Raw genomic sequence first — 72,089 nt, 5'->3', positions numbered from 1 at the left:
TTTTTGTTTCTGATTTCTTTTTTTTTTTGAAAAAATACTTCAAAATGAAGGAAACTCGTATTTGGATTTTGATTTTTATTGACTTTTCTTTTTATTTCTCTTTTTTTTTGTATGAAAGACTTCAGAAAGAAGGAAACTATTTTTTAAGTTTAAAAATCTTTTTTTTTGAATTTTCTAAGGAAATTCTTCTAAAGAAAGAATTAAAGGAAAATACTTTTTGAATTTTTTTTTAAAAAAAAAATTGGGGCCGGAACCAATGAGGTTTGCTTAAGTATCTCACATCCGGTGAGAATCAGACCCGCATAGTTCGGTCAGTTTTTATGGAACAAGGGAAACATGGCACTTGAAAATTTTGGCTCATTTTTAAATGACTTTTCTTTTTTTTTAGAATTTTGGAAGAGTTTCAGGATTTTCAAATATCTACCTCACTATTGGTTTTTTTTCTTTTTTTTTTTTTTTGATTTTCTTTCCCTATTCTAGAAGCTGGTCAACATGCAAGCCGAAACAAATAGATGCGCAAGTAGCACGTAAAATATGCATCATGATGGTCTTTGATTCTGGGGTCCACCTGTCCTAGACGGACCCAACCCTTGTGTTGAGTCCCCAAAGTCAAATGTACATGATGCAAACAAACGTTCCTACTAGGGATCCGGCATGAGGCTGAATTATTCTAAGTTTTAAAACCTGGGTATATTGTTCTAGACTTGTGTACCCGAGCGGACAACTCGAGCCGGGGAGGGGGCTACGTACCAGGAACCAAAAGGTCATCCGGCTTTGTAACTTGTCCGAACCTCTTTCTTATTTCAAGGTATGACAGTAACAGAAAGAGGAGTCACGCCAGCGTGCACATCCCCGAAGATGAGAAGAGAATGGTTTCGTAATAGTTTATATACAGTTCAAATAATATCAAAGCGGTAAAAGCGGCAATTAGCACATTAGGCTCAACATGTAATAAATCAGATAAAAGCCAAATATAAAAGTTATTCCAAGATCGAATTCTTGAACTTTGAACCATGTGGTCGTGGGTGCGATCCCCAGCAGAGTCGCCAGAGCTGTCACACCTCCTTTTTACACACCCGAAGGTAGTACAAGGGAGTTTTTCCAATTAAATTGACATTATTTGAAATGCGATTATTTATTCAATTCAGAGTCGCCACTTGAAATATTTTAATTGGTGTTCCAAGTCACCGATTTATTTTAAATCCCAAATCGAGGAAATTTCGACTTTCTTTTTGAAGTCTGCGAACCAGAAATTCTGAATAAGGAATTCTGTTAACCCGAGGGAAGGTGTTAGGCACCCCCGAATTCCGTGGTTCTAGCACGGTTGCTTAAACTATCATAATTGGCCTATTACCTGATTTTAATACATGTTTTAGCCTATGGTATAATTGTAAATTATTAACCGCTTTTAATTAATTTTAGGAAGATTCAACGTCATCTAAAATATGTCTTGAACCACGTCACATAAATGCACCCGCGGTCCACAATACATTTTGTAAGCACGTGATTTTTGCTTCACGGACAATCGCTCCAAAAGAAAATAAAAATAGTGACAAATGGCTTCGCTGTACAATTTTTCGATCTTTCCGTGACATGTGTTGTTAGTCGTTTGTGAGTCTGTCCATTTTGCATCTAGTCATTATCAAACAAAAATACAAAAAATATATGTGTCGTTAAAAGAAAATTCAAAAATATAAATATATGTGCGTCGTTCGTTCTAGGTTGTGATTTAACTTACTTAAATATTTTCGTGGTAATTGTGTGGGAATGTTACATTATTGTTGATGTTAATTTCATTATTTTATTTTTGTTTAAAAGAAAAAAAAAAGAAGAAAGCAAAAGAGTGAGGGATTAAAATCGATTTGGGCCCAGAAATTGAAACAAAAAAGGGCCCAAAAACGGCACTCAGACCCAGTCCAAATCCAGCCTGCCCAAGCACGGACTCAAACGACGTCGTATCGGCGTCCCCATTTGAAGCCGTTGATCTGATTCAAAGGAACGGTCCAGATCAGGCTGTTCAACTCACCTCAACGATGCCGTTTCAGGCAAAATGATCTGAGACGTCTGAGCCTCTTGATCCAACGGTCCACACACGCACCCGTGACCCAACCCCTCACTTAAACCAAACGACCCCGTTTAACTATCAAACGACCTCGTCTCATTTCCCACCCTCAGATCCAAGCCGTTGAGATCATCTGATCTAACGGCTCAGATCTAATCAGCCTCCCCATATATAAACTCGACCCTTACCCCCACGCCCCAAGCCGCACCCCCTTCAGCCACTGTTCACCATCTTCCCCAGGACCCCTTTCCTCTCAAACCCTTAGCAGCCTAGGTTTTCCCCCGTGAGCCCGGTAACCACGGTTCTGATGACCACCAAAATAACATCCCCGATGCACCCAACCACCGTGAACACAAATCCGTTAACCGTTCACCTCGAATCAACCCGTAGCTTCTCGAATCTTCGAACGAAGATTCGAGAAAAAACTAGATCTACACCGATTGACCCCAAACTCACACCACAACCTCTCCTGACCTCCCTCACCCCCTGAGTGGCTTTGGTTCCGTTCGAATCTGACTGGAATTGAACGGTTCCCAAATCGAACCTCAAGAGCCCTAGTATTCAGATCTATGGGTTTGTCCGAATCAGTGGCAGGATCAGGGCCTAGCAGACTTTTATCGAAGTGTTCTCAGTTGAGAACGCTTCGGTTAAAGTCCATTAGACCCCAAAATCACCTGGCCCGAGTTCGAGCTTGAATCAATCTTAGTTTCATTTTCCTGAGGTATTTTTCCTTTTTCTTTTGTCCTCCTAAAATCTATCTGTCGTTCATGTTCTGGTTTGTTTTGTTTCGTGACTCGTCTGTCCATGTGTGTACGTTTAAGTTAATAATGAGTTTGTTGTTGGTTTTATTGGTTGTTTGCTGTATATTATAGCTTGTGTAGTCATCTAAATGAGTCTACATTTCAGTATTGATTATTATGCCTGTTTCTTGTTGGTGTTACTTGTATCGGCATGACCAACTTGTACCATTTAATTGGTACCCTTGTTTGCTTAAAAATTGAATCATTGCTTGAACTTAGGCAGAGAATTGGCAATTAGCTTTAGAAGTCTAACAAATCAGCCTGAAAGCAGTTTGAGTTTAATTAGCTAGTAGTCAGGTATTGGCTGAAATTAGAGAGGTTTATATACTAACTATTAAGAGTTAGGGTAATACAGTAATATGCAAGGTATAAGGGTAATCTTGGCATAAGACAGGGTCTGATTAGGGGATAATTTCAGAATATGTCAAGTGGTAATTAAAATAGGATTAAATTAATGCTAATGGGGGACCAGACCTAAGAGTATGGGAATTAATTGAATACTTAACTAAACCCATAACCCTTGATTAGAGTAATAAGACAGGGCATGGGGGGCTGATTAAGGATTCCAAGAAAGATGCATTTAGGCATGGGGAGTTAAGGGGTATGGGCAGTCTGCAAGTAGGAGGAAGGCAGCTTAACTGCTCTGGGTCATTGTGGCTTATAAATAGGCCATTTGAGAACTTAAAGGGGCTGGACTTTTAGTCTTCAGAAAAAGAGAAAACAAAGTGGAATTTTTAGTCTTAAGGCTGGAGTTTTAATCTGAAGAGAGGTCTAGTGAGTCCAAAGAAAAACTGAAAAACATAAGGTAGTTTCCAGTAAACATTGCAACCAAACACTGTCTGAAAGTTGTATAAGAGTGCATTTTGGTCAAGCTGTCTTGGCCAAGTTCTGTTGCTTGCATTGACTGAGCTGTTTATGGTTGTTGAACTGTTGGTGTTGCTGCATTGAACACTCTGTTAGTGCTATGGTTTCTCTACTCTTTCCTGGGATTACTCGACTATCTGTTAGTTCTTTTGTTCTGGGAATTATTGTTGGTTGTTCGTGGACTGTGGAAAATAATTTTGGTTGTTGGTTTGTTGCTGTGCTGTTGCTGTGTATCTGTTGTTTCTGTGTTTACTGCATACTGCCCAGCTGATCATTCCTTTCTTCTTTGTCCTCTATACCAGGTACACAATTACACTACCAATGTAACTCGAAAGTTTGAGCAATGAGTATAAAAGAGAAGATCTGCAGATGTTGTTTATATACATGTACTGTTGTGTTGAATGTCATGTAATGTCTAATAGCTCATATTTTAGGATACTGAAGTTAGCTTACAAGCCTAGTTGATGTCAATGTAGGGTATCGAATGATAATTGTATATGCAAGCTGTTAGATAAAAGTGGTCTCAATGAACTAGGTTGCATCTCAGATTTAGTTTACTTTGTCGTATATGCTGTAACGTATGCCAAACATGAAAACTGTACACAAGGGGTTAAGTTCTTCCTTTTCTGATTAATGGTCTCATACAACTAATAAATCACCTGTTAAGACAAAGACATAAAATTTGTAATATAAACCCCGTTAAGGTCGAGTTCAGGTCACAACAGGCCAAGCAGGCCTGCTTCGAGCAAGCAGTGGCCCAGGTTTGGCCCATCACGCATGGGTTGGATTTGGGCCCATGATTATTTATTCGACTGACTGTGCACGCAGCCTCGTCCCTGATTTTAAGCATTTCCGAATTCTGTTATAAATAACTTGCAAGCATTAATTAATTAGGACTATCTACTGCTTTCGATTGATAGAGACAAACACGACAAGAAACATAGTTGCTATAGGATATCCTTTTTAAAAATAAGAACGAGATGAGCCTCGATGAAAAATAAACAAAACGCGCAGATGCGGGGCCCTTGTTAAATGTATATTATTGAAGCATTTAGTTTCCGGGACGAGTTGTTTAGCAAATCTCACAACCCTTCTAAAATAACAACACGTTAGTCTCTTTAGGATACGCTTTAATAAACCCCACCTTCTTAAACTCGGGTGCACATTTATGTGACCCAAATCCAAATCTCGATGGATTCTAAATGTATTTCTAATCACGGGTACATTGATTGTGACGTGGTCCGAGAGGCATATCCATGACGTCGCGAATTCCTTTTAAAAGTAGAACGAGACGAGCCTCGTCAAACAAAAATGTACACAGCTGCGGGGCCCTCTAACTATATATATATTAAAACACTTAGAATTCGGGACAGGCCGTTTAGCGAATTTTTCGGCCTTACCCAAAACAACAATACGCTAGTTGCTTTAGGCACGTCTTAATAATTTATTCTCCTTAATTCGGGTGCACATTTATGTGACCCAAATCCAAATCTCAACCGAGTCGAAATATGTCAACAATCACGGGTGCATTGATGCAACGTGGCTCGAGATATGTTTTCACAACGTTGCAAGTCTTATAAAATAACAGTAAATGATAAAAGCGGTTTAAAAATTAAAATTTGCACATAAGTTCATATTGTATTTAAAATCAGATAAATAAGCCAAATATAACAGTTAAGCGACCGTGCTAGAACCACGGAACTCGGGAATGCCTAACACCTTCTCCCGGGTTAACAGAATTCCTTATCCGGATTTCTGGTACGCAGACTGTAATATAGAGTCATTCTTTTCCTCGATTCGGGATTAAAATTGGTGACTTGGGACACCCTAAATCTCCCAAGTGGCGACTCTGAAATAAACAAATAAATCCCCTTTCGATTGTCCTTTAATTGGAAAAAACTCCCTCGCGCCCCCCGGGTGCGGAAAAAGAAGGTGTGACAGCTCTGGCGACTCCGCTGGGGACTATAAAACCCAGAACCACTGGTTCAGGGTTAAGAATTCGAGCTTAGAATAATTGTTGTTATTTGGCTTTATTTATTATCTGATTTTTACATGATATATGCTTAATGTGCTAAATGATGCTTTTACCGCTTTAATATTATCTGAATTGTGTATATAAAACTGCTACGAAACCCTTCTTTCTGAGTCTTCTGAATTTATGGTGTACACGTGCGCGTGACCCACCTTTCTGTTAAAGTCATGCCAAATAAGACGGAGTTGGGACAAGTAACTAGGCCGGGCAGACTTTTGTGCTCCCGGTACGTTGCCCCCGCTTCGGCTCAAACTGTCCGTTTGGGTAAGCCAGGTTTAGAACAATCAACCTCAGGGTTACACTTAGAATAACTCAGCCATGTACCGGATCCCTAGTAGGAACGTTTATTTGCATCACGTGCATTTGACTTAGGGGACTCAACACAGGGGTTGGGTCTGTCTAAGACAGGTGAACCCGAAATAAAAAGACCATCCTGATGCATCCTACTTGCTATACGTGCATTCATTTGCCTCGAACATGCTTGCTGACCGGCTTAAATGAAATCATGGTAAGAGCTGAGGAGTAAAATGGGTCATAATAAAATATATATATATATATATGTAATAAAAAATAAAATATAGTTTTAAATCTTGAAATAGTTTTAACCAAAAACAATTGGAGTATGTTTTCAAAATGAGTCTTGACTTTATTAAATTAAATTTCAGATACAAAATGAGCACCACACAAAACCCCTCCTCCGCAAATACAGAAGAGTTTCTATTCCAGCTTCAAATGTGGTGGGGTGAATTAGGCGAAGATGGTCAAAAGTGGGTCATCAAGCATTTGGGAAATCTCCCGGACATTATGAAAGTTAAACCCCGTGAGGATCTGATTGCTGCATTAGTAACTTTTTGGGACCCTGTTCACAATGTCTTTCGTTTCTCTGACTTCGAGCTCACTCCTACATTAGAAGAGGTAGCTGGATATGTTGGTTTTGACGGAAGTTTAAGGAATCAAAGCTTGATATTCACGAAGGCTCCCTCGGTACATCGATTCTTCGGTCTTTTGAACATCAGCAGTCAAATCAGGAAAAGCAACGTCGTCAACGGATGTTGTTCTTTCAACTTTTTGTATTCAAGGTTCGGAAAGTCAGATGGGTTCGAAATTCATGAGAAAGGCCTTACTAACAAACAAGACAAAGACGCATGGCAGGTTCACCGTCGTTTCGCCTTCATGGTGGCTTTTCTAGGAATCATGGTCTTCCCGAACAAAGAACGAACAATCGATATTCGCACCGCAAAAGTTGTGCAAATCCTCACCTCCAAGGAAAACCACACCATTGTCCCCATCATTCTCTCAGACATTTATCGGGCTTTGACTTTATGTAAAGCGGGAGCGAAAGTCTTCGAGGGATGCAAAATCTTGTTGCAAATGTGGCTGATTGAACATCTCCAACAACAGCCCACGATCATACAGTACAGGCCAAACAACGATAATTACATCGAGGGTTATGAGGAAAGAGTGAAAAATTATCAGGTTCCAGAAGGGACAGAAGCATGGGTATCTCGGTTGAGAGCTCTAACGGCAAATCAAATTGAATGGACTCTGGGATGGCTATCAATGAGGGAAGTAATACATATATCAAACTCAAATAGTTATCTGCTACTATTGGGATTGAGAAGCATCCAGCCATACGCGCCATTGAGAGTCCTAAGACAACTAGGAAGATATCAAGTAGTTCCTGATGATGAAGATTTGAGTGCGCAAGAAATCGAACTACACCCAGAGGCCACTATTCCTGAGGCGTTACTTCAGCAGATGTGGAATGGATGTCGATACTTAAAAAGCGATACTCAAGTCCCAGACACTACAAAGGGTGAGATAAATCCTGGATATGCAAGGTGGTTCGAGAAACGGTCTCGCGTGGATGATGTACCAGAACCTGAGCTGAGAAGGCCAACTAAAAGACCCCATATTCAAAACTTTAATGATAAAATCCAAGAGCGGTTGATCTGGGGAGAAAAAGAGAAGGGGTACAAAGCAACTATCCACGCCCTAAAGGAAAATCTAAGGAACCTCAGTCTGGAGAAGGATTTGCAAGCACAAGAAGCTGAAGGCGAGAAGAAGAGTCTAGCCTGTGAGAATGAAAGTCTTCATGCTCGATTTCTGAAAATGAAAAAGGCTTCTGAAACGCCAATGAGGAATTGGAAGGATCAAAAAACCATCGCCAATCTTTTTGAAAGAATGCAGGATTATGATTCCATTCTTGCTGCAAAAGAAAGGGCGTTGAGCAAAGCAAAAGAAAGGATCCAACAATTAAACGAAGAAGCCAGATCTGATAAGGAACGCCAAAATAGGCAATCCGAGAAAGACAGGGCACAATTCGAGAAGGAAAAAGACCATTGGATACGATCAGAAGACCAACTTCGTGCACAACTAGAAGAGGCAAGAAGGTACAGAGAGCATCAACAAGCAGACACTGATAGAGAGAGAGCGCAGATGAGATTAGAGCAGGCCAGACTCCGAGCTCTATTAGAGTCAGCCCTAGATCGTGAAGGCCGTATCCGAGATATAGCCACCACTCGCCAGCAGCAATTGCAGGATCAAGGCCAACATCTCCAAGATTTCAGGGCACAGATCCACGACCTGGCGGTCTACACCTCTCAAAGTTATGTAAACTGCCAAGGAATGGATTATGAAAGGTTTACCGAGCATGCACCCACCTTTGCCCGTCATCTAGCAGTGGAGTTGGAAAGGATGTATCGAACATTGGGAGGACATCCGGGTCAAGCCCCGCCTTGAGCAAATGATCTAATAATTTACAACACAAGTGGAAAGTGGGGCACGTTATGAGATGTTAAGAATTGTATCTTTTATTTGAATGTGTGTATTTCAAGACATTGTTTTTACAAAGTTTTCAAATGTAATGTTGTTCATTTTCTTTTGTGTGTATTTTAAGACATTGTTTTTACAAAGTTTTCAAATGTAATGTTTGTTCATTTTCTTTTTATAAATGTTAGCCTCATGGCAGAACTACGCCTGGTCTGATTCACGCGGGGACGTGATACGTAGGCAATCCCCATAAGATTCGACCGCTTTTAATAAAGAAAGAAAATAAAAATACAAAATAAATAAAACACAAGGTTTCCCAAAGTACTTTAAAAAGGGACGAATGAGCAAACCGGGATGACGCATGTTGTTTGAGGCAAAGCATGAAGAAACGATTAACTGCCTAGGTGCATTGCATCCTCTATGTGTTATGATCAAATCTGTTGAAATCTAACGCTAACAAAGTTTGTTATTGTCTGATTCAGACAAGTTAGTTGTTAAAGAACTCTGGCAACACACTCCTACCAAACCAGATCCAAAGGACCGGTAGCAACAAGCATGACTACTTCAGAGAATAGTAATGAGGAAGAAAGGCCAATGGGCCAGTTGCTAAAAGAAGCGATGGAAAAGATTAGAAGGATGGGACTAGAGATGAATGCAATGCAGCTAGCCCTAGCCAAAACACAAAAGAGTCCTGAAACGCTGGGACACATGCCGGAATACCCTCACTCTGGCCCTTCCACAAGCCGTCCAAATCCCCTGTATCATCAAGAAAGAAGCCCTCATGATTCCCAAGCTCCACCACCCCATCAACCTCTCCCAACACCCAATATTCCCATCTTTGTGGGACCCGCATCAGCCCCTTTGAAAAGAACGACCAGTGAGCCATTGTTTCAGGCTCACGATACAACATACTATCCCCCTGAGCCTACATTCCATGCACCCGAGCCTCAAGCTTACAATCCACATTTGGAAGTGCCGGCAGAGATTGAAAAGCCGGCTAAGGCCCCTGAACAGGATGAAGTGCTGAGAAAGTTCAAAAGCCTGGAGCAGTCCTTCAGGAACTTTCACGGGTTAGGCAATCAAGTCAGCGTAGCATACAAAGACCTGTGCCCTTTCCCAGACGTCCAACTCCCGGCTGGGTTCAAAATGCCTAAGTTTGATTTATATGAAGGGCACGGTGATCCCATGGCGCATTTGCGGGGATTCTGTAGCAAGATGAGAGGGGCAGGCGGCAAGGATGAGCTGTTGATAGCTTATTTCGGCCAAAGTTTGAGCGGATCTGCACTAGAATGGTATACCAGGCAGGATTCCAGCAAGTGGTACACGTGGGATGATCTGGCGCAGGCTTTTGCAGGTCATTTCCAGTACAATCTCGAGATAGTCCCACATTATTGAGAACTGGGAAGAAACCCGGGGAAAGTTTTCGCGAGTTCGGGTTCCGCTGGAGAGAACAAGCATCTAGAGTCGATCCTCCCATGAGAGAGGGAGAGATGGTGGACTATTTTTTGCAGACACTAGATCCAACCTACTTTGGTCACTTGGTGACAACGGTTGGAAAATCTTTCAACGAGGTGGTCAAGATAGGGGTCATGATAGAAGAGGGTTTGAGGTCTGACAAGATCTTGAACTATTCGGCACTCAAGGCCACAACCCAGGCCATTCAAAACGGCACGGGAGGTGCGTTGAAAAGAAAGAAAGAAGAGGTTGCCACGATTGAGGCAGGCAGTTGGTCCAGGGCTGGCAGGCCACACTACAACCAACCCAGACCTCACAGGTCAGAATACCCATACAGCCCACCACAAAATTTCTATCCACCTCAAGAACCACATTGTTCCGTACACCAAGCCCAGGCATACACTCAGCCTCCGGTTCGCCCACAATGGCGCGCACCGGCCCCCCACAACGCATACCCAGCTCCACACAATAACTACCCACCGCAAAACACCTACCCTCCACCAAGGGCGTATAGAAACCCTTCAGGGGCAGGCTTTCGGGGAAATCCAGATGCTAGGAATGACAGGTTGCGGAAGCAGAGAACTTTCACGGAGCTGGGAGAAACCTACACCGCTTTGTTCCACAAGCTGAGGCAATTGGGTTTGGTTAGTCCTGTCCAGACTCGAGAACCAAATCCCCCACCTCAGAATTTGGATCGATCAATCAGTTGTGAATACTGTTCAGGGATGCTCGGGCATGATACCGAGAAGTGCTGGAAATTAAGGCATGCCATACAAGATCTTATTGACACCAATAAGATCGAGGTCCAGACACCAGAAGCTCCTAACATCAACCAAAACCCACTGCCAGCGCACCACGAAACTCACATGATTGAGTTGGTGTGTGAAGGAGGAGAAGTGAGAAAACCTTCACAAACAGTGATGATGATCCAAGCCGCCCCAAAGGAAGTCTCAACCAGTGGAGGAACGAGTGTACAGTCGCAGGGAGAAGGCGTCAAGCCGGTAGTGATATTGGGAAAGAGCCCGTCCGCCATAACAAGCAAACCCGAGCCAAGCAAGTTGGTAATACCAGGGATCCCGCCCACACCGGCGGTCGTGTTGAAAGGGGTATGTAGAGAACGGGTGACCATAAAGCCTGTGGTCCAGCTGCCGATGATTGACAGCAGGGCTGTGCCTTGGAAATATGAAAAGGCGTTGGTGATGTACAAAGGAAAGCAGGTGGAAGAAGTCAGTTGTGAGGCGCAAGGGCTGACTCGATCAGGTCGATGTTTTGCTCCGGTGGAGCTAAGAAAAACCAACCCAGTGGCAACCAAGAAGCCAGTGTCCGAAGAAGAGGCTGAAGAATTCCTGAGGAAGATGAAAGTACAAGACTATTCTGTGGTTGAGCAGCTGAGAAAAACACTGGCCCAGATCTCACTATTGTCATTACTCCTCCATTTTGAGGAACATCGTCGGGCCCTGTTGAAGATATTGAACGAGGCTCATGTACCCAGTGAGATTTCTGTAAACCACCTGGAAACCATTGCCAGCAAAATTTTCGAGGTGAACAGGGTAACATTCTCAGATGATGACCTGCCAGTGGAAGGTACGGAGCACAATAAAGCTTTATACCTAGCCGTCAAATGTGAAGACTCAGTGGTAACTCGAGTATTGGTGGATAACGGCTCAAGCGCCAACATTTGTCCATTATCCACTCTAGACCAGTTAAAGATCGACCGCGGAAGAATCCACAAGAATAGCATCTGTGTCCGAGGGTTTGACGGAAATGGAACAGCCACTGTAGGGGATGTTGTACTTGAACTGACCATCGGTCCAGTCCTGTTCACCATGGAATTCCAGGTATTAGATGCCACAGTTTCTTATAACCTGCTGTTAGGACGACCCTGGATTCATGCAGCCAAAGCGGTGCCTTCCACTCTACATCAAATGGTGAAGTTCGAGTGGGAAAGACAAGAGGTCGTGTTACACGGCGAGGATACAACGTGCACCATGGGCGGAACCATTGTACCTTTCATAGAGACCGCTGATGACAAAGGTCCTTGGGTCTACCAGATTTTCGATACAGGGTCGGCCAACAAAATTTCTGAAGGAGAAATCATCCCGCACCCTAGGGTAGCTGCCGCAACAGTCATGATGGTCTCAGAAATGCTGGGTAATGGATTTGTGCCGGGAAAAGGCCTGGGAGTCGAGCTTCAAGGGATTGTCCAACCTGTCTCCCTTCCTAAAAATCTGGAAACTTTCGGGTTGGGGTTCAAACCAACCGCGGCAGATAGGAAGCAAGCGCGAAAAATGAAGAAGAGGGTTTGGTTTCTGCCTAAACCAGTGTCACGCCTCTCAAGGTCTTTTGTCAAAGCGAGTGCCAAGGGGTCGCCGGTCCCAAAGATTCGAGGACCTTTGATCGGTATAAATGAAGACCTGAATCAGAGTTTTGAGAGGCTATTCGCGGATGTCAGTATGGTGGAAGCTGGAGAAGGTTCTAGCAGAGCAGAGATACAGTTTGTGGGGCCTGAGGCCAAGACCAACAATTGGACAGTTACTCCTCTTCCTGTCCGAGGGGAGTCTTGGTAGTAGGCTTTGATTTATGTTTTGTGTGTTTTGTTTTGTCCGGATTATTCAAGGGTGTAATCCAAATTTTACTTTCGTTTTTGTAAAAGTGTGAACCCTTTTATCCTGCAAATTTAATAAAGTTCTTTTCTTTTGTCCCATTTTAATTTCTTGTTTTGTTCTTTTTCTTTCTGAACAGTTCTCTTTTTACTGGTCCTAATGACATGGCATGCACAGCGGATCTTCGACCTAGTCTAATAAATCAATCTGAATCTGACTCAATGATGCAAGAGGTCGTTTGTGATAATGAATCCGAATGTGACGAAGGGGAAGCCTTCGAAGAAATAAACCGAGAACTGTGCCAATTTGAAGAGAAACCCAAGCCTAACCTAAATGACACCGAGGCTGTGAATCTAGGAGACGCTGATAACGTCCAAGAGACCAAAATTAGCATCCACATTGAGCCGAATGTCAGAGAAGAATTGATCAAAACCCTCATGGAATTCAAAGATGTTTTTGCATGGTCATATGACGATATGCCTGGATTAAGCACCAATTTAGTGGTTCACAAATTGCCCACTGACCCGGCATACCCTCCGGTCAAGCAAAAACTAAGGAAATTTAAAACAGAAATGAGTGTAAAAATCAAAGAAGAAGTGATTAAGCAGTTGCAAGCGAAGGTCATTCGGGTCACTCGATATCCCGAGTGGTTGGCCAATGTGGTACCAGTCCCAAAGAAGGATGGAAAAATCAGGGTGTGCGTCGACTACCGCAACCTCAACAAAGCAAGTCCCAAGGACAATTTTCCGTTACCCAACATTCATATCCTGATCGATAATTGCGCTGGGCGCGAGATCGGATCCTTTGTGGATTGCTATGCGGGTTATCATCAGATCCTAATGGACGAGGAGGATGCTGAGAAGACAGCGTTTATTACGCCATGGGGAACCTACTGCTATCGGGTAATGCCATTCGGGTTAAAGAACGCCGGGGCGACGTACATGCGAGCAATGACTGCTGTGTTTCATGACATGATACACAAGGAAATCGAGGTGTACGTCGATGATGTGATCATCAAATCTTGGCGTCAGGAGGACCATGTAGCAGACCTAAGGAGATTTTTCCAAAGACTCCGGAGGTATGATATCAAGCTTAACCCGGCCAAATGCGCATTCGGGGTTCCATCAGGAAAGTTGCTAGGATTCATCGTCAGTCGACGGGGGATTGAGTTAGACCCATCCAAAATTGAATCCATCCGAGATTTGCCACCGCCAAGGAACAAAACAGAGGTAATGAGTTTGCTGGGTAGACTCAATTACATCAGCAGGTTCATCGCTCAACTCACAGCAACTTGTGAGCCCATATTTCGGCTGCTGAAAAAGGATGCTGCGGTAAGTTGGACGGCAGAGTGTCAAGAGGCTTTCGACCAAATCAAAGGGTATCTGTCTAATCCGCCCGTCCTGGTCCCGCCTAAGCCAGGGAAGCCTTTGATTCTTTATCTAACGGTCCTGGAAAATTCATTTGGTTGTGTACTGGGGCAACATGATGACACGGGAAGGAAGGAGCAGGCCATCTACTATCTTAGCAAGAAATTCACAGTACATGAGGTCAAGTACACTCAACTCGAGAAAACATGTTGCGCCCTAACTTGGGTAGCTCAGAAGTTGAAGCACTACCTGTCTTCATATACTACTTATCTCATATCCCGTTTGGACCCATTGAAGTATATCTTTCAGAAACCTATGCCCACGGGAAGGTTGGCAAAATGGCAAATTCTGCTCACAGAGTTTGATATCGTCTATGTAACGAGGACGGCCATGAAAGCCCAGGCGCTGGCAGACCATTTGGCAGAGAATCCCGTTGATGAAAAATACGAGCCCTTAAGAACGTATTTTCCTGACGAAGAGGTAATGCATACAAATGAGTTGGAATTGCCTGAGGAACCGGGTTGGAAGCTTTTCTTCGATGGAGCTGCAAACGCGAAAGGGGTTGGAATAGGGGCAGTACTCGTTTCTGAAACAGGACGGCATTATCCTGTTACGGCTCAACTACGCTTCTATTGCACCAACAATATGGCCGAGTATGAGGCTTGCATTCTGGGTCTGCGCTTGGCTGCTGACATGGATGTCCAAGACGTCTTGGTCTTGGGAGACTCGGACCTCTTGGTACATCAAATTCAGGGTGAATGGGAAACACGAGATCTAAAACTCATACCATACCGACAATGCTTGCATGATCTGAGCAAGCAATTTCGATCGGTGAAGTTCAAACACATCCCGAGAGTTCACAATGAGGTTGCGGATGCCTTAGCCACCTTAGCATCAATGCTGCACCACCCTGACAAAATGTATGTTGATCCTCTACACATCCAGGTCCGTGATCAGCACGCCTACTGCAATGCCATAGAAGAAGAAGCAGATGGCGAACCCTGGTTTCATGATATCAAGGAATACCTCAGAATGGGGATATATCCAGAACATGCCTCTAGAGACCAAAAAAGAGCCCTTCGGCGTTTGTCGAATGGTTTCTTCCTCAGTAGAGGAGTATTGTACAAAAGAACCCCGGATTTGGGATTGTTGAGATGCATAGATGCCAGTCAAGCAACGACGGTTATGGCAGAGGTACATGCTGGAGTTTGTGGGCCGCACATGAGCGGATATGTATTGGCAAGAAAGATCCTTCGAACAGGGTGTTATTGGCTCACCATGGAACACGACTGTATCACTTTCGTGAGGAAATGCCACCAGTACCAGATACATGGAGATCTGATTCATTCTCCGCCAACAGAGTTACATACGATGTCAGCACCCTGGCCGTTTGTAGCATGGGGCATGGATGTCATTGGGCCCATCGAGCCAGCAGCGTCCAACGGTCATAGGTTCATTCTAGTGACCATTGATTACTTCACCAAATGGGTTGAGGCTAAAACCTTCAAATCAGTAACCAAGAAGGCAGTGGTGGACTTTGTTCACTCCCATATCATCTGCAGATTTGGGATCCCAAAAGTGATCATCACGGATAACGGTGCGAATCTTAATAGCAGCTTGATGAGAGAGGTATGCCAACAATTCAAGATTACACACCGCAATTCCACCCCATATCGTCCCAAGGCGAATGGAGCAGTCGAAGCAGCCAATAAGAATATCAAGAAGATACTGCGAAAAATGGTGGAAGGGTCCAGACAATGGCACGAGAAATTACCCTTTGCTTTGTTGGGTTACCGCACTACCGTCCGAACTTCCACAGGCGCAACTCCTTATTTGTTGGTGTATGGAACTGAGGCCGTAATACCAGCGGAAGTCGAAATTCCGTCCCTCCGAATTGTCGCTGAAGCCGGGATTGATGATGATGAATGGGTCAAAGCTCGATTGGAACAGTTGAGCCTGATAGATGAGAAAAGATTGGCAGCAGTGTGCCATGGTCAGCTGTACCAGAAGAGAATGGCAAGAACATATAATAAGAAGGTGCGCCCCAGGAAGTTTGAAGTAGGGCAGCAGGTATTGAAGAAGATCCTCCCACATTAGGTCGAGGCAAAAGGCAAATTTGCCCCAAATTGGCAGGGGCCCTATATCGTGACCAAAGTATTATCCAACGGTGCTTTGTGTTTGACAGATGTCGAAGGTAGATGTGTCGATATGGCTATCAATTCAGATGCAGTCAAGAGATATTATGCGTAATTTCTTTAATTACGGCAACTTTTGGTTTATTTGTTTGTATTTGGCATTTGTTGGATAATGAGATGACGGAGGCAATTCTTTCTTCTATCCAAACACTTTTAACCCTTGCTTCCCCCTTTGAGCTTAAAGTTATTCTTTCATACCCCTCTTTTGGAATCACTAATGGAAAAGACATGAAAAAAAAAAGAAAAGAAAAAGAAAAGAAAAGAAAATGAAAAGAAGGAAAAGAAAAAAGGAAGATAAAATCATAAGAAATACAAAACCGTGGGAACTACGTTTGACCTGATTTCTCAAAGAGGATACGTAGGCGCCTCACGGCTCGGTCATAGTATGCATCATAATGAATATAGGATGCATAAGGTACATAGTGTGCATGATAGGCACAGCATGCGTAACACACATAGCGCAACACAAGTGTGAAAAAATAAATTCCCCAAGCAAGAAAACTGGGGCAGAGGTTATGTTTTAAGTTCCAACGAAGGTTTGATTCCAAAAGTTGTAGCACATCACCCATCAAATTATTTTCATTTTTCATAGCCTTTCTTTAACTCCACACCAAAACCAACATCAATGTCCAGAAGACCTCCCGATCAATGTTCAAGAGATGTCGAGTCAAGCAATGAGGCCGAGAATAACACACCAATCCCCAGCGAAGAAGGGAATCGTAAGACTGGGAAGGGATTGATGGTCAAAGGAATCTCCAGAAGAGAGGGTCGTATCTACAACACCCCGATTCCCCGAAAGAAATAAAATGAGAGAGTCTTATCGGTGAAAACCTTCACAGGCACCGAGAGGCGATGTAAGATGAGGGACATGAAATGAGAGAGTCTTATTGGTGAAAACCTTCACAGGCACCATAAGGCGCCGGGAGATGAGAGAAAAGAGAGAGTCTCATTAGTGAAAACCCCTCGAAGGGCACTATGAGGCGACAAGATAGAGCAGCAAAAGCTACCACATTCGCAACAAGATGAACATCCATTTATCATCCCCAGCAAGTCAGACCATCGGACAAATCGATTGATACAAATAGACTGGGTCGGGAATCTATGGTGCACGTCATGATCACGGGGACCAGTCATGTCCTCCAGATAAGTTCTTTTGAGTTTCTTCTCCCCACCAAATATGGGTTCAGAAAGATTTTTTCCCTCTAGCTTTTATTTTCTCTTCCTAAAATTTGTCTTGAAAAGAATTTTTCAAAGCTTACTACCAGAAACCGGAGGGGAATTCACCCAATGCAGGGATCGTGCCCGGCAATTTTGGAGGAAGTGAGCTCCTAAAGGGAGTGGTTTCGGGAGTTAAAAGCAGACTCCCACAGAATATGCTTAAAGAGAAAGCAGAAAAGGGGATTAATTGAGAGCCAATCCTCGGCAGGCTAGAGGCCCCCAACAGGCAACTTTGCCTACTAATCAATTGGGACATGGAGCAAGAAAAGAGAAGAAAGGAAAAATCATCCGCCAGAAAGGCACCCTCTACCACCACGATAAAAACTAATTAAATCCCTTTGTCTGCTGCAGGAAAACAAAGGATTGATGATGGAAGCAAGATGCAACGCCAGGGAAGTCACCAAAAACCGGGGCAGAAAATTTTCTGCCGATTGTCGAAAATTTTCTCGGAAGAACGGGGAAGCAATTTTAATACATTTAAGTTCTAGGTCGCCCACCAGTATAATGCGGGAATACATTTAAGTTCTAGGTTGCCCACCAGTATAATGCGGGAATACTTTTAAGTTCTAGGTCGCCCACCAGTATAATGCGGGAATACTTTTAAGTTCTAGGTCGCCCACCAGTATAATGCGGGAATACTTTTAAGTTCTAGGTCGCCCACCAGTATAATGCGGGAATACTTTTAAGTTCTAGGTCGCCCACCAGTATAATGCGGGAATACTTTTAAGTTCTAGGTCGCCCACCAGTATAATGCGGGAATACATTTAAGTTCTAGGTCGCCCACCAGTATAATGCGGGAATACTTTTAAGTTCTAGGTCGCCCACTAGTATAATGCGGGAATACATTTAAGTTCTAGGTCACCCACCAGTATAATGCGGGAATACTTTTAAGTTCTAGGTCGCCCACCAGTATAATGCGGGAATACTTTTAAGTTCTAGGTCGCCCACCAGTATAATGCGGGAATACATTTAAGTTCTAGGTCGCCCACCAGTATAATGCGGGAATACTTTTAAGTTCTAGGTCGCCCACCAGTATAATGCGGGAATACATTTAAGTTCTAGGTCGCCCACCAGTATAATGCGGGAATACATTTAAGTTCTAGATCGCCCACCAGTATAATGCGGGAATACATTTAAGTTCTAGGTCGCCCACCAGTATAATGCGGGAATACATTTAAGTTCTAGGTCGCCCACCAGTATAATGCGGGAATACATTTAAGTTCTAAGTCGCCCACCAGTATAATGCGGGAATACATTTAAGTTCTAGGTCGCCCCCAGTACAATGCGGGAATACATTTAAGTTCTAGGTCGCCCACCAGTATAATGCGGGAATACATTTAAGTTCTAGGTCGCCCACCAGTATAATGCGGGAATACATTTAAGTTCTAGGTCGCCCACCAGTATAATGCGGGAATATTTTTAAGTTCTAGGTCGCCCACCAGTATAATGCGGGAATACATTTAAGTTCTAGGTCGCCCACCAGTATAATGCGGGAATACTTTTAAGTTCTAGGTCGCCCACCAGTATAATGCGGGAATACATTTAAGTTCTAGGTCGCCCACCAGTATAATGCCGGGAATACTTTTAAGTTCTAGGTCGCCCACCAGTATAATGCGGGAATACTTTTAAGTTCTAGGTCGCCCACCAGTATAATGCGGGAATACATTTAAGTTCTAGGTCGCCCACCAGTATAATGCGGGAATACTTTTAAGTTCTAGGTCGCCCACCAGTATAATGCGGGAATACATTTAAGTTCTAGGTCGCCCACCAGTATAATGCGGGAATACATTTAAGTTCTAGGTCGCCCACCAGTATAATGCAGGAATACATTTAAGTTCTAGGTCGCCCACCAGTATAATGCGGGAATACATTTAAGTTCTAGGTCGCCCACCAGTATAATGCGGGAATACATTTAAGTTCTAGGTCGCCCACCAGTACAATGCGGGAATACATTTAAGTTCTAGGTCGCCCACCAGTATAATGCGGGAATACTTTTAAGTTCTAGGTCGCCCACCAGTATAATGCGGGAATACATTTGAGTTCTAGGTCGCCCACCAGTATAATGCGGGAATACTTTTAAGTTCTAGGTCGCCCACCAGTCACCCCACCTGAAGAGGGAAGGGTACAACAGAGATCCCCAAACGGGAAACAATAAAATCCCCAGCACCAAGAAGCAGACAACTGCAGAGGCAAGCGCGCAATTCAAAAGGAAAAAGGAACGCGTCTCAAAAGAAGCAGTTTGGGAACGTTATAGCATGCCCAACATAACAATTTTGATAAAAGCCATACCACCAAAGAAACAATGGAAAGGCTTGAAGAAGAGGGCATGTTCCCAGCGGATCAAGCTAAGTGATGAAAACTGGCATTCAAATGTCAGCGAAGGACCAGCATCCTCTCCCAAAGTCACAAGATAAAGGCATCGGAGGAAAGCGTTAGCCGACAAGAAAGCAAGGCAACAAGAACAAGTGGAAGATGGATAAGATCTCATGATCCTCAGTCTAGCTTAGCTTCTTGTTTTCCTTTAAGAGCAATGTAACAGGGAGATCGGTTGAGCAGTAGCATCCTACAGCAGCATACAACAGCGCACAACAACAGCAAGCACTACAGTCACACGGTAGTCCCAGCTACCAAAATTTCCCGAACTACATTGACCTGATTCCTGTTCAGCCCAGGATATGTAGGAAACCTCTGAAGCAAAGGTTCGGTCAAATCTTTTTCAAAAAATGCTTCACACGGAGTATTCGGACGGGCAAAAATCGCTCGCTTTATCTTTGCGCGAAAACCCTTCGTGTCTTCGTGCAAAGAGGGGCAGCTGTAAGCACGTGATTTTTGCTTCACGGACAATCGCTCCAAAAGAAAATAAAAATAGTGACAAATGGCTTCGCTGTACAATTTTTCGATCTTTCCGTGACATGTGTTGTTAGTCGTTTGTGAGTATGTCCATTTTGCATCTAGTCATTATCAAACAAAAATACAAAAAATATATGTGTCGTTAAAAGAAAATTCAAAAATATAAATATATGTGCGTCATTCGTTCTAGGTTGTGATTTAACTTACTTAAATATTTTCGTGGTAATTGTGTGGGAATGTTACATTATTGTTGATGTTAATTTCATTATTTTATTTTTGTTTAAAAGAAAAAAAAAGAAGAAAGCAAAAGAGTGAGGGATTAAAATCGATTTGGGCCCAGAAATTGAAACAAAAAAGGGCCCAAAAACGGCACTCAGACCCAGTCCAAATCCAGCCTGCCCAAGCACGGACTCAAACGACGTCGTATCGGCGTCCACATTTGAAGTCGTTGATCTGATTCAAAGGAACGGTCCAGATCAGGCTGTTCAACTCACCTCAACGATGCCATTTCAGGCAAAATGATCTGAGACGTCTGAGCCTCTTGATCCAACGGTCCACACACGCACCCGTGACCCAACCCCTCACTTAAACCAAACGACCCCGTTTAACTATCAAACGACCCCGTCTCATTTCCCACCCTCAGATCCAAGCCGTTGAGATCATCTGATCTAACGGCTCAGATCCAATCAGCCTCCCCAGATATAAACTCGACCCTTACCCCCACGCCCCAAGCCGCACCCCCCCTTCAGCCACTGTTCACCATCTTCCCCATGACCCCTTTCCTCTCAAACCCTTAGCAGCCTAGGTTTTCCCCCGTGATCCCGGTAACCACGGTTCCGATGACCACCAAAATAACATCCCCGATGCACCCAGCCACCCTGAACACAAATCCGTTAACCGCTCACCTCGAATCAACCCGTAGCTTCTCGAATCTTCAAACGAAGATTCGAGCAAAAACTAGATCTACACCGATTGACCCCAAACTCACACCACAGCCCCTCCTGACCTCCCTCACCCCCTGAGTGGCTTTGGTTCCGTTCGAATCTGACTGGAATTGAACGGTTCCCAAATCGAACCTCAAGAGCCCTAGGATTCAGATCTATGGGTTTGTCCGAATCAGTGGCAGGATCAGGGCCTAGCAGACTTTTACCGAAGTGTTCTCAGTTGAGAACGCTTCGGTTAAAGTCCATTAGACCCCAAAATCACCTGGCCCGAGTTCGAGCTTGAATCAATCTTAGTTTCATTTTCCTGAGGTATTTTTCCTTTTTCTTTTGTCCTCCTAAAATCTATCTGTCGTTCATGTTCTGGTTTGTTTTGTTTCGTGACTCGTCTGTCCATGTGTGTACGTTTAAGTTAATAATGAGTTTGTTGTTGGTTTTATTGGTTGTTTGCTGTATATTATAGCTTGTGTAGTCATCTAAATGAGTCTACATTTCAGTATTGATTATTATGCCTGTTTCTTGTTGGTGTTACTTGTATCGACATGACCAACTTGTACCCTTTAATTGGCACCCTTGTTTGCTTAAAGTTTGAATCATTGCTTGAACTTAGGCAGAGAATTGGCAATTAGCTTTAGAAGTCTAACAAATCAGCCTGAAAGCAGTTTGAGTTTAATTAGCTAGTAGTCAGGTATTGGCTGAAATTAGAGAGGTTTATATACTAACTATTAAGAGTTAGGGTAATATAGTAATATGCAAGGTATAAGGGTAATCTTGGCATAAGACAGGGTCTGATTAGGGGATAATTTCAGAATATGTCAAGTGGTAATTAAAATAGAATTAAATTAATGTTAATGGGGGACCAGACCTAAGAGTATGGGAATTAATTGAATACTTAACTAAACCCATAACCCTTGATTAGAGTAATAAGACAGGGCATGGGGGGCTGACTAAGGATTCCAAGAAAGATGCCTTTAGGCATGGGGAGTTAAGGGGTATGGGCAGTCTGCAAGTAGGAGGATGGCAGCTTAACTGCACTGGGTCATTGTGGCTTATAAATAGGCCATTTGAGAACTTAAAGGGGCTGGACTTTTAGTCTTCAGAAAAAGAGAAAACAAAGTGGAATTTTTAGTCTTAAGGCTGGAGTTTTAATCTGAAGAGAGGTCTAGTGAGTCCAAAGAAAAACTGAAAAACATAAGGTAGTTTCCAGTAAACATTGCAACCAAACACTGTCTGAAAGTTGTATAAGAGTGCATTTTGGTCAAGCTGTCTTGGCCAAGTTCTGTTGCTTGCATTGACTGAGCTGTTTATGGTTGTTGAACTGTTGGTGTTGCTGCATTGAACACTCTGTTAGTGCTGTGGTTTCTCTACTCTTTCCTGGGATTACTCGACTATCTGTTAGTTCTTTTGTTCTGGGAATTATTGTTGGTTGTTCGTGGACTGTGGAAAACAATTTTGGTTGTTGGTTTGTTGCTGTGTTGTTGCTGTGTATCTGTTGTTGCTGTGTTTACTGCATACTGCCCAGCTGATCATTCCTTTCTTCTTTGTCCTCTATACCAGGTACACAATTACACTACCAATGTAACTCGAAAGTTTGAGCAATGAGTATAAAAGAGAAGATCTGCAGATGTTGTTTATATACATGTACTGTTGTGTTGAATGTCATGTAATGTCTAATAGCTCATATTTTGGGATACTGAAGTTAGCTTACAAGCCTAGTTGATGTCAATGTAGGGTATCGAATGATAATTGTATATGCAAGCTGTTAGATAAAAGTGGTCTCAATGAACTAGGTTGCATCTCAGATTTAGTTTACTTTGCCGTATATGCTGTAACGTATGCCAAACATGAAAACTGTACACAAGGGGTTAAGTTCTTCCTTTTCTGATTAATGGTCTCATACAACTAATAAATCACCTGTTAAGACAAAGAACATAAAATTTGTAATATAAACCCCGTTAAGGTCGAGTTCATGTCACAACAGGACAAGCAGGCCTGCTTCGAGCAAGCAGTGGCCCAGGTTTGGCCCATCACGCATGGGTTGGATTTGGGCCCATGATTATTTATTCGACTGACTGTGCACGCAGCCTCGTCCCTGATTTTAAGCATTTCCGAATTCTATTATAAATAACTTGCAAGCATTAATTAATTAGGACTATCTACTGCTTTCGATTGATAGAGACAAACACGACAAGAAACATAGTTGCTATAGGATATCCTTTTTAAAAATAAGAACGAGATGAGCCTCGATGAAAAATAAACAAAATGCGCAGATGCGGGGCCCTTGTTAAATGTATATTATTGAAGCATTTAGTTTCCGGGACGGGTTGTTTAGCAAATCTCACAACCCTCCTAAAATAACAACACGTTAGTCTCTTTAGGATACGCTTTAATAAACCCTACCTTCTTAAACTCGGGTGCACATTTATGTGACCCAAATCCAAATCTCGACGGATTCGAAATGTATTTCTAATCACGGGTACATTGATTGTGACGTGGTCCGAGAGGCATATCCATGACGTCGCGAATTCCTTTTAAAAGTAGAACGAGACGAGCCTCGTCAAACAAAAATGTACACAGCTGCGGGGCCCTCTAACTATATATATATTAAAACACTTAGAATTCGGGACAGGCCGTTTAGCGAATTTTTCGGCCTTACCCAAAACAACAACACGCTAGTTGCTTTAGGCACGTCTTAATAATTTATTCTCCTTAATTCGGGTGCACATTTATGTGACCCAAATCCAAATCTCAACTGAGTCGAAATATGTCAACAATCACGGGTGCATTGATGTAACGTGGCTCGAGATATGTTTTCACAACGTTGCAAGTCTTATAAAATAACAGTAAATGATAAAAGCGGTTTAAAAATTAAAATTTGCACATAAGTTCATATTGTATTTAAAATCAGATAAATAAGCCAAATATAACAGTTAAGCGACCGTGCTAGAACCACGGAACTCGGGAATGCCTAACACCTTCTCCCGGGTTAACAGAATTCCTTATCCGGATTTCTGGTACGCAGACTGTAATATAGAGTCATTCTTTTCCTCGATTCGGGATTAAAATTGGTGACTTGGGACACCCTAAATCTCCCAGGTGGCGACTCTGAAATAAACAAATAAATCCCCTTTCGATTGTCCTTTAATTGGAAAAAACTCCTTCGCACCCCCCCGGGTGCGGAAAAAGGAGGTGTGACACATTTTATCTAACGTTGTTGAGATTTGGATTTGGGTCACATAAATGCACACCCGAATTTGGGAATTAGGTATCATGACTATGTCACGGGAACCGTACCCATAGTCACGATCTTTTATTATTAATTGCGCCTAATGTAAGCTACGATATTCATAATTATTGAAGATTGTTGTAAGGCCATGCTTTATGCATAAAATTTTATTAGGGAGTAAATAGGATGATTAACAGGATCTATTTTGCCTCTAATCAATCGGAGCCTCAACTTAGACTAATTAAGTTTAGATACCAAGCATACGGTTTAAATATGCCTTCCTTATTATACTACCATTTGCCTATTCCCAAAACTATACATATCCCAAAGAATTATTGAGGCCAAATAAATATGATACAATAAAAAGGTCCAAGACAGCCAATATCTACAAGAAAAGCTAAGGAAGGAAACTGGCACCACAAATAATTAAAGAAAACATCTAAGACATATTTGATATGAAAATAATTGAAATTAAAATGGAACTCTCATGGCTTTATATGTAACAGAAGAAAACAACACACATTTGGAGGCATTTACTGAGCTAAAAGCATTTGATATTATTTTAACAAGCTAACAGACAGCAAGAAAGAATTAACGAGAAAACGGACCTCTACGAACTCAGAAGTTCTTTTTTTGAAAAAACCGAAGCTCGGTAACGGAAATTCAAACAAACAACTCGTCGGAGACCTCGACGACCTTGACGGGCTAGGCTCAACTTAAGAGACCGACGACGGTTAAAGAAACTGAAGCCGCTACGTTTTATAGTGAAAGGGCTGGTCGGAGATGGCGCAACTCCGGCGAAACGCCGGGAAAAATAGTGACCTAGCAGAGATAAATTTACATGGCTTCAGAACCGATTTCCGGAGTGGGATGGAGAAGCCGAAGCTGCTACGGTTTGCTAGATCTTTTGCTACATTTTCTGCTAGTGTCGTTCCGCTAGGTCTCAATGTTGGGAGATGATGGGTGCTTTATTTTTTGTTTTCTCTTTTAGAAGATGAAGCTAGCTCTTGAATTGTGAAAGAGAAGCCCAGAATCCGACGGGGGAGGGGGTTATTCTTTGATTAGGAAACTGCGGATCTTTTTCTAGACGTCTTCGGCTCTCATTTTTTTGTTCTTATTTTTGTTATGTATTTTTCTAAAGAACGGCGGATCTGTAAGGTTTTTTTAGGTGTAGGGATTATGTACTATTATATAGGGGTAGGGATTAGGTTAGGGGTATGGGCCTAGGAATTATGGGCTTGGTAATTATGGACTAGGTTCAAAAATTAGGCCTAAAGATGGGTTGCTCGAGCCCAAGTTTTATTCTTTCCTCGCGAACGAGATTAAAATATGATCTCATTTATTAATTAGTCCTACTTAAGTAAAACAAATGTTAAAATAAGACTGATCGTGTTAAAATAAACTATTTTTTTGGTATTTTTCAAGATTAAAAATGACTACAAAACATTAATGGAACAATTTTGTAATTTTGATTTTTCTTGTAAGAAAATAAAGTAAAAGAGTAAAAATTAGTTGAAATAGCTATATTAGACATAGATTAAATATTTACGTGCTAACATATGAAAAATCTTGGGGAGGGTCAAAAATCACATGTCTACAGTAAGGACATGCACTACCGGTCAGGATGGACGACCACCAGTACCACCAGTTGTGGCCACTAGAGGCCGAGGATGCGGTCGTGGTCACGGTAAGGGCAGGGGTGTGGTCCGCGCAGTAGCTAGGGCCGCACCTGCAGATCCACCAGCCGCCCAAGTTCAAGATCAGATCCCAGTTATGGACGTTCCAACAGCACCAGCTTAGGCACCAGTTGTGCCCATTGTGATTCCGGGTCTTCAGGAGGCCCTGGCTCAGATTCTATTAGTATACACTGGCCTAGCTCAGGCGGTCTTAGTTACTACAGCCGCAGCTACTTCTCAAGTCGGGGGAGGCACTCAAACTCCCGCCACTCGACACCTGAGCAGGTCATGTAGGGACTTCAGACACCGGGGGCACATCCAGCCCAGTCAGTTACAGCTGCTCAGGACTATGTAGCTCCTGCCATGCCAGAGGACGAGCAGCGCAGGTTGGAGAGGTTTGGTAGACTTTAGCCTCCAACTTTCAGTGGTGCAGAGGGAGAGGACGCCCAGGGTTTCTTGGATAAGTGTTAGAGGATTCTTCGTACAGTGGGTATTCTGGAGACCAGTAGGGTCGCTTTCACTACTTTTTAGTTTTCTAGAGCTGCCTTCACTTGGTGGGAGGCTTATGAGAGGCGTAGGCCTGTTAGTGTAGCACTCCTTACCTGGCAGCAGTTCTCCATTCTCTTCTTAGAGAAGTATGTACCATAGTCTCGTAGAGAAGAGCTGCACATGCAGTTTGAGTGGTTGCATCAGGGAGAGATGACTATGATGCAGTACGAGATGAGGTCCTCAGAGTTAGCTCGTCATGCTATTTGGTTGGTTCCGACATATAGAGAGAGGATTAGGAGGTTCGTGGATGGCCTCACTTATCAGCTTCGTATTCTCATGACTAGGGAGACGGTGTATGTTGCTACTTTTGAGGAGGTTGTAGACATTGCTCGTGAGATTGAGTCAGTTCGTTTCCAGGAGCGAGATGAGAGGCAGACCAAGAGGCCTTGGGGATCTGGTAGTTATTATGGTGCTTCTTCGAGAAGTCAATTTCAGCATGACAGAGGCCATCCATTCAGGCATGCTCAGCCAGCTCGCCTAGGTTATCGTGGGGCGTCATCGAGTCATGGTTCTCACAGTTCTCATCAGGGCCAGTCATCACTCAGTGCCCTTTCAGCTTAGAGTTTGTCCCGTGCTCCATCAGTTCAGGGCTCTTTTATGCCAGGTGCATCTGCTATTCATTCTGGTGCTAGGGGTCCCTTTCAGTCTCCGTCTCCAGCACTCAGGAGTTTTTATGAGTGTGGAGAGATGGGTCATATATGGAGGCAGTATCCTCGTCGTCTTGGGGGTTCATCATAGCAGAGGAGTTAGCCATCGGCTTCAGCGTCAGTTACTTCACCATCACCCAGCCAGCTAGGGGTGGAGGTTAGTCAACTAGGAGTTGCCCTAGAGGAGGAGTTCGATCAGGTGGCGGTCAGGCCCGTTTTTATGCACTTCCAGCTAGACTCAATGCTATTTCTTCAAATTCCATGATCACATGCATTGTCAGTCTGCCACAGAGATGCCTCTGTATTATTTGATCCCGGTTCCACTTATTCTTATGTGTCATCATACTTTGCTCGTTATTTGAATATGCCCTGTGAGTCTCTTGTTTCATCTGTTCGTGTATCTACTCCGATGGGTGATACTGTTGTTGTAGACCATGTGTACCGGTCATATGTGGTGACTATTGGGGTCTGGAAACCCGAGTGGATCTATTGTTGTTATGTATGGTAGACTTTGATGTTATATTAGGCATTTATTAGCTATCTCCGTATCGTGCTATTTTGGATTGTCATTCTAAGACAGTGACCTTGGCTATGCTGGGTGTACCACGGATTGAGTGGCGAGGTTCGACTGATTATATTCCCAGTAGGGTAATCTCATTCTTGAAGGCTCAGCGTATGGTTGGGAAGGGTTGTCTTTCATATCTAGCCTTTGTGAGGGATGTCGATGCAGAGACTCCTAGTATTGATTCTGTTCCACTTATGAGAGATTTTCCTGATGTGTTTCCTACAGACCTGTTGGGCATGCCACCGAATAGGGATATTGATTTTGGTATTGACATGGTGCTAGGTACTCAGCCCATCTCTATCCCACCGTATCGTATGGCATCAGCAGAGTTGAAGGAGTTAAAGGAGCAGCTTCAGGAACTCCTTGATAAGGGGTTCATTCAGCCTAGTATGTCACCTTGGGGTGCGCCGGTTACATTTATGAAGAAGAAGGATGGCACTACGAGGATGTGCATTGATTATAGGAAGTTGAACAAAGCAAGAATCAAGAACAAGTATCCTCTGCCTCGCATTGATGATTTGTTTGACCAGCTTCAGGGAGCGGGAGTGTTCTCCAAGATTGATCTCCATTCAGGTTATCACCAGTTGAAGATCAGGGACTCGGATATTCTTAAGATAGCTTTCAGGACCCGATATAGTCATTATGAGTTCTTGGTGATATCTTTTGGGCTTACCAATGCTCCAGCAGCGTTCATGCATTTGATGAACAGCGTGTTCCGGCCTTATCTTGACTCATTTGCCATAGTTTTCATGGATGATATTCTGGTGTCTTCGCGTAGTCAAGAGGAGCATGTAGAGCATTTGAGAGTTGTGTTGCGGAGATTGAGGGAGGAGAAGCTTTATGCAAAGTTCTCCAAGTGTGCATTTTGGCTTAGTTCAGTGGCTTTCTTGGGGCACGTGGTGTCCACCGAGGGTATTTAGGTTGATCCAAAGAAGATAGAGGTGGTTTAGAGTTGGCCCAAACCATCCTCTGCCACAGAGCTTCGCAGCTTTCTTGGTTTGGCGGGTTATTACCGCCGGTTTGTTCAGGGATTCTCGTCTATTGCATCTCCCTTAACCAAGTTGACTCAAAAGGGTGCTTCATTCATGTGGTCAGACGAGTGTGAGGAGAGCTTTCAGAAGCTCAGGACAACCTTGACCACAGCTCCGGTGTTAGTTTTGCCATCAGCTTCAGGTTCGTATACCATGTATTGTGATGCTTCGAGAGTTGGTATTGGGTGTGTATTGATGTAGGAGGGTAGAGTTATTACTTATGCTTCTCGTCAGTTGAAGCCCCATGAGAGGACCTACCATGTTCATGATTTGGAGTTGGATGCCATTGTTCACGCGTTGAAGATTTGGAGGCATTATTTGTATGGCGTACCTTGTGAGGTGTTTATTGATCATCGTAGCCTCCAGCACTTGTTCAAGTAGAAGGATCTCAATTTGAGGCAGCGGAGATGGTTGGAGTTGCTAAAGAATTATGATATTACTATCTTGTACCATCTGGGAAAGGCCAGTGTGCTGGCCGATGCCCTGAGTAGGAAGGCGGCGAGTATGGGGAGTTTGGCATATATTCCAGTTGGGGAGAGACCTCTTGCAGTTGATGTTCAGGCCTTCACCAATTGGTTTGTGAGGTTAGATATTTTGGATCCCAGTCGAGTATTGGCTTGTGTAATTTCTCGGTCTTCCTTATTTGATCACATCAGAGAGCGTCGTATGATGATCCTCATTTGCTTGTCCTTAAGGATAGAGTTCAGCACGATGATGCCAAAGATGTGACTATTGGTGGTGATGGGGTGTTAAGGATGAAGGGCTGGATATGTGTGCCAAATGTGGATGGGCTTCGGGAGTTGATTCTGGAGGAGGCCCATAGCTCGCAGTATTCCATTCATCTGGGTGCCGTGAAGATGTATCAGGATCTGAAACAGCATTATTGGTGGAGGAGAATGAAGAAGGACATTGTGGGATTTATAGCTCGGTGTCTCAATTGTCAGTAGATAAAATATGAGCATCAGAGACCGGGTGGATTGCTTCAGTAGACGGATATTCCAGAGTGGAAGTGGGAGCGGATCACCATGGACTTTATAGTTGGGCTCCCACAGACTTTGAAAAAGTTCGATGCTATTTTGGGTGATTGTGGATTGGCTAACCAAGTCCATGCACTTCATTCCTGTGTGTACTACCTATTCTTCAGAGCGGTTGATAGAGATCTATATCCGGGAGATTGTTCGTTTACATAGTGTCCTAGTTTCCATCATTTCAGATAGGGGCACTCAATTTACTTCGTAGTTTTGGAGGTCTGTGCAACTACAGTTGGGTACTCAGGTTGAGTTGAGCACAGCTTTTCACCCTACGACGGACGAGCAGTCCGAGCGCACTATTCAGATATTGGAGGACATGTTGCATGTTTGTGTTATTGATTTCGGAGGGTCATGGGATCAGTTTCTACCGCTCGCGGAGTTTGCTTATAACAACATCTACCAATCAAGTATTTAGATGGCTCCATATGAGGCTTTGTATGGGAGGCGGTGTAGATCTCCAGTTGGTTGGTTTGAGCCGAGTGAGCTTAGGCTATTGGGGACAGACTTGGTGTAGGATGCTTTAGAAAAGGTGAAGGTAATTCAGGAGAGGCTTCGTACAGCGTAGTTGAGGCAAAAGAGTTATATTGACAGGAAGGTTCAGGATGTGTCCTACATGCTTGGTGAGAAGGTTCTATTGAAGGTTTCACCCATGAAGGGTGTTATGAGATTTGGGAAGAAGGGTAAATTGAGTCCTCTGTTCATTGGGCCTTTTGAGGTGCTTTGGAGGATTGGGGAGGTGGCCTATGAGCTTGCTTTGCCACCTAGTTTGTCGAATGTGCATCTGGTATTTCATGTTTCTATGCTCCGGAAGTATATTGGTGATCTGTCTCATGTTCTAGATTTCAGCACGGTTCAATTAGATGATGATTTGACTTATGATGTGGAGCCAGTAGCTATTTTAGAGCGTCATGTTCGAAAGTTGAGGTCAAAGGATATAGCTTCAGTAAAAGTACAGTGGAGAGGTCGGCCTGGGAGATCGAGCGGGAGATGTGGAGCAGATATCCTCACCTGTTTGAGGTTTTAGGTATGTTTCTTGACTCGTTCGAGGATGAACATTTAATTAAGAGGGGGAGGATGTAACAACCCAGCCGGTCGTTTTATGAGTTACCACTCCGTTTCCCCCATTTTTGCTTTTTATTTCCTTGTTCAGTTGTATTTTGTATTATCGGGCTGGTTGGCTCGAGTTCGGAGATGTTTTGGTAAGGTTTGAGACACTTAGTCTCTTTTGAGTAAACTTAAGTTGGAAAAGTCAACCGGATGTTAACTTATGTGATAAACAGCTCGGATGTGAGTTCTGATAGTTCAGATAGCTTCGGGAGGTGATTTGGGACTTAAGAGCGTGATCAGAATGTGTTTTAGAGGTCCGAAGTGGATTTAGGCTTGAATTGGCGAAATTGAAATTTTGGCATTTTCTGTTCGATAGGTGAGATTTAGATATAGGGGTCGGAATGGAATTCCGGGAGTTGCTGCAAGTCTGTTGTGTCATTTGGGATGTGTGTTCAAAATTTCAGGTCATTCGGACATAGTTTGATAGACTTTTTGATCGAAAACAGAATTTTGAAAGATTTTGGAATTCTTAGGCATGAATCTGATGCAAATTTGGTGTTTTGATGTTGTTTTGAGCGTTCCGAAGGTTGGAACAAGTTTGAATGATGTTATGGGATATGTTGGCATATTTGGTGGAGGTCTCGAGGGCCTCGGGTGAGTTTCGGGTGGTTAAACGGACCAAAATGCATAGTTGAGAAGTTGCAGATTTTTGGCTTCAGCAGTTGCAGGCTTTTGGCCTTCGCATTCGTGAGTGGACCCTCGCATTTGCGAAGGGTCGAGATGTGAGGCAGGATTGTTATCCTTCGCGTTCGCGAAGGAAGTCCCGTGTTCGCGAAGGGTTGGAGTCAGGAAGCATCACGTTCGCGAGATAGCAGACGCGTTCGCGAGATAGCAGACGCGTTCGCGAGATAGCAGACGCGTTCACGATGGTTTGAGCTGCTGAGGCATCGCGTTCGCGAGGGGGTCATCGCATTCACGTAAAAGGGATTTTGGTCAACTTAAGTTTGTGCTTCGCAAACGCAAGGCGTTGACCGCGTTCGCGAAGAAGGACCTGAAATGACTGGGCAGAATGTTTAAAAGACTCATTTCCGCGATTTTGGGTCTAAGTTCCTCCATTTTTGGGCGATTTGAAGTTTTTTGAAGGGAATTGAAGAGGGAATCAAGAGGGAACACTTGGAGGTAAGATTTATGGACTTAATACTCAATCCTAATGTGATTTCTACCTAATTAATCATGGAAATTATGAAATTTAAGCCTTAATATTGAAGAACTAGGGCTTGTTATTGGAGACCTAAAATTAGGGATTTGAGGGATCATTTATGGTTGGATTTTGGTGATTTTGATATGAATGAACTCGGGGAGTGATAAGGAGTCTATTGATGTAATTTTTATCGGATTCCGAGACGTTGTCCCGGGGGTTGGATTTGGCTAATTTCGAGATTTGTGTTGTAATTTGATTTCTTTCGAGTGGGCTTTGTTCCCTTAGCATATTTTGATGGTTTTGCACTGATTTTGGTTAGATTTGGAGCATCCGGAGGCTGATTCGAGAGGCAAGGGAATTGCAGGCTAGAGTTTGGACCGGATAAAGGTGAGTAATGATTGTAAATGTTGTCGTGAGGGTATGAAACCTCGGATTTCACATCATTGTGCTATATTGAGGTGACGCACACGCTAGATGACGAGCGTAGGGCCATGCATCGTTGGGGATTGTGACTTAGTCCATCCCGAATGACTGTTTTACCGTGTATTTGATTGAAAACTGTTTGCTATCATCATGTTTTGGGCTGAATGCCATATTTTGGCCTCGTGCCAACTGTTTTGGACCCTTAGGGGATTTCTACTGTTGTTTCCTCACTGTTTTGATTTTTATATCTGCACTCAATCATGATATATTCTACTATTTTCATAACTCAGTCATGTTTACTCTGTTTTAACACTTTAAATGATATTTTGGGCTGAGCATCATATTTTACTGTGCCCGAGTGGCTTTTAGAGATTTCTGACTGAGTAGGGTCGAGGGCCTGTGTTGTGAGGATCATTATGGGATCAGGCTGCACGCCGCAGCAGTGTTGTACTGATTATGATTATGAGGCTGAGGGTCTGAGTTATACGCCACAAAGTGGCTTGATATGAGGCCGAGAGCCTATTGAGTATGCACTAGATGGGTTGATGTTGTGCTTGGGCCGTAAGGGGCCCCTCCCGAAGTTTGTACACCTCAGTGAGCATGGGTACCCAGTGTGATATGTGATATAGCCCGAGGGGCTAGTGTTGTTTCAGGTTATTGCCCGAGGGGCTGATTCTGATGATATTGTGCCCGAGGGGTGGATTTTATGTGTTTATCTTTTCTAGCTGTTTTTCATCTACTTGTTTAACTGTTAACAAGGTGTTTTAAAGAAGCTTGTACTGAACTAAGGTATTTTATAAGATTTCACTATTTTATTGCATTTTTATTGGTTTTACACTGCCTTTTTATAGCATGTTGTTGTGTTTTACATGATTTCTTATCACTCAGTCTTCATTTATTGTTGTTACTTACTGAGTTGGAGTACTCACTTTACTCCTTGCACCCTGTGTACAGATTCAGGAGCTTTAGGACCCGCCAATGAGGGTTGATTGCTCCCAGCAGGCCATTCGGAGTCCACTAGGTAGCTGCTCAGCGTTCGCAGCCCAGTATTTCTCCCTCCTATCTTACTTTCTGTTTCCATTTCTGTAATAGACTGTATAAACTCTTTCAGGCTCTTAGACACATGTTTAGATGCTCATGACTGGTAATACCCCGATGTCGGGCTGTGTTGGTTTCCGTAAATTGTATTAGTTCACTTTTATTTCGGGCTTATTAGCATATTAATGACTTAAATTGTGTTATTATAATGGTTTAAAATGAATTGGGTGTTGTGTCGGCTAGCCTTGTCTTCACGAGAGGCGCCATCACGACCAGGTCTGGGTTTAGGGTCGTGGCAGTAGTTATATCATATATAGCAAGTAATAATGGCAGAAACTGGCAGTTAAAGATGGGAAGGGAAAACATGTTGCGGGGAATATAATGTACAACAAAAATTTCAGTAAAGAAGTGAAAGGAACACGAAAATTCAACTATAATCAAGAATAAGGAAATCAATGACAAGTGCACGGCATCACCCTTCGTGCTTTTACTCTCGTCTTCACCACAAGAATCAATATAATCGGCACGACATCACTCTTCGTGCTTTTACCTCACATAATCATGGCACGGAATTATCCTTCGTCCATTATCACTCATATCATGGCACGATATTGTACATCGTGCGGCACGGCATCACCCTTCGTGCTTTTACCTCACAATATCGGCATGACATCACTCTTTGTGCATTAACACTCTCTCACAAATATCATGTATGGCATCACCCTTCGTGCTTTTACACTCTTCCTTACCCAAGCAACAATCACAAAGCAATACGGGCAAGGGAATCAATAAAATCACAATAGAATCTCGGCAAGGGAACAATAGCATAACAACAACATCCCGTCAAGGGAAACAATATCATGAGTAATAACATCCCGGCAAGGGAGATAATATCAAAAGCAATAACATTTCGGCAAGGGAGACAATATCATAAATCTCTTCTCTTTTTCACAATTACTTCACAACTCAATTCTCAACTTGAGCCAATGCTCTACAATGTTCATTTACTAATAATACCTCCACAAGCCTTGTTCAACAATAGAAATCATCATATAAAGCATGAACAATACAAAACAGAGTCACATCAATATAGTATAAGACTCACGGGCATGCTTGACACCGACGTATAGATACTCGTCACCACACCTATACGTCGTACTCAATGATTAACACATAGCAAATAAGACACAATTCCTAATCCCTCAAGCTAAGATTAGACCAAACACTTACCTCAATGCCACGAACACAATTCAAGCCTCAACTACCGCTTTACCTCTTATTTCCACCACCAATTCGCTTGTATCTAGCCATAATTTACTTAACAACATCAATAAATGCTAAATGAATCAATTCTAATGCATGAAAATAGGTTTTCTAAAGATTTCCCCAAAAAGTCAAAAATCGACCCCAGGCTCTCATGGTCAAAATCCGAGGTTCGAACCAAAACCCGATTACCCATTCACCCATGAACTCAAATATATAATTTGTTTTAAAATTGGACCTCAAATTGAGGCCCAAACTTTAAAATACTCCCAATTTCCCCCATGAAAACCCTTAATTTTGAATTGAAATCATGTGAAAAGATATTATAGATTGGAGAAAATGAGTTAGAAATGACTTATAATTGATTTGGAGAAGAACTTTTCTTTAGAAAATCGCCCAAGAGAGCTTAGGGTTTGAGGGAGTTTGAAAAATGAAGAATTTTCGTATAAGTTATGATTTACACAGGTGCAGATGTCGCAATTGCGACCAGAGTTCGCCATTGCGAACCCCTTTGGAACCTGCTGTCTTCGCAAATGTGAAGAATCCGTCGCATTTGCGACCATGGGAAAATCCTGTCACATTCGCAATTGCGAAGGAGACATCGCATTTGCGATTGGGAGGGCTTCACAATTCCCACCCAGTGTTCGCATTTGCGAAAAGGGCCTGCCCAGGCTTGGTTCGCATTTGTGACACTGGGGTCGTATTTACCAAGCCTGTCCACTTCGCAATTGCGAAGCTTGAGAAGCCTGGGTAAAAATACCAGATACCAGCAATTGCTCTTAAGTCTAATTTCACTGAATGGCCTATCCAAAACTCACCCGAGCCCTCGGGACTCCAAACCAAATATGCACGCAAGTCTAAAAACATCATATGGACTTGATCGTGCGATCAAATCATCAAAATACCATCAACAACTATGAATTAAGCCTCAAATGCATGAAATCACTCAAGAACATCAAAATTTCTAATTTCTCAAATAAAGGTACGATTTATACTAAACGAACTTTGATTCTTACCAAACTTCACATATTCAACTTAATTATTATATAAGACCTGTACCGGACTCCGGAACTAAAATACGGGCCCGATACCATCAATTTCAAACATATTTTCTTTTCCAAAAACTCTTATAGTTTCAGTTAAACAATTTACTTCAAATATTCATTTCTCGGGCTTGGGACCTCGGAATTCGATTATGGCATACGCCCAAGTCCCATATTTTACTACGGACCCTACGAGACCGTCGGATCACAGGTCCGGGTCCGTTTACCAAGAATGTTGACCAAAGTTAACTTTAAGTAATTTTAAAAGTCAATTTCCTTATTTTACTTAGTTTTCACACGAAAGCTTTCCGGAAACGCGCCCAGACTATGCACGCAAATCGAGGTAAGACAAAAAGATATTTTTAAGGCTTCAGAACACAGAATTTACTTGTAAATCAAGTGATGACCCAAACATTTATTGAGAATTCACATTGGCATATATTGAAGAAATAGAAGATTCTTCAAGAATTCTCTTGTACTGCTTATTCTCATGATATACTAGTTAAGGTTGGGACTGAATCCCTTAAAATTTGGAAAGAATAAAAGGTGATATATATATATATAGGCCTAATCACTTGCCATGTGGACCGTTTATTATTATATGAATTTAATAGATGCAACTATTCTATGGTCACATGTGCGTTTGTTATCAACTTGTAGTTAGGCTTTTGCAAGGTTCCTTGATCAAATTATTAGAGCATAGTTCCAGAATATAAATTATAATGATTTATCTTGATAATGCTAGTTTAAATCTAAGTTGGTTTAGCAGAAATTGTATGCCTCCAATATTGGTTATGAGATGAATTATTTAACATACAACAACACTTGTACGCATCTAGCGAAGTTATGATAAATTCTCCCTATCATAATTCGTTCAGGGTCAGGAACCAAATAAGTTTTATCTAGAAATATAGATGTGCTACATGATTTAATTATCCCACTACAATGCACAAAGATGGGTTCTCAAAGAAGGTTGGGATATGTGTTGGTGATCCCAACATTAAGGGAGAGAAAATGGGTAGCTGAAAAAGTGATAAGCGGAACGAATTATTATGAGTACATCTAGATCCTCATACAAGAAAATGTGAACTTGAAGTTCAAGTGATACTTCATTTGCAAAATATTGTCAGGCGTATTTGCTGACCCAAAACTAAATGTCATATTTCAGATGTTAATGCTCCAAATAGAATAAAGTCCATGATGGACATAGTCTATGGAACGCATGAAGCGTAATAAATTAATCTGTTCCAAAGATAAACTCCTTGAAGAAGGAGAGGAGTAAATGATAAAGATGGCCATACTAAGGAGGCAATTGCTCTATAAGAGCACTACGACATAACACTTTATAAGACCTCATAGGAGAGGCTCAGGTACCTAAAACTATTGAGATCTCGATAAGTTATGTCTTTATTGTGTGATGATGGAACCAATGTAAAATGATCGTCGACGATGTTGTTAATATAATGTGGCGCTCAATATTATTTAAATTGAAGAGGATCTTGAGCTTAAAGCTGTCATGGAATTTGGATAGATAAATGATTGGCAGAATGAAAAATATGCAGTGAAAATTGAGTTCACCTGAAAAATATGAAATTGGACGATAGTCCATTGTGCAAAAAGTGAAATGAAAAATCAAGTTGATAGACATAAAGACGACTTGTGGCACACGATTTTTCTTAAATATCCTGGCATTAGTTACATGGAGACAGGTTCTCCTGTGGTGGATGAAATTGTTTTTCAGGTTATAATATGGCAATACATGAAAAAACTTGATATGCGTATAATGAATATCCCTGAAGGATTTAAACTGTTCTAAAGCATATAGAGGTTCCCCAAAATTTTGTTAAATAAAGCTTCAGCAATCCATGTATGACTTATATAATTTATTTTTGTGTCTTAGTGCACTAGGTGCACTTATGTTTCTTGCTAGAACCTTGAGTATAATGTTATACTAGCAATATTTAACTTTAATTCGATATAAAGATACTGAAATGCAATTAGTAATATATTACAAGAGAATCATTGATAGATTTGTTTATTCTAACAAATATTGCCAAGATTTTGTTGGTTATGCAAATACAGGCATTTTCCTAAAGTTCGTTCTTCAAACAATCTATTTCCATGTGAGAGTATTGTCATATTATCATTTTACAAGATAGTTAATTATTGATACTTATTCAACTCATGCCAATATAAGCAACTGATAAAGAAAGGGACTCAACACACAATAGACATGTGGCTTTTCTTTGAAGAGAAGATTCCAATAATATTGAAGAATATTGTTTGCTTATCTCAATTGGAAGAAGGATATATTGAAGGCAACAGAATAAAGCACATTTTGCCAAAGTTCTTTTCAGACATGATCTTTGACAGATTGGTGATATAAACGTTCAACAAATTTATTTGATTGATAATTTGGTGGATCTGTTCAATGAATCATTACCAACCCCAACATTTGAGAAGCCGGTATACAGGATTGGAATGCGTCATTTTCGAAAAGTAAAGTGATGTTTTCATCAGGGGGTGTTGCACTCTTTTTTCCTTAGCTGAGGTTTTATCCCATTGGATTTTCCTAACAAGGTTTTTAACGAGACAACAAATAATGCATATTACAAGATATGTGTATTCTTTTTCCTTCACTGAGATTTTTTTCCTACATGATTTTTTCTTAGTAAGGTTTTAATGAGGCACATTATCTATAGACATCCAAGGAGGAGTGTTATAAAATATAATTATGGTGGATGTCCATAACCACCAAATGAGTAATACCCACTACTCTTCTCCATCATCTCCATAACTACCACTACTCTAATGCTTATGGAGTTATGGTTGTAACTCCCATACATCCCCCATGATCTTCCACCATGATCTCAAATGTTTAATGACATATTTATGTAATTTTTTTGGTATACCTCTATGTAGTACTATAAATAGAGGATGAGAAGTCATTTTGTAATAGACTTGAACACTTGAATACATGGAAGAAATATCCCTCCTCTCTTTCTCCCTACATTCTTGTCTATTTGTTTGTTTTATAATGTTACTTTGAGCTAAGTTTCTTAACAATTTACAAATTCAAATACAGAGCTAGTTAGTAATTTAAATGGGCTCCACATGGCATGATAGCACTAAAAGGCTGCTGCAGTTGCTGGAGCCCAGGTTAAAGTATGGTTGTTGACAAGTAAAAATAGCACGAGCTAGCCAGTTTTTGGATTGGTCATTTGAAAATAGCCAGGATTTTGCAAAGTCATTGAAAAATAGTCACTACTTTGCTGCAACACGGAAAGTTCCAGCATAATATATTGGAGATCGGTGCACCTGTGTATGAACTTCCAGCATATTATGCTGGAATTCTAACACGCGGAAAGTTCCAGTATAATATACTGGAACTCCAGTAAAATTCCAATATATTATACTGGAGTATTTTTCCGAATTTTGAACAGTATTTTCGTTCAGATTTATCTTTACATGAAAAGTTACTAAATTTCGATTACTTTTGAAATTGTGGCTATTTTTGAATGACTATTTATAAATCTGGCTATTTTTTAATTTCTCCATGTTTGACAATTGCATTTATGAATGTTCTGGTGGGCCCTGCAATTGAGAAGGTGTACATACTGTTGCACTTAGTAATACACAACTAAAGCACGAAAATCTATTAATAACAAAAAATACCCCTAAATGGCAAGCTATTACGTTGACGGAGAGCTGCTAAACTCTCACTTATAGAAGAATAGAAAAACTTGTGAAAGGAAACAAAAAACAATGAGAAAATAAAGAGAGAGAGGGGAGGGAGTACAGGAGAGTAAATCTTTTCTAAAATGTTTGATATGAGAATTTTTTTTTCCCGAAAATTATTTTCTAGAAGACGAAACATCTCACTATCCAATACTATAACATCTATAAACTACTTAAAATGCACTATCAGATTACTTTACAAGTGAAGAAAGTCACTTTTCTTAGGGTGGGTTTGGTACGAAAGAAAATATTTTTTAAATAATATTTTTAATTTTTTCGTATTTGGTTGGCTTAAATAGGGGTGTCAATGATTCAGTTCGGTCAGTTATTTTATAAAAAATTTACCATATCAATTTTTCGGTTATTCTATTATGTATAACCAAAATTATACTTTTTGAAACCGTCTCAATCATGTTGTTTTCTCTTTGGTATCGATATGGTTCGATTAATTTTCGGTAATTTTTTTGAATATCATGTAAAAGTCACTATAAGTAGAATGCAATAACATACGTACTTTTATAGGACTTAACAAAACTCTCTAGACATTTTTAAAGTTTAAAAGGTGATGCATTAAGAAAACATGAAAGATGGCTAGTGTATAAATCTATCAACTATTCTACAACAACGTAAAAGAAACTAAACAAATACAATAAAAATATAAATCACACGAGTGGAAAGATACTAACCAAGCTAACACTCCAGAATAAAGTTTATAGAAGATTAAATATTCAAAAAGAAAAATCCAAATCATACGAAAGGAAACATAATCAATACATTGTAGTTTGCTACTCATAATCACTACAATACCTTGTGTTTTGCTAGTGAATATGCTAGAAATAATTTAGTTTCAATAGGAGTAGCATAATAGGTTTGGGAATTAGGATTTTGAGTTTAAATACTTGTTGACTTGTAATTATTTAATAATTCCAAGGCCCAAGAAAAAATTCAATGTTTATTATTTTTAAACTTAATACATAAATATATTTTTCACACTATAAATTTATTCAATACGGTTCGGTATTTTTTCGGTTTATATTTATAAAATAAAAAAACTACCCTAATTATAGGTACGGTTATAAATTTTGATAAAAACTTACGGTTTTATTAAAGAAACCTAAAAACCGGTTCAATACGGTTCGGTCAGTTTATTCGGTTTTTAAATATCCATTAACATCCCCTAGGCTTAAATGCTTTGGAAAATATTTTCCTCGTGAACTCATTTTCCTCTAATTGGAGGAAAATGTTTTCCTATCAAGAGAAGGGAAAACATTTCCAAAACTCTTTTCCATCATTTTCTCATTCCTCATCCCCACCAACCCACCCCTACACCTCCAGCCCACCCAACTCCACCCACCCCAACCCCAACCCACCTTCGCTCCACTTCACTCCACCCTAAATAGAAATATTATTCAAAAAAGTTTTAAACTGAGCTTCATTTTTTAAGTTTTCTCCAGTTTCTAAAGGTATTAGAAATGTATTCATCTTGTAAGGCGAATTAAGAGCGATTATAACATTACTTCATACATCGATAATGTACTCATGATTGAGACTTCTTAAGAAAGCATATGGATAATAGACTATTGAACTTGACACAAAGTATGCATTGGTATGGTAGGAAAACTGAGACAAAACTCCAGCTAATGAAAATTATTAGAGCAAAATACTTATATAGCATTGATCTTTAAAAATTTAATACTAAAAAAAAAAGTATCAAAGTTCCTATCTAAAGATATTCTCAACTCATATTTCAAAATCTGGCCATTGACTAGTAATTATGTCTATTCTTTTTTTATCTACTTAGCATCTTCTCGATCACCGGTCAATGACGAACCTTGAGAAATAATGCGAAGTTTGAGGAGGAGCTTGATTACTAACACAAGAGTGTATATTGGTAAAACTGAGCTCATGGTACGGCTCAGGTTCCGTGAAGAGGTAAGAAACTGGAATCGAGGCAAGAAGCCCCTCGATCCAGGGTCTAGGTGAAATGATTGCCCTCGGGAATATCGGGGCCATAGCCCCAAGGTTCGGTTCGAAACCTGAAGGCCCCAGTGAGCATTACTAGATGATTGAGTATGACCAGCAGAAGGTCGTGATATTCGCGACCGGCCAGATATCATGGCGTGAATCTCGGCACGTATCGATAGAGAACCGGTGATTAGTTAAACAAGAGATTTTTACCTTTTATAGAATTATACTTAGGGTAAAATTCCCCTACTATATAAAGGGGAATCTGATTATTCATTAAATAGATTGTAACACTCATATCAAGACAATATACTATTATTTTCACTGTTACTCAAAGTTTTTATTTTTGTTCATCAGCGCTTGATTATTGTGAGTCCGGGATTGAGAGCGGATATTTTATTAAGGTTGTTGTTAGGTCCGAAATCACCTTCCTCAAGTGGTTTGATAATTTTCTGCCCCCTTTATCTGTTTAATCTAACGCAATTTATCGTTTGTATCGATTTAATCCACGTATCCTTAAAACCACTTACAAATTTAATTGTTATCTGTTTTTTAGGGGAAACAAAGATAAAATGGAAAATTTTGGGACCACTCACATAAAAAGAATCACATACTGTACATTAATTTTAAACTTTTCCACACAATGTTTAACAAGACTGTTTGCATAATCTTCATTTTGCTGGATTTTTTTTCTTAAAAAACTATCCAGATTAATAGTATTAAAAGAATTTCGTCGAATACTTTTAGAAATCTGAAATGGTTCAAAAAATTGGAAGCAGGTAATAAATTAGCAAAAAGTAATACTAACACATAAAATTTGATTGCAAGCTTTGAATATCAATGTTCCAAAATTCAAATTTACCAAGTTTGATGGACTAACTCTTAACATGTGAGTAAATTTACCAAGTTTGATGGACTTGCTCTTAAAGCGCCCACATGCAATCGGAACCCAAACACAAAAATAAACTCCCGGGCTCCGCTCTCTCCCTATATAAACGTGAAAAGTCTCCTCTCTGAGATTTCACAATTCAAATTCTCCTCACGCAAACAGCACAAACACTCTCCTTTCCTCTCAGCAAAATTTCAAATCTCTCTCGAAACTTTGAAAATGCTTGCATTCAAGTAATTTCCTCTCTCTCCCTCTCTCTCTCTCTCTCTCTCTCTCTCTCTCTCTCTCTCTCTCTCTCTTTACGATTTTGATCAGTATTTTGTATTCTGATGTGTTGAATGATTTTCAGACCTGAAGAGCAGTTACAGCTCGTTGAACGTGAAGAGATCGAAGATGAAGATGACTTATTCGAGGCTATTGATAAACGTAATTTCTCTTTTTTTTTCGGTTGCCAAATTCTTATAATTCTCCGTTTTCAGCTTCGCTCAGCAAAATACATTTTTCTTCAAAATTCAACAGCAACTTTATTTAATTTCAAAATTTTGTTATCCTTTGCGGTGTGATTTTGCTTTTCTTAGTTGATGAAAGTTATGTCTCTGAAGTAGTTGTTGGGATAGTCGTAGTACTGTTTATCAGTTTCGCGCACATTATACTACTGCTTTGGAGTAACCTTGACACTCGTTAACTGTTTGATTTTCATTCTTAATTGATGAAAATTATGGATCTGGATTAGTTCTTATTATTCTATTTTTCGGTTTGGCTCAACATTTTACAATGTTTTTTTACTACAATATTTCTCATTTCTCGTAAAAAACTCCACAGGAATTTTGGTTAAACGTTAAAATTCATGTTAGTTTAATGTATGAATTTTCTTTTTTAGTTGATGAAAGTTATGGATCTGATTTGGTTCGTTGTGACACAATTAGTACTTGTTAAGTTCCTCTGTTTCACTAAACGGTACGTTTTACTGAAGTATGATTATTGTAAATATCTTATATAAACATCGTTTAATGCAAAATCGCGTTGCTGTTTATGATTTATCTTATTAATCATCAAAGGTTCTCTAGAATATGATTATTGTGTTATGCTTATGATTCGGTTCGTTGTGACACAATTAGTACTTACTGTTTACTCATGATTCAAGCTACTAGTTCATTCTTCAATCAATGCTAGCGTGTGTGATGTTGATTTTCAGTTTTTCTTCTGTAACTGGGATATGTGATTTTCAAGCGCATCAGAAGGATTTGGCGGTAATTTGGAATATGATGATCTCGTAACAAATCTGAGGAGTTCTCTTTAATTCAAAAAAATTCATTGCGCTCTGTATTTTTCTTCGTTAACTCATAAAATTCTGGCTTCAAATCAGCTGGCTACACAATGTCCATATAATTTACTGGTCTTATGCTCATTACTTCATCCAGTTGTCTTATTTTTCCATCAGTGCTAGTGTGTCTGTGTTTTGATCTCATCGTTGTAGCATAATTTACGGTTTCGATTTTCTGCTCTGTTTGTGAGTTTTTCATATCATGATCCCTTTGGGATTTTATGAACGTGTTAGTAATCTCATCGACTGCATTTTAGAAGAGTACAAACTCAAATTTGCAGTATTATGTTCCTCCTGGTATCTACCTTTTAAGGTATTGTCACGGAATAGTCTTTTAATAAAGACCATCTCCTTGAACTTACACAATTGAATGTAAAACTCAAAGCAGATCTTAAACTGGAATGATGAAGCTATAGTCTCAATTTTCGATGTCAAATTTAAATTCATGTAAAATCCTGATAAGCTTTTCCTGACAATTAAATGTTATGAATCAGCTAACTTTGTAAAATTATTAAATATTTTATGCAGTGATCTCTCATGGAATCAATGCTGGGGACGTGAAGAAGCTGCAAGATGTAGGGATCTACACCTGCAATGGCTTGATGATGCACACGAAGAAGGTGAAAAGGAAAATCACTTCTGTTGTTTATTATCCACGATGCGCGCATTATATACTTCCGCTTTGCAATCTTTCTTCTAATAAGTATCAAATTTGTCTTGCTTCCAGAACTTGACTGGGATCAAAGGGCTATCCGAAGCAAAAGTTGACAAGATCTGTGAAGCAGCTGAGAAGATAGTGGTAAGAGATTTATGTACTGATTGTCATATTCCAAGTGATGATATCATCATATGTTTCTGCTACTACTGACTTCACTATTTTTGTAATCTTTGCAGAATTTTGGCTATATTACTGGAAGTGATGCTCTGCTCAAAGTATGAGTTTTTTGTTTCTTTTTTCATTTTAGATTTCGTTTGACTGATGATGTTAAAAGTTAATAGCCCACAAAACCCAGTCTATAATTTAGTGCTAACAGCTCCTATTGAGTAAAATCACGGTGTTTCTTTTCTTTGCTATCCACTCTTGATCCTTTCTGCTTGAGTGACATATATAAGGAAGTGTAGAATCCTATTTGTGCCTTATATAAAAAGATATCTGAATACAACATGTTTGCTACAGAGGAAGCAGGTAGTTCGTATCACAACTGGAAGCCAGGCACTGGATGAACTTTTGGGAGGTAAATGTTCCACTACTTAATTTTATCCTGAATTCTTTACTTGTCACATAAATAGCTCTTGGTTCTGATTGTTTTTTTTCTGGTGTGAACTTTCTGAAGGAGGGATCGAAACTTCAGCAATCACTGAAGCTTTTGGTGAATTCAGGTAACAATCAACTAATTATCGTTTTACCTTTGGTGTAGAAGCATTATCTGAATATTTCATCTAACTCTCTGCTGAATGAACAATTTATTCAGATCTGGAAAGACACAACTTGCTCATACTCTATGTGTCTCTACTCAGGTTCACCTCTGATCTTAGTTAGAAGCAATGAAGTTTTTGACCTTCTAAATCCCTCCTTATCCTTTATATGCTTTAGACTTAATCATGGTATCATCCAGAACATGACAAGAGTGTCAATTCGTTTGTCTGATTTATTTCAGCTTCCTACTAGCATGAAAGGAGGGAATGGAAAGGTGGCTTACATTGATACTGAGGGAACGTTGTATCCTTGCTGATATTTCCTTACTCATGTAGCATCAATAATCAAACTAGCACTTAAAAGTCTCCTCATGAAGTAGCAGCTGTAGAAACAAAAGAGAATGCTTCCTTCCATTTTATCTTGTTTCTTCAACTAAGTGTACTATAGTCGGCCAGATCGTCTTGTGCCCATTGCTGAAAGATTTGGAATGGACGCAGGAGCTGTTCTTGACAATGTAAAGCGTCTTTTGACCCTCATTTAATGATCTCTCCTCTCTTTGTTTAGCTTACTGATTTTTCAGCTGATTTCTTATCATTCCCTTTTCCCCTTATGATGTGAATTCACCAGATCATTTATGCTCGTGCATACACATACGAACATCAGTACAGCCTGCTTCTTGGTCTGGCAGCAAAAATGGCTGAAGAGCCTTTCAGACTTCTGGTGAAAGCCACAACTTCCAGTTTATCCTGAATAGAATCATTGCTAATGGACTCATATACTGAAATATTACTTGCAGATTGTTGACTCTGTGATTGCTTTATTTCGAGTGGATTTCACTGGAAGAGGAGAACTTGCAGAACGTCAGGTATAACAAAATACAGAAATATGATATTTGATTTATAAGTTCCTGTCTCTTGATATTTATCTTTGTTCTAAGAAGAGCCTGCAATCACCTATTCTAAATATGTTTTAATTTGAGTGACTGCACCTTCTTGCCATATCCAGCAAAAGTTGGCTCAGATGCTGTCCCGATTGATAAAGATAGCTGAGGAATTTAATGTTGCTGTTTACATGACTAATCAAGGTAGGCAATCTACTCTGCGCAGCTCTACAAATTGTTGATATGTTTAGAATCAAAAAATATCAAACAAGCTAAGTTGATGTAATGGATTTTACTCCTGGGAAGGAATAGGAGAGTAACCACAATGAAACTTCCTAATTGTTGATGTAATGGATTTTACTCCAAACAGCTAAACTGACTCGCTTTCTGTGCTGTATATTGATTTCCTTTTATCTAAGTTGAAACTCTAAGCATGCTAACACAAGTAGTTGGATTGGTGAATGCAGTTATAGCTGATCCAGGTGGAGGGGTGTTCATATCAGATCCAAAGAAGCCAGCAGGAGGTCATGTCCTTGCTCACGCAGCAACTATAAGACTAATGTTCAGGAAGGGCAAAGGAGAACAGCGTGTCTGCAAGGTGTTTGATGCACCAAATCTTCCAGAGGCCGAAGCAATATCCTACTCTTAATTAAATTAGCTTTCCTTCTCTTTTCATTCTTTTCCACTGAGTCAAGTTTAGCAGCAAGGGGTTAACTAGAAAGTTCACCTAATTAAGGTTTTTTTTCCTGGTCACCTATTAAGTTTTCTTAACAAAAAACACATTTTTCAGATAACACCAGGAGGAATTGCAGATGCTAAGGACTGAAGATCAGCTGGGACTGCCTCTCTGCTGCAGCAGAGAGCTGCTTATGCTTACATTCCCGCTTTCGTATTTTGATGCTTACTTTTTAGTGTTAACTGTAAATATATCAGTCTAGCATAAAAAGATGTTTGTAAACCACTGTTTTGTCACACTTATCGTGGTTGCACGTGGTGTTTTCACTAATATAGTTAGTTTCTTGCTCTTAGTCTAGTTATCTTGTATTATCATAGACGGTTTACAAAATGTTGACATGCAATAGCAATAATATTGGCAGTTCCGGTTAGCATGCAATTTTAGTCCCAATACTTCATCCGATCATCTATGTTCACAAATCCTCGGTTGTCCTCTGATATCTAACAACCTACCTTTTTGACAAGGCAAGTTGCTATGTAGCCAGAGCGACTTTCCTGCCAAAGCATACTGTGCATATAGTGTCATGTGCTTAGTTTACCATCTTTTAAGCAACGACTGTTTCTTTGGCCTTAGCCCAACTTTTGGGTATGCTACAATCTCAATGCACAAGGGAACAGATACCTGAACGCTGATGTTTCTTATTAGCAAGAAACATTAGCCAGACAGCATGGATCTGAAACGTACCAATATTGGCTAAAGAAAACATTTGTAAATGGAAAAGGCAGGGTTAAAAGAAAACAGAAGCACCAAATACACATACTAAGATATAAGCAAACCTGTCTCAAGACAGAAGTTATTTAAAGTAGACGTCTTCCGGCCAAGAAAATGGCCTAATTCCAGTATACGACATAGGGAATCACGTTGCTCGGTAGCAATATGAAATATCTTTCCTCACCTTTTAACATTTCTCTACGACCATAAAGCTCATAGCAATAGAAGTTGAGAATAATAGAAAGAGTTGGAAAAGCACAAGATAGAAGGCCAAATAATAACGAAGCCTCTGTGGTGATGAAAACTGCAGTCAGCTTAGTAGTGTTGGGACCAGTTAGCGGCGCTATCCACTCTGGGCATGCCTGTACCCCCTTTTTTAGACTCAGCATCCACCTTAAAGTTTGCACCGCACACCTCGCCTGAGCTGTCCACCCTTGGTACTGGTTTCAACTCATTACGGGGGTGCTCATAACTCCTCAAGCCACCAGAAGATGTGAAGAAGCATCCTGAACAAGCAAACAAACAACAAGACACATAAGTATTCTGCGAAAGATTCAAAAGTAAACCAACTGACATTGAGCATCTGAAAAAAGCAACGAAACAACAAACACAAAACACATTGTTATAGCATTAAATCCGAAAATGCTACATAAGGATGGACGGGAAAAGCCAAATACGAGAAAGTGGAGTATGAGAAGCACATGAAGCATATATCCAAACCCACGGATATTATGTCATGTGCCAACCTGATTTATGAATCCCACCCAATTTGATTGATTTATGTATAGGCATCTTGCTGTCTTGCCACATGAACTCACCCCAATTTACCCTCTTCTTCACCCAAGGAAAAAGAGAGAAAAGAGAATTATTTGCACAAATAGAAGAGGTCAGAATGGATCCGATACAAATCAACTCATTTGGTTATGTTGGTCATCAGAGACGCATATTAATTAGCTTGCAAAGAGCATATTTGTCTATTTTAATCATCCTATGGTTGAGCAGCAACTCCTTATTTTCCCATGTCAATAGAAATTCTTTTACTGATTACTCATCCAAAAACAAAAAAGAAATACTATGTGTGTAGACCTTTCCCTTGAGTGCAAGAAGTTCATCTGCATTACCTTTGGGAAATGGTGCAAAGGATTTTCCACAGCCTTGCTTCACAATGTCAGCGTCATCGGAGAGAACTAGGTGGCCTTCAGAATCAGTACCCCAGAAGAAGGGCACACTCCCATCAACATCCTATAACAATGAAAGTGGTACATGTAAAGTCTAGTTCGACAACAAGAGACAAGACGATTCAAGACAACAAGGACTACTCACAGAAGCTAGGAAGGAAGTCTTTGAAGAGCTATCATAAAGAATGAAAGCAAACTTTCCATGAATATCTCTCACAACTTGATCTGGAGGATAAGGACCTCTATCCCTCAAAGTCCTGTAAGCCTCAATAACAATGATCACTTCGTTTGCTGTCTTGTTTAACCCATATTGTTGCTTAAGATGAGCTACATTCTCAATGTGGCCTTGAAACAAGCAGAATATGTCATCCACAACAGCGAACAACCTACAAGAAACAGAAAGCATGGTATGCAAAAAAAACAAAAAAATCTAAAATTTCATTATTCTGATGGCTGAAGATGTCTCCAGAGAGCATGATTTGGTTCAAAATAAATAAATCTAAATTACTCTAACATGAAACAGAATTTACACAAATAAGTAATCATACTAAAGCAGCAACTGAATGACAATGGTGATTATTAAATAAAAAATAAAAAAGGAAAATCTGTCACACACAAGCCACTAGTGCATTTCCTAAAACTAAACCCCAGAAAGACCATCATTGTATCCAAACCGAAACCGACAAAAACACAAATCACAAAACCAGCACACATAAAAGAGAAATATTTTTTTGAAAAAAAGTAATATTTTGTCAAATTCACCAAGATCCACTATAAAAACAAATAAATAAATCGCAGAAAAGATGAGAGATCGGATTACACAAGAACATAAAGTCAACTGAGTGGAATTAAAAAAAAACAGTCGTTAGATCTTAGTTTCCTTTATCTTTTTGGGGTAAATGACAACAAATATCAGATCAAAGACAAATGGGATAAGAAATAGGACCTGGGAAGAAGAGGGTTTTGGCGATCAGGGGAGTAAGCCAAGAATCCAGAAGAACCCAAGTTGATGGTGACAGAGCCTGAATGGTTGGAGGCAAAGCGCTGTGCCAAGAAACCATCTTTCAGAGCAGATACTGCGGTCTCATTGCTCGGACTCTGAAGCCCTTCTGGACTTTTAGCCACTGATTTGTCAAAAACTGCTAGCATTTTTGGATCAAAAGTTTTTTATGAGCTGCAAAATGATATGATGATGATCTATTGGAGGGTTGAAATAGTTCGCTAGTGGGAGTTCTTTTTCTTGGATTACCATAAATGCCCTTTCTTCATAATATAGTACTCCGTCTATTCTAGTTTACGTGAACCTATTTCCTTTTTAGTACATTCCAAAAAGAATGATCCATTTCTAAATTTAATAACAATTTAGCTTAAACTTGTAATTCTACCCTTAATGAGAAGCTTTTATAACCACACAAATACTCTGGGCCCCTTTTTGACTTGTTTAGGACCACAAATTCCAAAAGTCTTTATTTTTTCTTACACTCCGAGCCCAGTCAAACAGGTTCACATAAATTGAAACGAAGGGAGTACTTTTTTTGGTAATTAAATTTTCAATATTTATAAGAGCCCGTTTGGACATGCAAAATTTTCCTTTTTTTCAAAATTTATTTTGAAAACAATGTTTGGTTATCAAACTCTTACCAATTTTTTCAATTTCATTTGAAAATGCATTTTCAAATTTGAAAAACCAATGAGAACCAAATTTTCAATTGAAAATAGGAATTTGCTAGTTTTTAGTTTTACAAATTTACCCCATATTTTTAAAATTTATAAAATAACCTCATCAGTTATTAACCTACAACTACCCACAAAAACACAAAATGCGCAGGTCTTCTTCTCACCAAAGTGTGCGACTGCCTTTGCCATCCCAATCCGACAAGCGGTTGTTTATTTCAAGTAGGATAATTAAATTGGGGTGGTTTTGACATTTTTTACAAGTTGTGGAATATAAATCATGTTTCATGGTTCTGAAAAAAACACATCCAAATATGTTGCAAAAATTATAACCAAATACAACTTCATCTTCAATTCAAATTTTAGTGAAATTCCAAATTTGAAACCGCCTACTAAGTATAACTGGTACCCTAAGGGGTCGTTTGGTTTGAATACGGCTTATGCCGAGATAAGTTATGCTGGGATAAGTTATACTGGGATTAGTTATGCTGGGATTGTTTTTTATCGACTGTTTGATATGTTGTATTAAAAATGATAATTGCATAATCTCTAAGAAGAAGGTATAAGTTATCTCGGTGCTAATAACCCACCCTCTATAAGGTATAAATTATCACGGTATTAATTTTAATCCCGGAATAACTTATACCTGGTTTGCTAACCAAATAAAGTATTAAGGTGGTATTTTGGTAGAATAGCCTGGTAGGCACTTGTACTTGTTCGTGTTTGTCATCCCGGTCCCTATAATTGATAAAGTTTCGTCCAGACACTTATAGTTGTTCAAAGTCGATATTTTAAATCCCTCAGACCATTGACCAAGTCTACGTGGCAACTTAACTGCTGAAGTGAACAAAATACGTGTATTTCACGCATATAAGGAGCGTGGACATAAAAATTTAATGATTAAAATCAGGAAAAAATAAAAAGAAAAGAAAAATACAAAAAATCAAATTAGAAAAAGAAAGAATGAAGGTGCCTAAGCTCTTTAATGATGTCTCTGCTTCTCTTAGTTCTGCAGTCCACCAACCCCCCTCCCTTCTCCACGTTACTCCTCTTCCCCCATTTTAACCCAACACCCCTAATTACACAGCCCTTCCCTTCACATCTGCATTCACCACATATCCAAAACCTCTACTAGATCAGCAGCAATTTTTGGGGAATTTTTTTCTCGCATCCCCATTCCCTTACTTTGGAAGATAGCCTTTGCAAGGAAAAGAAATAGAAATAGTGGAAGAAGATTTCTTGTGAAACCTATTTTCGATTCGTTTTCATGTAGCAAAATTTCAGATTGTTTTGGGTGATGTTGGTCTTTTGGGTAGTCATTTTTTATGGCAGGTTCTTTTTTCTGGTGGTTGATTGGTGGTACAACGGCGGAGTGTTGGTTTTGAAAAAGCTTTGTATGTGAAGGGTGGTCTGTTTTCGATGACTCTTTAGGTTGACGAATGGATCTGTTTTGATTATTGTTGTTGTGTTTCACTATTTGGATCTTTAATTGAATTTTGGGGAGGAGACTCAAAGGCTTGTTTGTTGAGAATTTTCGAAATTTCATTGTTGGTCTTGCGAAGAACGAATCTATTGATTTGAAACATCAAGTTGTTGCTTACATAGTACTAGAACTCAGCTGGGTATTGAAATTTAGACCTGAAAATGGCGATAAACATTTGTGTTTGAGGATCAAAACTGGAGGGACAAGCAGAGACGCCATTAAAGCTCGCTTGAAGCTTCTGGGTATATTCTGGTTTAGAAGAAAGAACCTATTGTATCTCTTTTCTATGGGTTCGGTATTTGTGTAGGGTGGCCAGTCTTATTTTTCAAATAGTTTATTTTCCTATGTGGCACTAGTAATGATGTGGCGTCCTACGTGTAGGAGATTGTATTATACACACTGGTAGCTCATGTCATAAGCGTTTATTATACACGATTTGAACGAGTGTAAGTGTTCAATTGGCAAACTGATAAGCTTGGGGACCGGCATGACAAAGTGGCACAAGTATAAGTGCCATTTAGGCTATTCTGCCTTAAATTTTTATACCAGCACTATACCTTCTTATACCTCGTATCAAACGACCCCTAAGTTGGACATGGAACCCCAACTTCAATATTACTTCTTGCTTCTAAACAACTCGACAACTACATAACAAATAACTACAAATAAATTCTGTTATGGGTACAAATTTAGTTTTTGCATCTGTCTAGCTAGATCTGGTTTCAAAACTCCTCTACAGTGCACCTCATGAGTTATCAATCTAATTAACTCTGCACAACTCTATTTCTTGTTCTGAAAAATTGGATAATTTCTCTCCAACCAAATATAGTACACACTACACAACACCTGCTAGAACCATTATGTATGTTACTGTCGATGAGCTCCCACCATTAGTATATGTTGTTATCCATTCTATCTCCTCAATCCATCCCTGGACTAGTTTACTCACTCATTTTCATTGAAGTAGCTTTAGCCATATTGCTTATGAGAATCTGCATTTGAAGAATAAGTGTTGATGGTCCTCCATTTCGTCCTCACATAATGGACATCTTGGATTGTGTGGGATCCCCTACTTTGTTAGCTTGTTCCTGGTATATAATCTTCTATGGCTTGCTAGATATAGTATGAACACCCATTTTGGACTCCCCTCGTTGTTGATGTGTTTACCCTCAAAATCGGATAACAAATGAATTTATACACGATTTTAAGGATACGTGATGTAACTTGATACAAATTAAGAAAACAAATTAATATTGAAAATAATGATAAAAAAATGAATGCAAACCTCACAAATTGAACAGCCTTAACCTTTGAGTTTGATCACTCTCGAGCCAAGAAATGCCTCAACTAATGTAAGAACAGAATAACAAGATGATGAGAACTAGAAATAAACAGTGTATTGCTTTTTGGCGTGTATTACAATGTGTTTTACAAATGATCAAACCCCCATTTATATAGTAGGGGTGTCCTACTTTTGATACAATTCTATACAAGGTGAAAAATCTCATGATTTGTTAATTAATCGGCATCTCCTTGATACGTGCTTAGATTTCTGTCATGATCTCCAATTGATCGCGGATATTTCAGCCTTCTGTTATTTAGCTCGGCGAATTTCCCTCGATCATGTTCGGTCTCGATCTTGTTCGGTCCCGGGGTCACGATCTCGACGATCTAATTTCGTGCTTTGGTTCAATATAACCCGAGCTCGAGCTTTGACCTGCTATATTTCAGCCTTGATTGGTCACTCAATAGGCGAACCCGATTTCGACCATATACAATATGGTTCTCCTCCACAATACTTTGGGAAACTCTCCTCTTAACTTGTCGTATATCTACATGATAGAATAGCATTGCATTAAGCACATTTTCTTCCCTTAAACCAGCTTCTGTTAAATGCTTTGTTGCCTTAAGTATTTTCTGAATTAGCCATGATGCTTTTTGTACACTCGGGCTCTTTTTCCTTTATGTTATACATGTGCACACACAGAATTCAGATTTTATCTTTCTTCTTGCACAAATTTCATAGATGCTTTAATGTTGCTTTGTTCCATGTGTATATATCAGTGATGTTAATTCCTCCTTGTCATATCCCAACTTCAGGAGGTATGACCGGAACATGACGCCCTAAGGCCCATGCGAACCAACAACTGTACTTAAATCTCTTAGCAGGAACTTAGGCCGACTAGGCTTCCTAACAAGACACCAGGATTAATAAATGTTCATCATTGGCTATGGATTATACCTTAACTTTGAATATATACACGTAAATGTACATCTATTGATAACAAGGTTCTAATAATACTTACATATATCTGAATAATAGTCTACAAGCCTCTAAGAGTACTATGATACACAACTTGGTCGAGAAAGGGCCCACCGTATCGAAAATGGCTGGATTATATACTTTAGTACCTATCGACTTTTGAACAGCTACTCCAGAGAAGTGGAGTGTGACAACCAACAGCTGAAGCGTGCACCTTACTGAGGAGGGACGTCACCAGGTCTATTTGTACCTGTGGGCATGGACATACCACCCAAAATAAGTGGCGCCAGTATGGAAGATGTACTAAATATGTAAGGCTGATAAGGTATGTAATTTATCGACATAACATAAGTGATGTGAATACATAATTTCAACTTGAATACCGAAGATAGGCCACCGGGTGGCGTACACTATGGGAACCATGAACTTTAAATGCATGCAAGCTTTGTAAAGGTAAGGCCACTCGTTAGGGCTATGTATTATATACGTAATATAGTATTATTCAGCCGCTCTTTGCGGCATATCATATCATATCATATATCGTACTTGGCCTCATAGAGGACTCGGTAAAGTCTCATATTGTTACCACATCATACCCGATTTTAAGAGATCTCGGTTGTACCCGATCTCAATAGAACTCGGCGTGCCCGATTTTGAAAAAACTTGGTCATACCCGACCTTACATAGAGGAATCGGTCATACCCGAATCTCATGAGATATCGACTGTACCCGGCCTCAACATGACTTGGCGTAGTCGGCCTCAAGAGGACTCGGTAGCCTTATATCACACATCATCTACCCAACTGATAAATGGTTACACAATATGTGTCGTACCAGTTGACTATAACGCGGCTCGATAACGTAAATATATACGTATATACATAAGTTCAATGCAAGATCAATATCAGGAGACATCAAGATTAAACTCAGAATGAATCGCATTTTCCGACCTTAAGATACTATTTACAAACATATCAGGCTTGAAAGAAATGCCACTGGCAAAGTAAGTACCAGAACAGGAATAACATTATCCAGAAGAGCTTAGGACAATTCAGTCTAACAACATAGAAATTCTTTAGAGCAAGAGGCTTACTTCAAATTATGCCAGGAAGGAAGGTTGCCTTACATGTCTTATTGAAGAACTAGTTATATTTCCTGAGTTCTTACGCTTTTGTAGTGATTAACTATGCCTCCAATGAATTTTCAAACCTTAGTATAACAAGATAACAAGTTTTGCAGTGACAATCACAAGATTCTTCACGCTATACCCTCCTAGGTTCGCATCTGATTTAGCCTTGGACTGCTTAGGAATTCTGGGGGGGATGGGGGGTTAGAGCATTTTGGGTGAACTAAAATTGGTGATATCTCCTAGAATGAAAGAGTGAATAGTCATTCTGTCCTTTTATACCCGACCTAAGAAATTCCATCGCCCCACATAACAACTAGGTCGCCCCGCATCGGCCACTACGCCCTGTGCGACAACTGTCATAATTTGGCAAAATAAAACCGCTCCTTTGTCCTTAAACGTGTCGCCCGCTTATGGGTTGTGCCCAAACCTTATAAATCTCCAACTTCATATGTGGAGGAAAAGCGTGGGGTGTAACATCATCTCCCCCTCCCAAGCATCCATCCTCGAATGTTAAATCATAGCCACTCCTTGCAAACTTCTCTACTCATTTTGGGTTGTGCCCGTTATAGTAGTCTCATTGTTACCTCCTGTAGTATGGAACAAATGAGGTACCTAGATTTCATATCTTCTTCAATTTATAAGGTCATTTCTTCTATATTGTTGTTCCTCCAAAGTACTTTAACTGAAGCTACCTCTTTGGTCCGCAACTTACGAACTTGACGATCTAGGATAACCACCGGAATTTCTTCGTAAGATAGGTCCTCTGTGAGTTGAATATCTCTAATAGGGATAATACATGATAGATCACCCAAGCACTTACGAAGCATAGACAAGTGGAATACCGGATACACTGCTTCCATTTTCGGGGCCAACTTAAGCTTATAAACCACTTGACCGACCTTCTAAATAATTTGATATGATCTAATATACCGGGGGCTGAATTTACCTCTTTTGCCAAATCTCATCACGACTTTCATAGGAGACACCTTCAAGAATACCTAGTCTCCCACATAGAACTCCAAATCTCATCGTAAGTTGTCCGAGTAAGATTTTTTCATGCTTTGAGCGGTCAATAATCAACTTTGAATCATTTTTACCTTTTCTACAGCCTGTTGAACCAACTCAGGACCCAATAACTTTGTCTCACCAACTTCGAACAAGCCGATAGGAGACCTACGCTTCCATTTGTATATGGCCACATACAGTGCCATCCGAATACTAGCATGGTAATTGTTGTTGTAGGAAAATTCGATGAGTGGTAGATGATCCTCCCAACTTCCTTTGAAGCTCAAAACATAGGCTCGTAACATATCATCGAGCGTCTGAATAGTGCATTGGCCTGGTCATTTGTTTGTGGATGAAACGTTGTGATAAGGTTGATCCTCATACCCAATCCTTGTTGGAATGATTTCCAAAAGTTAGCTGTAAATTGGGCCGATATGATAGAATCGGAACCTCATTGAGTCGAACTATTTCTTTGATATATAACTTAGCATAATCTTCAGTCGAGAAGGTAGTCTTAACAAGTCGGAATGAGCTAATTTGGTGAGTCGATCCACGATAACCATATGGAATCAAACCTTCGGCGTGATCGTGGTAACCCAGTAACAAAACCCATGTTGATCATCTCTCATTTCCATGTTAGAATTTCTATATTCTGAAGCAGTTCTCCTGATTTCTAGTGTTCAACCTTAACTTATTAGCAATCCGGACACTGTGCGGCGTATTCGGCAACGTTCCTCTTCATGTCATTCCATTAGTATAATTGTCGAAGATCATGATATATTTTGGTTGACCCCAGGTAAATAGAGTATCTAGATTAGTGAAAATTCTGTCATGATCCGCCCTCGAAGTCCCCCGACATTGGGCACACACAACCGGTGCTTGTATCCAAGGACTCTGTCCTCAGATAGCTTGAATATTTGCTTTTTTTGAAAGGGAATGCCTTCTCTTATTTTCACCAGGACTGGATCATCAAATTGTCGTGCCTTTACTTTATCCACTAACGAGGATTCAACAACATTTCGCACTATGGCTCTTCCGTCACCGGTGTCAAATAATCATACACTTAAATTTGCCAGTCAGTGCAAGTCGTTAGTCATTCGCAACTTATAATCTTCCGTATGTTGTAAACTACCTATGGACTTTCGACTTAAATGTGTCGGCCACAACATTTGCCCTCCTGGGTGGTATAGAATATCAACATCATAATCCGTTAATAATTCGAGCCACCTCTATTGCCTTAAATTTAACTCTTTTTGCTTGAATATGTATTGCAGGCTTTTATGATTCGTAAATATGTCGACATGAACCCCATATAAATAATGACAGCATATTTTCAAAGAGAAAATGACAGTGTCTAATTCTAGATCATGGGTTGGGTAATTTTGCTCATGTTTCCTCCGTTGCCTTGAAGCATACGTAGTAACCCTACCGTAAAAAAAGTAAATAGCAAACAAACAACGCCGTAAAAAAAAAACCTTAAGTTTTCGAAGCTCACCATAAAGGGGAAGAATTGCATTTCTGTATTTTTCATGCTCTTTTTTGTTGGACATTTGCTGCTAAAAGAAATTGAATTTATCATCTTGCACATATGAATCTAAATATATATAGTATGAAACTAATCAATTAGCTTAAGAATACAAAAGAGACCATGAATTAGTAAATGTATATGCTGTCAATGGTTAAGATACACATTACTTTTTTCCTCTCTAATAGCACTCCAATTTTAAATGGCGAAAAATTAGTCATTTAGTCATTCTTATATAAAATATTCGGCTATTTTATATTGAGCTTGGGCCCGGGCATAGCACCAACACATCCGCACTAATTTTACTATAAGGTTGAGTTTCATTCGTCCGAAACTAGTTAAAAATCAACTATTTACTGTTCTATCGCTTAGACTAAATAATTTTAGTTACTAAAACTTTCAAACAATATAGGTATTTATTTATGTCAGACCAAAATGTAATAACTATAATTAGTATACAAAATGGCTATGAACGTATGTACATTATACTTTTTCAAAAAATTATCTTAAATTGAAATATTGTACTTTGAGAACATATTTTTCTTTATAGGAGTAACATTGCATGAATCAGACTAACCTTTCGTATAGCCTATTTGGCTAAGCTGGAGAATTAAGCTTATTTTGAGAAGTGTTTTTTTTTAAAAAGGAGAAGCAGTTTGTGTTTGGCTAATTACTCTGAAAAGCACTTTTAAGCAATAATTTGTGTTTGACCAAACTTTTCAGAAAATGCTTTTAAGTATCAAATTACGAATAAAGACATGAATAGATTTACTTAATAGTTAATATTATAAGTAAATAAATAATCTCAAAAATTTATTATTACATGCAATAATTAAATCTTTTCATTTTATTTAAGTAAAATATGAAAATAAAATTAAAAAGTACTTAATTCTTTTAATATAAGTTAAATATATTAAAAATCATTCAACAAATTGTCACACCTCCTTTTTACACACCCGAGGAGGTATTAGGGAGTTTTTTCAATTTAAGTGACATTATTCGAAATGAGATTATTTATTTGATTTTCAGAGTCGTCATTTGGAATATTTTAATTGGTGTCCCAAGTCACCGATTTATTTTAAATCCCAAATCAAGGAAGTTTCAACTTTCCTTTTGAAGTCTGCGAACCAGAAATTCTGAGTAAGGAATTCTGTTAACCTGTGGGAAGGTGTTAGGCACCCCCGGATTTCGTGGTTCTAGCACGGTCGCTTAAACTATCATAATTGGCCTATTATCTGATTTTTAATACATATTTTAACCTATGATGCCATTTTAAACTTATTAACCGCTTTTGGTTATTTTAAAGAAGATTTAACGTCGTTTAAAACATGTCTTTGGATCGCACCACATGAAATGCACCCGCAATCCGAAACACATTTTATTCAACGTTGTTAAGATTTGGATTTGGGTCACATGAAATGCACACCCGAATTTAGGAAGGTAATATTATTAAAATAACGCGCCTAAAGCAACTACACGTTTTTAATTTTGCGAGGGCCGTGGAGATTTGCTAAATGGCACACCTCGAGTTCTAAGGATTTTTAAAATAATTAAATGAGGGCCACACATTTGTGATTTTGTTTGGCTCCATTTTAAAAGGATATTCTAACTAAATTCGGAAGGCCATAACTATTTGTTTTATCTAATATGGCTCTCCTCAAATTATTAAAGGAGTCTAGTTAATTAACTAAAGGCCTAAAGTGATTGAAATTCCATCTAGGTAAACAAATAACCTAACCTCTAAAAATCAGTAAAAAGGAAGTAACATTGGGTTAATGTGAAATCCAATCGAAAAAAAAGAAAGGCCCAAATCATATTTGAAGGAAGTTGTCAAGCTTGGGCCCAGAAATGAGCCCAAATTCAAAGCCTCAACGCGTCTGAGTGAGGGACTCAATATCGAGTCCCTACAGGCAATAACCAGCGAAATTCAACAAAACCAGTCGATGGGGCCAATACATGTGCAAACAACTTCTGGACTCATTTCACTTAGCAGTAGGCAATTACACGGAATTTTAACAAATGAAAGCACTGTAGATTAAAAAGCCATTGAAAATCCAAGTCTAACAATTAGCTATAAGCCAGCTTTAACTTCCAAATCTGAAAACTAACTTGAAATACAGACTTGAGGATTTAAATCTCAAATAGACCTCATATGAACAGGACCTTATTCAATAAACTAACAACTTATAATTTTTCACAGCCAACTTAAACATAAAATCTGCATTAGGGACATCGACTGATTTCAACAAAACCAATTTGTCAACTATCATGAACACCTTAACAAGTTTGGCATCTCATCAAACCATGATTCGTTGCTTGAATCCTGGTCCTTCAAATTACTAGATCTAAAGGAAGATGAAGAAAAAACAAAACTAAGATTCCTACTATAGGAAAGAAAACATGCATTAGCATTGAGACACGTGAAGCAAGACTCAAGTCCATATTACACCAAACTTAGAGCAAAACCTAAGCTAGTGCATACTTGATAACTAACAGATCTTGAATCGGCTATGTTTAGCACAGTTTGGACCCAGATCTTAAAGCAAAAAACAAATACCCACATGGATACATATAACCTAAACTAGAAGCAACACCATTCCTAAGCTATTATGTAATTTACAATGTTCAAAATACTAATCATTTTGTCACATGTTCAGGGGTAGGGGGGATAAGAAACATAACTCCCTAATTACAATAGAAACAACTCGATAAACTACACACAACCACAATCACTACTCGAAACTCCATAACTCCATTTTGATTCCATGCCAAAAGCTTTACATTGAATGAAAATAGAGGCGTGTACCTGATTACAGCAACAAACAAAGAAAATTATGAGCTTAGGTGACAGCAGCAGCAGTAAACCAAAACAGTAGAACTCAACAGCATCAAGAAAGGTCCCAGATTCAAACAAATACCCAGTGAAATCAACTCAAACACCAATGAAACAGTGACCTTGACCCAGAACTCAACCCCAGACTTTAAAAGAAGAACAAGTTCAAGCACACACCCATTGAACCAAAGATTGTCTTAGCAAGTTGGAATTCAAAAATCAGAAATGGAACTCAATGGAACAGTGATTTTTCTTCAATTTTTAGTCGTTCTCTTTTCCTGAGTATCTTAGCTTTCTCCAATCTGAATTGAGCCTCAAGTAACAATGCCTTTATAGGCAAGTTACTAGGGCAGCCTTAAGGGTTTAGTTTTTTCACTTTAGACCTTTCTTAGTTTTTCTTTTTGCTAGTTAGTCCCTCATTTTCTGACTTGCTAGCCAAGCTAGGCTATTTTCAGCTTTCTAAGAAGCTTCCTAAGGCAGTTACTGCAAGATTCCCTAAGGCTAAATTCCAAATTACCCCTTGAACCCCTGTTATTTACTTCTGAACCAGACAAATATGGGTCAGATTGACCCCATTCAAAATATTATGGGTCTGTAAATCCCGGTTTGGGCTTCGAATTTTCAGGGGCTGAGTCCACTTGAACTCAGACAAACCCAAATTCAAAATCAACAATAAAAAATTATCGGCCTAAATGACCTACTGAATCATAAAGACTTATGAGGTCTTGGGCTCAAAGAAAATAGAAACAAAACGAAATTCGAACAAAACTTAACACAAATAGAATCATGCTAATTAAAATAACTTAATACAGACATGCATAAAGAAAATGACCCTGAAGAACTAGAAAAACGAGAAAGAATCCAGAAGAAAAGAAAGAAACAGAAGATGAGAAAAAATGAAAGAAAAGATGAAGAAAAGATTAAACCAAAGAAAAGGGAAAAATACCTATAATAGCTCGGACAACAAAGAATGGAAACTGAGTCATCAAATCTTCCAATTTTTGGCCAAGTTTGATGTTAATCATGTGTTCTTATCAAGAACACACGAATAAAGTCAAACTAAACCTAATCTTTATTGAAATCTCGATTTTGAGGTTTTTGGAATTTTTAGGGCTCAAGACAGATTTAAGATTCGAAAAGTTCTGGATATATTCGAAGGAAAACAATTAGAGATTTGGTATGAGGGAGTTATGGAGGTTCTATGGTGCGAATTTGGGATCGATTGGGGGTGGCGCCGCCGGCGGAGCCAACGGAAAATCATGGCGGCTCTAGGGTTGCAAACTTAGATCTAAAATCCAAGCAATTCTGAACGGATTTGAGAGGAGTTGTTTAGAGATTTAGGATGGGGAGGTGGAGAGGAGTCAAGGGTGTGATTTTGGTGAGGATTGGTGGTAGCGCCACCGGCCGGAGATGGTGGAATTTTGGGGTGGCGCTTTTAGGGTTAGGGGAGGCTAGGGTGAGAGAGATGAGAGACGAGAGGGTAGGGGGTGATCATTTTGACATATATATATCGGAGGGGATTCAGTTCCGGACCGTCTGATCAATTAAGATCGACGGTCCTGATCAAGGGTAATTGAAACCACGTTGTTTGGGTCGCTGAGGGGTTTGGACCGGGTAGGGAACGGATTTTGGGCTGGTTTTGGTTGGGTTTCGGGTGCATTTGATTTGGGCTTGGGGAATTTGATGGATTTGGCCCAAAATTCCGATTCTTTTCATTCTTTTCCCTTTCTTTTTATTTCAAAAATCTTTTTCTTTTCAAAAATTGAAAATAAAACCTAAATTAATCCCTAAACTAAATTATCCTACTAAATTAAATTAATTAACTCCAAATAATAATTACCACAACTAATTAAATACCAAATTAAAAGAAAAACTACCAAAATTCGAAGCTCGAAAATTAAAAATGCAAAAATGAGTTATTTTTTGTGATTTTTCTATTTTTGTAAAACACTAATTTACTAATTAATCTAAAATGTAAAATTAAATCCTAAATGCAATGCGTGATGTTTTGGTATTTTTCATGATTTAAATAAAACTTAAACGTGCACAAAATTGCAAACAATTAAATAAAATTCTACAAAATTCCTAAAATGATAAATAATTAACAAAATTTGTTTTCTTGGGATTTTTATAGGAGTATTTCATATAGGGCAAAAATCACGTGGTCACAGCTGCCCCTCTTTGCTCGGAGACACAAAGGGTTTTCGGGCAAAGATAAGATGAGCAATCACGAGGGATTTTTGCCCGTTTGACACTCCATGAGAAGCATTTTTGAAAAGAGTCTGACCGAACCCTGCTTCAAAGGTTGCATACATATCCTTGGTTATAAAGGAATCAGGTCAGTGTAGTTCTGGAAGTTTTTGGTAGCTGGGACTACCGGGAGCTGTGATTTTATTGTTGCTGCTGCTACTGCTTGCTGACCCCCTTATTACACCAAAAGGAAAATCAAAAGCTAAGCTAGCTAAACCTATCAACTACGAGTTACAAGATTCCTATCTATAAATGTTTTGAAGTTTGATCTTGAGTCTTAGCTAGGTCTTGCTGCAGACTTCGATCTGAATCTTAATGCTCGGCAACTGTAACCGTTGGTTTATTCTTCAGCTTTAGATCGAGACGGGACATGCGAAGCTTGTTACTTCAATCATATCTTGAGCAGTCCGCATCCTTCTCCATTTCAACCTTTGAGTTCACTTCTTTATTTTTGTTCCTTTTCTTCTTTTCTTTGTTCTGGATTGAGACTCATTCTTTTGGTCATCTCGAATCCTGCGCCTCGAGGTCAAACCTGCTCGGACACCAAAATAGACAAACGAATGAAATTTTCTGCCCCAGTTTTCACTAGGAGAATTTCGTGAGTTATTTGTAACCAAAACCTACATTATTTCTTTATTAAAAACAATAAAGTAAGAATCGTGTGTCCTTAGGAGGAAAGATTAGGGAATGGAGCTCTATATCTAAAGGCATCAACTCAGGGATTGGAGCCCTAATGTTGGCAAAAGGCGACTAGGGAATGTGGGCCCTATGTCTAAAAAGCATCAACTCAGGGATTGACGCCCTAATGTTAGCAAAAGGTGATTAGGGAATGGAAGCCTTATGTCTAAAATCTCAACTTAGGGATTGGAGCCCTAATGTTGGCAAAAGGCGACTAGGGAATGGAGGCCCTATGTATAAAAGTATCAACTCAAGGATTGGAGCCCTAATGTTGGCTAAAAAGTGACTACGGAATGGAGGCACTATGTCTAAAATCTCAACTTAGGGATTGGAGCCCTAATGTTGACAAAAAGATGACTAGGGAATGGAGGCCTATGTCTAAAATCTCAACTTAGGGATTGGAGCCCTAATATTGGAAAAAGGCGACTAGGGAATGGAGGCCCTATGTCTAAAAAGGCTCAACTCAGGGATTGGAGCCCTAATGTTGGCAAAAGGCGGCTAGGGAATAGAGGCCATATGTCTAAAATCTCAACTTAGAGATTAGAGCCCTCAAAAGGCGATTAGGTAATGGAGGCCTTATGTCTAAAATCTCAACTTAGGGATTGGAGCCCTAATGTTGGCAAAAGGCGACTAGGGAATGGAGGTCCTATGTCTAAAAAGACTTAACTCAGGGATTGGAGCCCTAATGTTGGCAAAAGGCGACTAGGGAATGGAGGCCCTATGTCTAAAATCTCAACTTAGGGATTGGAGCCCTAATGTTGGCAAAAGGCAACTAGGGAATGGAGGCCCTATGTCTAAAAAGGCTCAACTCAGAGATTAGAGCCCTAATGTTAGCAAAAGGCGACTAGGGAATGGAGACCCTATGTCTAAAATCTCAACTTAGGGATTGGAGCCCTAATGTTGGCAAAAGGCAACTAGGGAATGGAGGCCCTATGTCTAAAAGCATCAACTCAGGGATTGGAGCCCTAGTGTTGGTAAAAGGCGACTAGGGAATGGAGGCCCTATGTCTAAAATCTCAACTTAGGGATTGGAGCCCTAACATTGGCAAAAGGCGTAAAAGATTGAAATTAGGGATTCTGAACTATCATTTTGTTTGGATTTTATTCTTCCCTTCTCTCTCTTTCTTTTTTTTTTTTCATTTTCCTTTTCATTTCTTTTATTTCAATAAAATAGTAGGAAAGAATTTTGGAGGAAAACTTCCCTTTCGGATTGATTGTTTCTGTGAAGCTGTTTCTACCTTTTGCGCAACTTTTCTTTTGGCTGCACCTGCTTTTGCACTGTTGCCTTGGATTGCACTATTTAAATTTTAAACAAAGAACAATTGTTATTTTGAAACGGTAGTTAGTTTTGTAGCCTTGATTGTCTCGATCACTCGATCTCGGCCCGAACCTTTGTTGAGAACCTCTGCTGTTTAGTGGTTTTCTGAAGATTGATCTATCTTTCAAATCGAGGGACTCAGCTTTTAAGATTTCATAACGGCTTACCCACGTGGGGCTTCGACCCTTTCACTTTATTCCGCCTTTAGGATTTTGCCTTTGGCTTTATTTTCTTTTTCAATAACTTTGATTTCAAAGCATCAACCATCATGGCCAGTCGGGATCGACTTGATGCACCCGCTGAGGCTGGGTGTTTTTCTTTAGCTTTTGTTAGGCAGAACCCTGTAAAGCCAGTCTTGCCACCTTTTCTTTGTATTAGTTTCGGAATAGAGTTAGACCAAAAGGATTCAAGGAAAAATAAACAAAGGACAAGAAAATGAATTTAAGGAGAAGTATCCCTTTCGGGGAGGAGAGAAGGACTTATCTGGGGTGCATGCAGACTTCAAAAGACATGACATGCTTCTTGGACTGGACACCCGATCCGCATAACTATCCAACTTCTCATATACCCATTGCGACCTGTGTTTTTAAACCTAGAAACCTTGCCAGGACTCTTTCAATACCAATAGTGGTGAGGGGTTTCTTCTTTTCGATCGACGGTGCCCTTTTCGAGTTTTCGCCAATCGACCTCTCTCATTTCTCTTCTCACCGTCGCCTTATAGTGCTCTTTACGAGTTTTCACTAACAAGACTCTCTCATTTTTCATTTCTCTGCTTACCATCGCCTCATGGTGCCCGTGTGGGTTTTCACCAATAAGACTCTCTCATTTTATTTCTCTCGTTTGATTGCATCGGATCCAAACAACTGCGTTCTCCGATTTTGAAAACCTTTCACCGATTGATCGGAAGGACTTGAACAAGGTTTGGGGTAAAAGAATTTGGATTGAATTACAACTTTAGAATCATTCAAGCAGGATCATCGCCGAACCATTATAAAATCTGTCCTAGTTTCACTTTTTGGGGAACTTTGAATTTTTATTTTGGTGTGACTGAACCCCAGAGAGGCTGCCTACGTTTCCTTTCGGAATCAAGTCGGACGTAGTTTAGGAAAATATTTTGCTTTTGTTGTTGTTGTTATATATATATATATATATATATATATTATTTCGAGTTCCAAAGAGGGTAATGAAAGAAAAGTAACCGGCTCAAAAGGTTAGTAAAAGGACTGGAGTGTTTGGGGTAGCGAGAATGAAATCCCTCGTCATCCCAATCGGATATTGCTATTGTTGTAGAAGGGCTAGACATACTACCTTTTTACCGCATCTGCGTTCACAGCTGCCTCGAGATCATTTCCTTCAATATCTCCCAAGTACAATACTCCTCTGGGCAATATCTTTCTGATGATGTATGGGCCTTTCCAATTGGGAGCGAACTTCCATTTTGCTTCCTGATGATGGGGAAGAATACGCCTCAGAACGAGTTGCCCCACTTCAAAATTTCTAGGCCGCACTTTCTTGTTGTAGGCACGGGCCATTCTTTGTTGATACAACTGCCCGTGGCAGACTGCGGCCATTCACTTCTCATCAATCAGGGTTAACTACTCCAGGAGGGCTTTGACCCACTCACTGTCTTCAATTTCAGCCTCCACAATGATCCGGAGAGAAGGGATTTCAACTTCCGCGGGTATTACGGCTTCAGTGCCGTAAACCAAAAGGTATAGGGTTGCTCCGACTGACGTGCGCATAGTAGTGCGATACCCCAACAATGCAAAAGGCAACTTTTCATGACACTACCTGGAACTTTGAATCATCTTTCTCAAAATCTTTTTGATGTTCTTATTTGCTGCTTCAACGGCACCGTTGGCTTTGGGACGATAAAGAGTAGAGTTCTGATGTGTTATCTTGAACTGTTCGCATATATCCCTCATCAAATGACTATTCAAATTTGCGGCATTATCCGTAATGATAGTTGCAGGAATACCAAAACGGCAGATGATGTTAGAGTGCACGAAGTCTACCACAACTTTCTTGGTGACAAATTTGAGAGTAATTGCTTCAACCCATTTAGTAAAATAGTCGATGGCGACCAATATGAATATATGCCCATTCGAGGCTTTCGGCTCGATTGGCCCAATGACGTCCATGCCCCAGGCGACAAATGGACAAGGTGCTGACATGGGATGCAGTTCTGTGGGCGGCGCATGAATCAAATCCCCGTGCACCTGACACTGATGACACTTTCGAACAAAACTAAAATAGTCTTTTTCCATGGTCATCCAATAATAGCCCACTCAGAGGATTTTCTTTGCCAAAACATACCCGTTCATGTGGGGTCCGCACACTCCTGCGTGTACTTCATACATGATTCTTCCAGCCTCTTCGGTGTCAACACATCTTAACAAGTTGAGGTCTGGAGTCCTTTTGTACAAGACATTGCCACTCAAAAAGAAACCACTTGCTTGCCGTCTAATAGTTCTCTTTAGGTCCCCACTGGCTTGCTCGGGGTATTCTTTAGTTTTCAAAAATCTTTTGATGTCATGATACCATGGCTGAACATTTGGCACTGCCTCAACTGTATTACAGTAGCCATGCCTTTCCCTGATTTGGATTTCCAAGGGATCAATACGGGCATTGCCTGGGTATGGCAACATCGAGGCCAAAGTAGCAAGCGCATCGGCCAGTTCATTATGGCAACGAGAGATGTACCTGAACTCTATTGACTTGAACTGCTTGCCAAGATCTTCCACATGTTGTCTATAAGGAATAAGCTTGACATCTCGGGTTTCCCATTCTCCTTGTGCTTGTCGGATAATCAAATCTGAGTCTCCCATGATTAACAACTCTTCGACATCTTGGTCGATTGCCATGTTCATACCCATAATGCAGGTTTCATACTCGGCAGTGTTGTTTGTGCAGAAAAACCAAAGCCGGGTTGTGGCAGGATAATGCTGGCCGGTGGGTGAGATCAAGATCTCCCCAATTCCAACACCTTTTGCGTTTACCGCCCCATCAAAGAACATTTTCCAAGCATGGGTGTCTTCAGATATTGCCTCAACTGAATTTACCTCTTCATCTGGGAAGTAAGTGCTCAAAGGTTGGTATTCATCATCAACCGGGTTCTCAGCCAAATGATATGCTAACGCTTGGGCTTTCATTGTCGTGCGAGTGACGTAGACTATGTCAAATTCCGTGAGCAAGATCTGCCACTTTTCTAATCTACCCATGGGCATTGGCTTCTGAAATATGTATTTTAAAGGATCTAACCTGGTTATGAGGTAAGTGGTGTAAGCTTGCATATAATGCCTTAGCTTTTGAGCGACCCAAGTTAAAGCGCGGCAAGTTCTCTCCAATAAAATGTACTTGGCTTCATAACTGGTGAACTTCTTGCTCAGATAGTAAATGGCCTGCTCTTTCTTTCCGGTCACATCATGTTGCCCGAGGACACAACTGAAAGAATTTTCCAAGACTGTCAGATATAAGAACAGAGGCCTCCCTGGCTCCGGTGGGACCAATACCGGCGGATTCGACAGATATTCTTTGGTTTTATCAAAAGCCTCTTGGCACTCATTTGTCCATTTGATTGCCGCATCTTTCTTCAGCAATTTGAATGTGGGTTCACACGTGGATGTTAACTGAGCAATGAATCGACTGATGTAGTTCAATCTTCCCAACAAACTCATAACATCTTTCTTGGTTCTTGGAGGAGGCAAATCTCGAATTGACTTTGTCTTTGCTGGGTCCAACTCGATGCCCCTCCGACTGACTATGAATTCCAAAAGTTTTCCGGATGGTACCCCAAATGCACATTTGGCCGGGTTCAACTTCAAATCATATTTGTGCAACCGCTCAAAAAAATTTCTCAAGTCCCGAACGTGGTTGTCCTGAGTTTTGGATTTGATGATTACATCGTCCACATACACCTCTATCTCTTGGTGCATCATATCATGAAAAATGGCAGTCATGGCTTTCATGTAGGTTGCCCCGACATTCTTCAGACCAAATGGCATAACTCTGTAACAGTATATACCCCAAGGTATGGTAAAAACTGTCTTTTTTGCATCTTCTTCATCCATCAACACCTAGTGATATCCTACGTAACAATCCATGAAGGACTGTATCTCATGCTTGGCGCAGTTATCAACAAGGATGTGGATGTTCGGCAAAGGGAAGTTATCTTTGGGACTTGCCTTGTTTAAATCTCTGTAATCCACACACACTCAAATTTTCCCGTCCTTTTTTGGCACTGGAACTACATTGGCTAACCATATGGTGTATCGAACCACTCGGATCACCCCCACTTTCAACTGTTTTGTGACCTCTTCTTTAATCTTGTCACTGATATTGGTTTTAAACTTTCTTTACTTTTGCTGGACAGGGGGACAATGGGGGTAAGTTGGCAACTTATGAACCACCAAATTAACACTTAGTCCTGGCATGTCATCGTATGACCAAGCAAATATATCTTTGAACTCAAATAAAAGTTGGATCAATGCGTCCCGGGTTTTCTCATCTGTGTGAATGCTTATCTTGGTTTCCCTGATTTCTTCAGAAGTTCCCAAATTAATCGGCTCAGTATCATTTAAGTTCAGCTTAGGTTTATTCTCAAACTGTTCCAATTCTCGATTTATTTCCCTAAAAGCCTCTTCTTCATCATATTCTGGTTCTTAGTTCAATACTTCACAGTTAGACAACACGTTTGGATCTGGGCACAAAGTCCACAAGCATGTCATGTTATTTAAAGCCGCATTATTAGAACTGAAAGAAGAAATAAAGGAGAAAAATAACCAAATCAGAAAGAATAAAGAAGGATGAATGATGAAATATTGATTTCATTTCATTGAATTTGAAGATAACAGGGTTTACATTGGAAATTAAAAGATAGGAAACTAAAGGAAAACATCCGAGTTACGCCCTGGAATAACTCGTGATGCAGAAAAAGTGGCAGGACAGGTCTGCCGAGACTCCCGCCTGATTGGGAATGGAGTAGCCTTCCAATTCTGTAGATTGGCATTAAGTCCCATATACAGCACCTCAGCGGTGCTTGAGCCTTCCCCTGGTTAAACCATGTGGGTGTCACACCTCCTTTTGCCGGCACCGCGAGGGGTGAAGGAGTTTTTCCAATTAAAGGACAATCGAAACGAGATTTGTTTATTTAATTCAGAGTCGTCACTTGGGAGATTTAGGGTGTCCCAAGTCACCAATTTAATCCCGAATCGAGGAAAAGAATGACTCTGTATTACAGTCTGCGAACCAGAAATTCGGATAAGGAATTCTGTTAACCCGGGAGAAGGTGTTAGGCATTCCCGAGTTCCGTGGTTCTAGCACGGTCGCTCAACTGTCATATTTGGCTTAAATATCTGATTTTTATACAATTATGAACTTATGTGCAAATTTTAACCTTTAGCCGCTTTTATTATTTTTTATTTATTGTTATTATTTTACGAAGAATTGCAACATTGTGAAAACGTATTTCAAACCACGTCGCAATCAATGCACCCGTGGTTATCGACACATTTCGACTCCGTTGAGATTTGGATTTGGGTTACATAAATGCACACCCATATTTAAGAAAATAATTTGTTAAAGACGCGCCTAGAGCAACTAGCGTATTGTTGTTTTGGGAAAGGCCGTAAAATTTCACTAGACGGCCAACTCCGATGTTCTAAGTAATTAATGCATGCATTTGTGAGGGCCCCGCAATTTATACATTTTACTAGGTGAGACTCATCTCATTTATTTTAAATGGAAAAATCTTAAAGCGACTACATTTTTTCTATTAAAATAGTCTCTAAAATAAAGAAAGAAAATCCTAATTAATTACGAGTTTTTTTTTTATTTAAGAAAGTGTGGCATACTAATTGCTAGATTAATACAAATATTGATGAAAAGGAATTTTACTAAAAAAATTCGAAATTATAAATAAAATAAAAATTCGACAACTAATATTCAAAAGAATCAAATATAGCTAGATTAAAACTCGCATTGTTATAAAAAAAACTATTGAGATTAATTATTCACAACCATTTGAAACTAGATTTAACCATAATTACTAAAACTTATTAAAAAGTTTATTAAACTTAAACGTTCTTCTAATCTTGTTTGAACTCAAATCATGCCTTAGTGCCTAATTCACGAAATTTAGTTCAAATTCATGTCTTAGCTAAATTTAGCTACTTGTTTACGATTAACCTACTGTTGATAATCTTAAGACCTTCATAACTAGCGAATTAACCCGTTTTGCCAAGCCGATTCATTAAAGACTAACCTATGTTATTTCTCTTATTCCAATTATTATTCAGTAATACATGAAATAACCTAAATAAAATCAATAAAAGGAAGAAAGAAAAAGCGAAATTAAAACTTCAAAGTTCCATTCTTCATATATTCATGCTTTCACATTTTTCAACTTGCAATAGCTAGTATTACAGTCGTGTACCTGGTATTTGAATACAAGGAAAGGAAGAATAGGATCAGCAGCAGTAGAAACAGCGCAACAACAACAACCAACCAGCAGTCAGAAAACCCAGCAGTAGACTTGAAAACAAAACAGAAATTCCAGCGACCACTCAATAAAGCAATAACAAAGGACCAACAGTTAACTCAAGAAGCCAATTGAAAATCCCGGAAGCAAACAGGAGGCAGAGATCACAGTCGGGAATACACGGAAATAGTATTCGGATATTTTAGGAATCCTCTTCCTCAAGATTAAAAGTATGTTCTTATCTCCTCTTTAGTTCTGAAATTTTTATCTCTCCCCAAAATTCTCCTTTTTTTCTCAAGTGTTAAATGAGTCTTCTTATACCCAAAGCAAGACTACCTTTTTCCCAATATTCTTCTACTATGTGCACCTTTTAACTTTTATTATTACCTACACTATTTCTAATTTTTACTTTTAGTAAAAGTAGTCAACATGGGCCCCCCATGTTCCCTCTTTTTGAATGGTCAAAAGAAGACATCATTATTAACCTTTTTCTTTTTGCTTTTATCATTATGTCTTGTCCCCCACCATAATTAAATAATCTGTAATTAGTTAATTCCCGTTTTACCCCTAAAACTACTGTTACTGCCCTGATTCAAAATCTGTTCAAACTTCAAAATTATCTAAGAACTTAAAAATTAAATTACAGCTATAACCAATCCTTAATCCAGTTCAATCAACAAATTCAAACTTAAACGATGAACAACAAAGCAACAACCA

The 72,089-nt window shown here is 39.9% G+C and overlaps 2 protein-coding genes across 2 annotated transcripts; one reads left to right on the top strand and one right to left on the bottom strand.

Moving 5' to 3' along the window:
* The first annotated feature begins 42,605 nt into the window (after window positions 1-42,605).
* On the top strand, window positions 42,606-47,143 carry LOC104235297 (meiotic recombination protein DMC1 homolog). Its single transcript, XM_070161991.1, has 15 exons — window positions 42,606-42,724; window positions 42,841-42,917; window positions 44,344-44,435; window positions 44,543-44,614; window positions 44,710-44,748; window positions 44,993-45,050; window positions 45,150-45,195; window positions 45,288-45,333; window positions 45,474-45,535; window positions 45,680-45,746; window positions 45,860-45,952; window positions 46,029-46,097; window positions 46,238-46,316; window positions 46,580-46,748; window positions 46,896-47,143. The coding sequence occupies exons 1-15, from the start codon at window positions 42,711-42,713 to the stop codon at window positions 46,936-46,938; spliced, it is 1,026 nt and encodes a 341-aa protein (XP_070018092.1). The 5' UTR covers window positions 42,606-42,710; the 3' UTR covers window positions 46,939-47,143.
* Window positions 47,144-47,615: 472 nt separating this feature from the next.
* Window positions 47,616-49,979, bottom strand: LOC104235298 (stem-specific protein TSJT1-like). The gene is made up of 4 exons (XM_009789026.2): window positions 49,684-49,979; window positions 48,883-49,123; window positions 48,681-48,801; window positions 47,616-48,065 (listed from the first exon to the last, which is right to left on the bottom strand). Exons 1-4 carry the CDS (start codon window positions 49,884-49,886, stop codon window positions 47,875-47,877), a joined length of 756 nt encoding a protein of 251 aa, XP_009787328.1. The 5' UTR covers window positions 49,887-49,979; the 3' UTR covers window positions 47,616-47,874.
* Between the last annotated feature and the right edge of the window lie 22,110 nt (window positions 49,980-72,089).

Source organism: Nicotiana sylvestris, chromosome 1, assembly GCF_000393655.2.
Source record: "Nicotiana sylvestris chromosome 1, ASM39365v2, whole genome shotgun sequence".
Lineage (NCBI taxonomy): Eukaryota > Viridiplantae > Streptophyta > Magnoliopsida > Solanales > Solanaceae > Nicotiana > Nicotiana sylvestris.
The sequence above is the reverse complement of the archived record's forward strand: the minus strand, read 5'-3'. Positions and strand labels throughout refer to the sequence as shown.

What these genes read in the sequence shown, in the direction of transcription:
- LOC104235297 (XM_070161991.1), top strand. An exon ending in TGATGATGCACACGAAGAAG is followed by an intron (nt 44,436 to 44,542) that starts GTGAAAAGGAAA and finishes TCTTGCTTCCAG; the next exon opens with AACTTGACTGGGATCAAAGG. An exon ending in GAAGCTTTTGGTGAATTCAG is followed by an intron (nt 45,196 to 45,287) that starts GTAACAATCAAC and finishes CAATTTATTCAG; the next exon opens with ATCTGGAAAGACACAACTTG.
- LOC104235298 (XM_009789026.2), bottom strand. Translation starts at nt 49,886, where the DNA reads ATGCTAGCAGTTTTTGACAAATCAGTGGCTAAAAGTCCAGAAGGGCTT. An exon ending in AGACTTCCTTCCTAGCTTCT is followed by an intron (nt 48,802 to 48,882) that starts GTGAGTAGTCCT and finishes TCATTGTTATAG; the next exon opens with GATGTTGATGGGAGTGTGCC. An exon ending in CTTTGCACCATTTCCCAAAG is followed by an intron (nt 48,066 to 48,680) that starts GTAATGCAGATG and finishes TTGCTTGTTCAG; the next exon opens with GATGCTTCTTCACATCTTCT.